Consider the following 72,089-nt stretch of genomic DNA (forward strand, 5'->3'; position numbering starts at 1 on the left):
AAACTCTACCTCATTAGTAATAATAGTAATGATATCTTTCATTTATTGAGCACTTACCATGTGCTAGTCAGTGTGTTCAAGGCTTTACAAAACTGTTTTAATCATCATAGTAACCCAACCTATCAGCTTGGTTTTATTCCCATGTTATAGGAGAGGAAAATAAAGCTCAGACTATCTTATCTGATAAAATGACAAGAGCGAATTCAAACACTGATCATTCTAAGTTCCCGATCCAAGAGATAGAAACATGGTATACAGAAAATGAAAAAAATGTATTTTTCATGTAATGATAGCCCTTGGAATTTATAAGGACAAAAATAAAGGTACTAGTCAACGACTTTCATGCTGACTGGATAGCATGTTTGGGGGCCTTCCTGCCTCAAGACTGACTCTCTTGTATTTGCAGCCAGCCTTTCTAATTCTGGTATTTTGAATGAAGAACAGTCGGTAAACAAAATTGGGTATAATTAGGCTAATCAAAATGTGAAAGAATATAATGTGACTTTTCTTTTAATCAGCCTCTTGTTTTAATCTTTGGCAAAATGAGCTGGTCTTTCCTCTGGCTGTGTTTTCAAAAAGTTCTGCTCCAAACCATTTGGGAAGCAGTGAGTTGGAGAAAGAACGAAGGGCAAGGATCTATACCCTATAATAATGCAGATTTCAAAACATAGCTTAGATTTTTGGAAAACCCCTTCATGAGCATGAAAAGTACAACAACTATGTTCAGATGCTTTTGCCAGCTGAAAACCACTATGACACTTGAGATCAGTTGCAAACGTTCTCTCTTTCCCCACCAGCACCCAGGGCTGTGGTCCAGGGGGTGAACACAGTGTTTGGCCTGTCCCAGGCCTAAGGGTGTATGAAGTGTGGGCATTGTTGGGTGAGCTTGGCTGGGAGAGCAGTGCTTCAATGCAAGGGAATCATGTGGAAAGATTCATGGAAACTTATATTAAAATATGATACCTCCAAAAATAATTTCTTGCAAGCAGCAAGAATTAATGCATTGTGAAACAAACAGAGCTTTCACTATTAACTTCAGGGAAGAAAAAAAAGGGAGGGTGGCTGGCTCAGTGGAAAATATCGGCTGTAAGCTGTGATTTTTTTCTTGCCTTTTCCATGCTAGATGGCACTAATTGAAGAGATCAGTTGTTTGGGAAGGGGGTTTTGGGGGAATATAGCATCTGATCATGTGATTTTGGGGCATCATGGGGTCCCTATTTTATTTTCACTGTTTACTCCACCATTGTTTTGGTCTTTGAGGTAATTTTTAATTTTAAGCTGATTGCATGATTTTTCTGGAAGTCAATACTCAGAGAAAAGGCTAATTTGGAGGGCCTGCAGAAGTGCTGGGGTGGGTGTTGACAGATCTGACTGACATTTGCATGGTATTTCCCTGTGTCTCTCCACCCCTGCCACCCTTAATCACCCTAGTGGCAGTGGTTTAATGATACAAAGATCCTGGAAAAGAGCGTTTCTCAACCAATTTCTTTCAAAGGGAAGCCATGGAAGAAGGAGCCATTTTATCTGAGCAAATAGCAAATTCTTACAGGAGTTTGTAATGGCTGTCCATTCTCCCACTCCATCCCCCAAAATAGAACTTGTGGTGTGAAACGAGGACAGCAAATGATTCATATGTAGATGGGTTTATAATTCATTTTAGAAATAAAGCTGAGCCTGTAAATGACATTCCAGGAAAAATAAGGAAGAATGAGTAGCTTTAAGGGCACACCAGACTACTTAGGCCAAAATTAAAATATTTGGTAGACTTAAAATAAGTATATTTATTTTTTTGAAAGGTAATATGCAATTAAAGTTTCCACTGGAATAGTCACTTAAAATAGGTTTGTAATATTCATATTGTGAATTTATGGAGGGATGGTATGCTTTGATCTCATCAATGGTTCTATAAAGAAGGCTTGACATCTAATGTTGACAGTGATAGAACAGAGGCTCAGATTCTGTCACTTTCCTAAGGTCATGCAGGTTGTAAGTGACTTGAACTTGGAAATTATGGCTCTAAAGCTCATTCTCTTTTCATTAAGTTGTACAGCATCTCACTCTATAAGGCTGTGTAATGATGGACCTGCTCACTCAAGATCTGGGTGGTGAAGAGTTTTGGATTTAGAATTAGAAGAAGTAATTGGATTAGATTAGAGTCTCACCTGATATTACTTAGCTGGGCGACTTGAAGCACATCACTAAAATTCTCTGAACCTCAACTTTATTATCTGTAAATTTGAAGGAGATATCGTTTATTTATAGAGTTAAGACCAAAAATCGTGAGCGTAGGAGTTCTCTGAAGATGGTACAGTGCTCTACCATGATATACGGTTTATTAGGAACAGGCTATTATTTATTAGGCACAACAATAGACTGGAGCTAGGAGAAATTCAGAAGTCTTTGTTATAGCCTGCCTGACAACCTCTTTAATTATTTTCCCTCTGCTCAAGAAGCTCCAAGCCCTAGTCACACTGAACTTTTTCATTTTTCCTTACATGATTTGCTCTCTCATATCTCTGTGCTTGTGCGTAATACCCCTCTCCTGTGATCTCTTATGCATCTTTCGGAGGCCCTTTTCAGCTTCACTGGGTAGTTTTTCCTCTTCTAGGTGCCTATGCATTTTGTTTACAACTCTATTATAGCATTTCCTACAGTGTGTTGTAATTCATCTGTGTATATATATGCTTCTGCTCCTTCCTAAGCTATGAGCTTCTCAAGGAGACATGCTGCCATCTGTATTAAGTGTGCCTGGTACATAGTAGACATCCAAAGGCTTGCTCAATGAATGCATGACTAGAGGTGTAAGAATTACTGTCCTGACTCTCATACACATTACAACCTAATTGAGGATCATGACAAATAGACACAAAACACGAGCAAAGTAAACAGGAAAAAGGATTCTGTGATGTGGGTGCAAAATTCAGTGCATAAATTCGGAGGAGTAGGAGACCTTTGAAAGCTAAAGGAATCAGGGAAAGTTTCCTGTGAGTATGTGGAATTACTTAATAAGTGATGAATGGGGAAATCATTAAACCCACCAGAATTCCTTCGGGGAGAAAATCCTGTTAATTTGGAAGGCACTCTGTGGTAGATGCTAAATACTCAAGGCATCTGCTTAGGGGCAAAACTGTACTATAAGAGGAAGAGCATTTAGCTATTGTTATAAGAGATAAGGATGAGGAAAGGGAGAATGGAGGTGGATTGAAGACGATGGCTGAAGACCACACACTCAGCAAATCTCGATGACATTGACTAAATCCTGAAGTGCTTGACCTGAATGGATTTTTTTTTTTAAAATGGAAACAATGAATGGACTCAAATTAGACATTCCATGTGAATATAGGAACCTGGAGACAGGGAACCAAGGCACAGCTATTCAGAGAACATGAGATGGCCTCCTTGGGGTTCAAAGACATAGATTTGGAGTTTGGGCCAGGTTTAACCAAATCTCTCAGGATTGGAGCTGAGCAGCAAAGAAAAGGGGAATGATATCTGGGTAATAATATCCAAATAAGTTGCATCTCCAAAGCAGAGAATTGGCCATGGGCCTTAAGGAATCATGCAAGTTAAAGCAAAATAATATTTCAATTCTCTATATAAACATTCCTGTAGCCACTGGCCCCTAGACCCATAGTTTATAAATGTCAGTCTACCCAGCATGCTGATGGAGGAAAAGCTTTCACCTAAACACTGTGACAATGTAAGTTGTTCATAATACTAAATTCATTTAACTGGCAGAACTATATTTCAAAATGTTATTTTTCTGACATAATTGTTCATTTTCAAATGAATTGATGGCTTTTGATGTCTTTACATGGCAAAATTAAAATGTGTCAACTTCATGTTCATTTTCTAAATTTCTTAGAGATTTTATTGGGCTATAAAATCCAAAATTTGAAGAACCACTTCTTTTAATATGACCTATAGTATAATTTCAGTTCCCTAGTTTGCCCTGAATTAAATGGAAGGTTTATTTTCAGTTCCTAAATTCATTACTGGTGGTCATGGTTGGTGTGGATTTTTAAGGCAATGCCTTTTTCGAGTCACATCATTCATAGCCTCTTCAAATGAAAATCTGTGAGTAGATGCACTGCCCCAGGTCCCCCGAAGGCTGTCTGCATATGAACAGGGTTTGGTTTTGTAGTCAATATGGCATTCAACAAAATGAACCCCATAGTTAGTAAAAACAATACCTTGCATTGTATTATTACAAAGCAGTGTTTATATAATGATTACATATTTTCACTTACATAATTATGAAATGCACAACTGTGACTGCTGCACAGTAATTAGTCACAAATGGCACACATTTCATGTAAGTGGCTGCAAGTCCTGTGACTTTTCCTATTACGGCTAGCTTCATGAGCATGTGACCTATCTAGTTCCACAGGGTCCCCTTGCTCAAGAGGGTCCCATGCTTGGCTTAATGTGCTGTGGTTGCTGTCTTGAAATTGTTCATAATTGTTGACAAGGGGACCCACCCCACATTTCCCCTTTACACTGAGTCCTACAAATTATATGGCCATATCTGACTGCTATTGCAAGGATTCAAGCTGTGCTGGGAGGTAGAAATAGAAGGACCAGGTAGAGAGGCAAGGGAGCAAGGCTGAATCCTTTTAGTCATCTCAGGAGCCCCTGCCTCCAATCCAACCAAAAGGGCTTCTACTCTTGCTTAGAAAGTCTTGGCTCTTTTTATTTCACTGGAACAAGGAAGAAGAATTCGCTTTTCAGAAAATAAAGTTTTAGTTAGGTCACAGTAAGGGGGAGCTGGGGAGATGCTATGGTTTTGATAATGTCCCCAGCTTTCATGTGTTGGAAACGTAATCTCCAAATTCATACGTTGATTGGAGGTGGGGCCTTTCAGAGGTAATTAGGATTAGATAAGGTCATCAGGGTGGGAGTCCCCATGATGGGACTGGTAGCTTAATTGGAAGAAGAAGAGAGACCTTAGCTGGCATGCTCTTGCCCTCTCACCATGTGATGGTGAGAAATGAATGTCTTGTCTTTATAAATTAGTCTGTGGTATTTTGTTAGAGCAACAGAACACGAACTAAGACAGAAAATTGATACTGAGGAGAGGGGCTATTGCTAGTAAGAAATACCTGAAAATGTGGAAGCAGCTTTGGAACTAGGTAATACAATAGAGGCTGGGCTCTGAGAATAACTCACAGTGGTCAAGTGGCCTAGGAGGTGTCTTCAGGGAGACCAGAAGCACTTGACGGGATAAATAGTGGTCATGAGACAGGCAGTGTAACCTACCTCACTCTTCCCCACTCTTCCATAGCATCTGCAGTGAAGATATTGTTTTTTATGGTTTTGTTAGTGGATTTCTTTGTGGAGCTCAAAGTTCTGAACCCAAGTTGATTCAACATGAAAATAAACACTGTTCATGCAGGCTCAAGGAGCCAGAAGACGGGTGGGGGATGGAAGGGGGGCCAGTGGGCAACTGGGCTCAGAGTGATGTGTCCTCAGTGAGAATTCCAGTTCTGCCATAATCTTCCCTGTGAAGTTCTGAGAATGAGTATACAATGCCATAATGTGGTCTGAGACTATGGTGGGGATGGTGGGTGTTCCCCACACTTTAGCAGAACGAAGCCTGTGTAAGCTGTGAAACTGTCAGCTTTGGAGATTAGTCATCCTTGCTCAGACTCCATAAAGCTTTTGCATTGGTTAGGCTGATGTTTCACTTTTAACTCATATAGTAGACTTCAGACACTATTGGAAGTAGTACTTTTATCATTAGCTATGTTGCCATTTTTATTTTTTTCAAGCTGCTTCTCTCTCTCTCCACATAAGTACACTTAAAGCTTTACCCTTGCTATGAGGTTAACTTAAGGCACAGGGTGTGTTGCCAGCTATAGGCCAAAACTCTGGGTAGGCATGTGAGAAAGAAATATTTTGGCAGCAATATAGCTTAGGAAGTCAATATTTTTTAACATAAGTGACAGTAAATATTTACAAATTCAGGCTCCTGTGCGTGTTCAGATTCTGAGTGAAAAGCAATTTACTTTGAATAGGTTCTCCTTTTTTTTTTTTACTTTGACTATGTTCTCATTTTTTTCAGTAACCATGACTAATTCCCCTTCTCACAGGGTGGAGAGCAAGTTGGCTCTCGATCTAGCCAGAGGCGAGGGGGAAAAAACAAGTTTTCTTATACTTCTGGTAGTAGGCATATGGTTAGAATACAGGAGTAAGAAAACAAACGCGACTCTTAAAATTATAGTACAGATTAATAAATGAAGTAAACATCTAAATGTTGCTAAAGTGGCTGAATCACAGATCCACTGTTTCTTACTCTGGTTTTTGCTACAGGGGCAAAAAACCTGTAAATTCGGGGTATAATGCAGCAAATGAACTAAATCAAACAGAGATGTTTGAGTATTGTCGATGCCGGGAGAGACAAGAAAAATAAGACAAAAACCTTGCCTTCAAGGAACTTATATTTGTGAAGAAAATATATCAACAATGCAAAGTCAAGTAATCATAAAAATATGAATGACACTTTAAATTAACAATAGAAGGGAGGGAGAAAGCTGAGCGTGGTTAATTTACACACAGAATATATGACGTTGTTTCAGAGAGGCAAGACATTATTTGCCTCTGAGTCTTCCTGGACACAGTCTCCCTGGAGGAGGTAGATTTGAGTATTGAAAGGGGCATTCTAGGCGGGCAGAAGGCATGAGTGGAATCACAGAGGTGGTGAAAGATCCATGAGAGTGAGATGAGTAAGCCAACCTGGCTGATATGAGGTTTTGGGATGGTGAATAATTGGAGACTGTGCTGGAAATAGCTAGTGCATTGGACTCCAGAGGGTCTTAATTGGTGGGATAAGTGCTTCTCCATGCACCATGAAAGACCTGCTCTGACACAGTAAAAATCTCTGCATCTCCCTTTCCTGCTGAGTCATCTTAGGCTTCCCTCTCTGCTTTTCCCTTGAAGCCAGGAGTTCATTCCCAATTGGCAGGCCCATGCTTCCTGAAATCCAGCGCAAGATGAGGCCTGGCAGGTGAGTGTGCAGGGCCGTGGTGCAGACTCCTCCAAGCTCATCATTACTCCAGCTTGGTCAGGGTCTGTTTGGAAAATGGAGTGGTGACATCCTCTTGCCTCAGGATGTGTGGAAGCTCCTCCTTCCATGTGTACAGTAGAAACAGGGCGTCTCTGATCCTTCACTACCCCCAGAACCCACTCCCCTGGCTCCTGGCCGAAGGGCCTGAGAAGTGGTTGTAAAATTGGGAATTTGCCCAAAGGACCAGTACTATATAAAGATTCATTTAAACCCCTGAGCAAGGCGTTATGGATGTAGACCTGATAATGAGCCATTATGAGAAAATGAAAAGCACAGACTTTGTGGTGCGGCCCTCAGAGCTAAGTAATTCTGGAGAGTAATTATGAAGCAGAAGAATGATTATACAAACTGCAGACTAAACATTTAGGCCCTGTGTGTGAGGCCAGCTGACAAAGCAGAGGTAATTAATAGGCAGTTACAATGTGGAAGATTCTGGAAAGTAGAGTTCTGTCGTCTGAAATTTAGTCTGACAGAGGAATATTAGCAAGATAAATGTATTTGGACCAAGCACTCGAGAGGAAGGGCATGCTCAAATCGTTTTTGTAAAAAGTCCCTGGTGGTGTTTGACTCCCTTCTGCGTCCTTCATGAAACAGTTCTTGAGTATTACGGTTGGCAAGCGTGTGGGTGGGGGAGATGTCACACGCACCCACTCCAGCTGTACAAGCAAGACACTGCAAGGATTAGACACTTGTTAGTTATGAACTTGGGTGTCTGGTCTGTTTCTTTGCCTTTCAAAGGCACTTCCTGGCAGAGAGGTACAATGGTGCTTTGCAGGAAACCCTGTGCCCACAGCATCTGTTCTGCAGCTCGGCAGACTGCAGCTGGCCCTGAGCATGGCCTGCTAATTTTCTGGGTCAGGTGTGGCTGTGGTGAGATGGGTCTCAGCCAGGTAAGACCCTCTAATCTTTACTCTTTCTCCTGCCATAGATGCACTGATTGGAGGGTATGACATGAATTCTTGCCTGCCTTTGGGTCATGAGGGAAACGTAGAGAGTGTAATGGGCTTTTTGGAGTGCCAGGAGCCGAGTCCCCAGTGTTCATTCTTAGAAAACCATGAAGCTGTTCTTTGAACTCCAACTTCTTTTTCTTCTATATTCGTTCGGGGCCATTTCCTCTACAATTCCCTCATTCTTGCTGTTGATAGATGCCTCCTTCCTGTTTTCTAAATGTCCAATTTTATCTTCCTTTGGAATGCCATCAAATTCTTCCTCCCTTTTTCTGTACTCCACCTCCAGAAATAATCCTAACTCCTACCTCTTCAGAGTGTCCATTTCCTCAGAGCTAATCCCAGAAGGAGCATATAAGTTGATGAACTCATATTAATGTCTGAATGACTGTGGCCCTTGGATGGTTAGAAAATCAAGGTAGTTGTTCACTGTAGAAGATTGTTTAAAGCCAAGTGGTTAAGAATATTCTATATCCTTCCTTTTGCATATATTATCTCGTTCATCCTTGTGAAGCAGATAATCTCACCATCTCAATGTACAGAAAAGGAAACAGGCTCAGAACATTTTGTGTAGCCTACTTAAATAGTCTAGGCAGAAATTGAACCCACATCTCTGGCCCCAAGAGATCTTGATAATTCCCTCACACCTGCTGCCTAACAGCAGATGGAAGTATATTTGGATTCTTCTCACCCTTAAGGAAACCTGCTAAGTTAAACTCTAAAAATCAGCAGTGTGCTCAGGGTATACAGGGAGAACTAGGACCATTGTCCCAAATGTGTAGTCATATTTATCTGCTTACCAACTGACCATGTGATGAATCCCTGAAAACCAAGGGAGAACCACAGAATTAAAAAAAAAAAAAAAAAATCAGAGTTCTGTGACTTCTTTTTTACTAGGTTTCCCTAAAATTGTTTTACTACAAAGCCCTGAGTATAGGCCACATGCTACTAGATGATCCATGATATCTCTTAGCCCAGTTATAACAATTTAGAGTTTTCCTTGTTTTTTTCTAATTGAATACAGTGTTCCCAGTTATACTAGTTATAAAAGATGATTGCAAAAACCATGCCTGGTCATTTAAAGTCATCCTCTTCTTGAACCAGTTGGTTCTATCTGGTCTTCTGGATGAAAGAAGTGTAAGACATTGAGCTGAGTTCTGCCCTCAAGTGAGCTTTGTTCTCCAGAAGTTACTTTCTATGATGCCAAGCCCACACATCTGGTGAGAAGCAGATGAGGAAGTTTCCCTTGGGATAAACTAAGTGGAGGTGTTCACATCACTCAAGGGCGATGCCATAGTCAGAAAAGGAAACTTGCTTAGGCAGAAAAGGAATCGTCTCTCATAACCAAACCATGGGAGCATAGGGTTGTGGCTGGACCTTAGGAATAATCTGGATGAGGAATCAATGATCCTAAGCCTTTGTCTCACCATCGCTGGCCTCTGCTTTTCTGTACTTGATTCCATTCTGTCTGACAGACATCCTCCTGACAGCTGAAAACAAGACCAGCAGAAGCAACCAACCCTCACTGCTCACAGCTTGGGCCCAGTGCTCACCCCCAGGACCAGCTGACACTGTTAGTAGCTGTTTTAAACCACAGGAATAAAATGGAGGAAAAATCATCTTCCAAAGACAACAAATGCTGCTCATGAAAGAAAGGTGCTGTGTAGATTCCCAATAAACAATATTATCTGTAAATGACTCTGGGAATCACTCATAAGTGATGATAAAGCTGATTATGCATTACCTAAATGTTATTTAGATTTGAAAATATTGATTTGTAGCATATAAAATTTCATTTTATATTACGGAAATAGAAATATGAAGGAATGGAAACATTTTTAAAACAAAGTTACACTAAGACATTAGCTCCTTTGACTCACATATTTCAAAAACAATGACAGTTTTCAGTGGAAAATAACGCTAAAAAGTTTTGAAAAATAACAGTAATAAGGAAGAATTTGAGTAATGAAACATTTATTCACTCATTTTCCTTCAAGTATGTACAATATAACTATAAAACAATTAGACTAAAAAGTGACAGGCACACCGGAACCTTAAACCAACAAATTTAATGTATAGACATTTTGTTGGTATAATAATAGCATTAATATGTATTGAATGTTTACCAAGTGCAGGTAACTATTATAAAACCTTTATTGGCATGATCTGAATTAGTTCTCAAAACAAATAGTTGGCAAACTAAGGCCTGTGGGTCAAATTCGGCCCACCTTCTATTTTTGTACAGAGTTTTACTGGCACACAGCAACACTCATTCAATTATGCATTGTCTATGGCTACTTTTATGCTACAGCTATAGTGGCAGAGACTCTGTGGACTACAGAGCCTGAAGAATTTGCCATCTGGCCCTTTACAGAAGAAGTTAGTTGATCCCTGCAAAACAATCCAATGGAGTAGGTACTGTTATTTCTGCTTTACCCCAAGGCCACAGAATGGTAATTGTTAGGATAGTGATTCAAATCCTGAACTGTCTGACTATAAAGTCATCTTTTTAGATAGATTTACAACACAGAGCACAGGCCCTAGAGTCAGACTGTTTGGGTTCAGATCAGATTCTACCATTTAGTAGCTGCATATTAGACAGTTTGCTTAACTGCCCTGTACCTCGGATTCCTTTATAACTCTTCCCATTGGTAACAGATGTGGCTGGTCATCCTTCATGTCAGTACGGGCCTTGGACCCTGGCTGTCCCAGGCCCTGCATCTCAGGGCCTCCCACGCTTTGGAGTACCTCCTTTAACATTCTCAAAATTCCTCTGGGAACAGCTGGAGTAGCAGTGCCATCTGGGCAGGGTGCCCTGAGCTGGGACCAGTAAGTATCTTGGTCCCCATTTCTGCCCTTTGGAGTACTCTTTGATCTCTACTTCCCAACCGTTTTGTGGGGCTGACCTGATGCCCCAAGGAGCTCCAGGACTCATATCTGCAGGTTTATTTTGGGGTCCTTGACCTGGCCCTGATTCTGGGTAGGTGACCTAATGAGCTACTACTCCTCAGAATAGCCCAGTTTTTCCTGTTGAGTCACCAGGCAAGTGCAGATATGTTGATTTTGATGACTCTCACTTACATAAAACCCATAAGTTGAGGGCTCTGAGGTTCTCATGGCCCACTGCCAACCCTTGACTAGAGCCATATGTGGGGTCCATGTGTCAGGTCTCACTGTTCCATGTCCAAATAAATAGCGGCTTCCAATCTATAGCACCCCAGGGCAGTGAAGGTGGCATCACTCACCCTCTCCCCTGTGCCCCTCCCATCACTAGCACCAGGAAAATCAGACCCCTTCCCTGAGCATTCTTCCAGAGCATTGTCTGTCCCCAAAGAACATTTGACACTTGCTCTGCAATGCTAGCAGACCCTTCTGCTTGATGCCCTCCAATCAATGTGTTGCCTGTATCAATGTGTTGACATGAACCCTCTGTGCTTAAGCCATGTTGGTGAGAGGTGGACATTTCTTGCACAAATAGGACCATTCTTTTTCTACCCATGGGTTCCCCCCACCCCATGGTGATAGTGTGTGGAAGGCAAAGGTGCTGTCAACATTAAAATAAATCACATTCTAGGAATGCAGGAATTACCCTAGGGAGTTCAAGAGAAGATATGGTCAGAAAATGTGCTCTTCTATATTTGTGCTATAAAATTTCAAACAGTGAATTTAACATTCTCAGAAAATGAATTAACATTCACATTTTCCTGCAAACTCTGGGCAATACTTGACTTTGTGGTCATCATCTCCAAAGCACAGTAACTGCCCTCCTTTGAGAGCATCATTGGAAGCCAGGATTCATGGGTGGCAGTGGGGATGACACAACATGATTGATGATATAACCAGCATTAAATAAATGAGATTAAGGAAATCCAGAGGCTAGAAAATCTGTTTCAGTACAAACAAATGCTGAAGAGCTGGTGTTGTAATAACAGCATTGCTACCCTTTTCTCCCAGCGAGAAATGTGGAATTAGCACATCCAACAATAAAAAACACAGAATTCTGGCATCTGCACAGAAAGTGATGGTGCCTAGACACTATGAAAAAAATCTGAGGAGTGGCGCCCAAGATGGCCGAATAGGAACAGCTCCAGCCTCCAGCTCCCAGCGTGAGCGACACAGAAGAAGGGTGATTTCTGCATTTTCAACTGAGGTACTGGGTTCATCTCACTGGGGCATGTTGGACAGTTGATGCTGGTCCATGGGTGCAACCCAACCAGCGAGAGCTGAAGCAGGGCGAGGCATCGCCTCACCTCGGAAGTGCAAGGGGGAAGGGAATTCCTTTTCCTAGCCAAGGGAAACTGAGACATACAACACCTGGAAAATCGGGTAACTCCCACCTTAATACTGTGCTTTACCAAGGGTCTTAGCAAATGGCACACCAGGAGATTATATCCCACACCTGGCCCAGAGGGTCCCACGCCCACGGAGCCTCCCTCATTGCTAGCACAGCAGTCTGAGATCTAACTGCAGTGAGGCTGGGGGAGGGGCATCTGCCATTGTTGAGGCTTAAGTAGGTAAACAAACCTGCCAGGAAGCTCGAACAGGGTGGAGCCCACTGCAGCTCAAGGAGGCCGGCCTGCCTCTGTAGACTCCTCCTCTGGGGACAGGGCATAGCTAAACAAAAAGCAGCAGAAACCTCTACAGAGGTAAAAGTCCCTGTCTGACAGCGTTGAACAGAGCAGTGGTTCCCCCAGCACAGAGGCTGAGATCTAAGAACGGACAGACTGCCTGCTCAAGTGGGTCCCTGACCCTGGAGTAGCCTAACTGGGAGACATCCCCAACTAGGTGCAGACCGACACATCACACCTCACACGGCAGGGTACACCCAGAGACGAAGCTTCAGAGCAAGAATCAGACAGCAACACTCGCTGTTCAGCAATATTCTATCTTCTGTAGCCTCCGCTGCTGATACCCAGGCAAACAGGGTCTGGAGTGGACCTCAAGCAAACTCCAACACACCTGCAGCTGAGGGTCCTGACTGTTGGAAGGAAAACTAACAAACAGAAAGGACACCCACACCAAAACCCCATCAGTACATCACCATCATCAAAGACAAAAGGCAGATAAAACCACAAAAGATGGGGAAAAAGCAGTGCAGAAAAGCTGGAAATTCAAAAATCAAAGCGTATCTCCCCCTCCAAAGGAACGCAGCTCATCGCCAGCAATGGAACAAAGCTGGACAGAGAATGACTTTGATGAGTTGAGAGAAGGCTTCAGTCAATCAAACTTCTCAGAGCTAAAGGAGGAACTATGTAACCAGTGCAAAGAAACTAAAAACCTTGAAAAAAGAATGGATGAATGGATAACTAGAATAATTAATGTAGAGAAGACCTTAAAAGAACTGATAGAGATGAAAACCATGACACAAGAACTATGTGACAAATGCACAAGCTTCAGTAACTGACTTGATCAACTGGAAGAAAGGGTATCAGTTATTGAAGATCAAATGAATGAAATGAAGCAAGAAGAGATATGTAGAGAAAAAAAGTAAAAAGAAATGATCAAAGCCTCCAAGAAATATGGGATTATGTGAAAAAACCAAATCTACATCTGATTGGTGTGCCTGAAAGTGACAGGGAAAATGGAACCAAGTTGGAAAACACTCTGCAGTTTTCCAGGAGAACTTCCCCAAACTAGAAAGGCAGGCCAACATTGAAATTCAGGAAATAGAGAGAACATCACAAATATACTCCTTGAGAAGAGCAACTCCAAGACACATAATTTTCAGATTCACCAAAGTTGAAATGAAGGAAAAAATCTTAAGGGCAGCCAGAGAGAAAGGTCGGGTTACCCACAAAGGGAAGCCCATCAGACTAACAGCAGATGTCTCAGCAGAAACTCTCCAAGCCAGAAGAGAGTGGGGGCCAATATTCAACATTCTTAAAAGAATTTTCAACCCAGAATTTCATATCCAGCCAAACTAAGTTTCATAAGTGAAGGAGAAATAAAATCCGTTACAGACAAACAAATGCTTAGAGATTTTGTCACCACCAGGCCTGCCCTACAAGAGATCCTGAAGGAAGCACTAAACATGGAAAGGAACAACAGGTACCAGCCATTGCAAAAACATACCAAAATGTAAAGTCCATCGATGCTAGGAAGAAACTGCATCAACTAACGAGCAAAATAACCAGCTAATATCATAATGACAGGATCAAGTTCACACATAACAATATTAACCTTAAATGTAAATGGACTAAATGGTCCAATTAAAAGATACAGACTGGCAAATGGGATAGAGTCAAGACCCATCAATTTGCTGTATTCAGGAGACCCATTTCACATGCAGAGACACACATAGGCTCAAAATAAAGGGATGGAGGAAGATCTACCAAGCAAATGGAAAACAAAAAGAAGCAGGGGTTGCAATCCTAGTCTCTGATAAAACAGACTTTAAACCATTGAAGATCAAAAGAGACAAAGAAGGCTATTACATAATGGAAAGGGATCAATTCATCAGGAAGAGCTAACTATCCTAAATATATGTGCACCCAATACAGGAGCACCCAGATTCATAAAGCAAGTCCTTAGAGACTTACAAAGAGACTTAGACTCCCATACAATAATAATGGGAGACTTTAACAACCCACTGTCAACATTAGACAGATCAATGAGAGAGAAAGTTAACAAGGATATCCGGGAATTGAACTCAACTCCACACCAAGCAGACCTAGTAGACATCTACAGAACTCTCCACCCCAAATCAACAGAATATACATTCTTCTCAGCACCACATCGCACTTATTCCAAAATTGACCACATAGTTGGAAGTAAAGCACTCCTCAGCAAATGTAAAAGAACAGAAATTATAACAAACTGTCTCTCAGATCACAGTGCAATCAAACTAGAACTCAGGACTAAGAAACTCAATCAAAACCGCTCAACTACATGGAAACTGAACAACCTGCTCCTGAATGACTACTGGGTACATAATGAAATGAAGGCAGAAATAAAGATGTTCTTTGAAACCAATGAGAACAAAGATACAACATACCAGAATCTCTGGGACACATTTAAAGCAGTGTGTAGAGGGAAGTGTATGGCGCTAAATGCCCACAAGAGAAAGCAGGAAAGATCTAAATTGACACCCTAACATCACAATTGAAAGAACTAGAGAAGCAAGAGCACAAACACATTCAAAAGCTAGCAGAAGGCAAGAAATAACTAAGATCAGAGCAGAACTGAAGGAGAGAGACACAAAAAACCCTCCAAAAAATCAATGAATCCAGGAGCTGGTTTTTTGAGAAGATCAACAAAATTGATAGACTGCTAGCAACACTAACAAAGAAGAAAAGACAGAAGAATCAAATAGATGCAATAAAAAGTGATAAAGGGGATATCACTACCGACCCCACAGAAATACAAACTACCATCAGAGAATACTATAAACAATTCTATGCAAATAAACTAGGAAACCTAGAATAAATGGATAATTTCCTGGACACTTACACTCTTCCAGGACTAAACCAGGAGGAAGTTGAATCCCTAAATAGACCAATAGCAGGCTCTGAAATTGAGGCAATAATTAATAGCCTACCAACCAAAAAAAGTCCAGGACCAGACAGATTCACAGCCGAATTCTACCAGAGGTACAAGGAGGAACTGGTACTGTTCCTTCTGAAACTATTCCAATCAATAGAAAAAGAGGGAATCCTCCCTAACTCATTTTATGAGGCCAACGTCATCCTGATACCAAAGCCTGGCAGGGACACAACAAAAAAAGAGAATTTTAGACTACTATCCCTGATGAACATCAGTGCAAAAATCCTCGATAAAATACTGGAAAACCAAATCCAGCAGCACATCAAAAGCTTATCCACCATGATCAAGTGGGCTTCATCCCTGGGATGCAAGGCTGATTCAACATATGCAAATCAACAAACGTAATCCAGCATATAAACAGAACCAAAGACGAAAACCACATGATTATCTCAATAGATGCAGGAAAGGCCTTTGACAAAATTCAACAGCCCTTCATGCTAAAAACTCTCAATAAATTTGGTATTGATGGAATGTATCTCAAAATAATAAGAGCTATTTCTGACAAACCCACAGCCAATATCATACTGAATGGGCAAAACCTGGAAACATTGCATTTGAAAACTGATACAAGACAGGGATGCCCTCTCTCCCCACTCCTATTCAACATAGTGTTGGAAGTTCTGGCCAGGGCAATCAGGCAAGAGAAAGAAATAAAGGGTATTCAATTAGGAAAAGAAGTTGACATGACTGTATATTTAAAAACCCCATTGTCTCAGCCCAAAATCTCCTTAAGCTGATAAGCAACTTCAGCAAAGTCTCAGGATACAAAATCAACGTGCAAAAATCACAAGCATTCTTATATACCAGTAACAGACAGAGAGCCAAATCATGAATGAACAATAGCTTCAAAGAGAATAAAATACCTAGGAATCCAACTTACAAGGGATGTAAAGGATCTCTTCAAGGAGATTTACAAACTGCTGCTCAATGAAATAAAAGAGGACACAAATGGAAGAACATACCATGCTCATGGATAGGAAGAATCAATATTGTGAAAATGGCCATACTGCCCAAGGTAATTTATAGATTCAATGCCATCCCCATTAAGCTACCAATGACTTTCTTCACAGAATTGGAAAAATCTGTTTTAAAATTCATATGGAACCAAAAAAGACCCTGCATTGCCAAGACAATCCTAAGCCAAAAGAACAAAGCTGGAGGCATCATGCTACCTGACTTCAAACTATACTACAAGGTTACAGTAACCAAAACACCATGGTACTGGTACCAAAACAGAGATACAGACCAATGGAACAGAACAGAGCCCTCAGAAATAATACCACACATCTACAACTATCTGATCTTTGACAAACCTGAGAAAAACAAGAAATGGGGAAAAGATTCCCTATTTAATAAATGGTGCTGGGAAAACTGGCTAGCCATAAGTAGAAAGCTGAAACTGGATCCTTTCCTTACTCCTTATAGGAGAATTAATTCAAGATGGATTAGAGACTTAAATGTTAGACCTAAAACCATAAAAACCCTAGAAGAAAACCTAGGTAATACCATTCAGGACATAGGCATGGGCAAGGACTTCATGTCTAAAACACCAAAAGCAGTGGCAACAAAAGCCAAAATTGACAAATGGGATCTAATTAAAACTAAAGAGCTTCTGCACAGCAAAAGAAACTACCATCAGAGTGAACAGGCAACCTACAGAATGGGAGAAAATTTTTACAATCTACTCATCTGACAAAGGGCTGATATCCAGAACCTACAAAGAACTCAAATTTACAAGAAAAAAAAAAACCATCAAAAAGTGGGCAAAGGATATGAACAGACACTTCTCAAAAGAAGACATTCATACAGCCAACAGACATATGAAAAAATGCTCATCATCACTCCCCATCAGAGAAATGCAAATCAAAACCACAATGAGATACCATCTCATACCAGTTAGAATGACAATCATTAAAAAATCAGGAAACAATAGGTGCTGGAGAGGATGTGGAGAAATAGGAACACTTTTACACTGTTGGTGGGACTGTAAACTAGTTCAACCATTGTGGAAAACAGTGTGGCAATTCCTCAAAGATCTAAAACTAGAAATACCATTTGATTCAGCCATCCCATTACTGGGTATATACCCAAAGGATTATAAATCATGCTGCTAAAAAACACATGCACATGTATGTTTATTGCAGTACTATTCACTATAGCAAAGACTTGGAGTCAACCCAAATGTCTATTAGTGACAGACTGGATTAAGAAAATGTGGCACATATACACCATGGAACACTATGCAGTCATAAAAAAGGATGAATTTGTGTCCTTTGTAGGGACATGGATGCAGCTGGAAACCATCATTCTCAGCAAACTATCGCAAGAACAGAAAACCAAACCACATGTTCTCACTCATAGGTGGGAACTGAACAATGAGATCACTTGGACACAGGAAGGGGAACATCACACACTGGGTCCTATTGTGGGGAGAGGATGGGGGGAGGGATAGCATTAGGAGATATACCTAATGTAAATGACATGTTAATGGGTACAGCACACCAACATGGCACATGTATACATATGTAACCTGCATGTTGTGCACATGTACCCTAGAACTTATAATAAAAGAAATTAAAAACAAAAAAATGCTGTCAAAAAAAAAATCTTCCCTTGTACTGAACAATAAGCAAATACAAAAATACCTATTCTTTACCCATTATTCTAAATCTTCATTGATAAGTCATGACTCAGGCCTATGAATTTTGTAAAACATTAAATCAAATTATTTATACAGACAGGGACTTGGCAGAAAATGTTTTCCAGGGACACATACCATAAAGATGCCCTGCTTGGTATCGCCTCATTTTCTTTTCTATGAAGTCACTCTTGCTTCCATTTGCAGTTCCTCTTGTCTTTTCCTCACATTGGTGCTTTCCCATGTTTTTTTTTTTTTTTTTTTTTTTTTTTTTTTTTTTTTTTTTTTTTTCTCATTTAGGGTGTTCTTTCCTCCTTTTCAAAAATCACCTTATGCTTTGTAATATTTGTAGCCCTCAGCTTCTTTCCAAGCAGGTAATTTTGCCTTTCTCTGTCTCTTTGGTCATCTGTCTGTCTTAGCCTGTCAGACATTCTCTCACACTCTACACATGCGCACACACACACACTCTATACATATACACTACACTACACACATATCACATATACACACAATTGATAAACATTTTGTTTTAATGTACAAGCAGCATGTTTACACAGAATTTGTCCTTGGCTTTAGGAACTATAGAACTCACCAAATAGAGGGCTACATATCTGATACAGGAGAGAGAGTCCAGGATTACTTGCTTTCATTCTCAATCTTGTCTGGATAATCAGGTTACAGTATGCTAAGGACACCGAGGTGCCCAGGATGGCACAAGTGGAAATTCTTCTAGATGCCTTGTGGTGCACTCTTGAGTGTCTGTGGTTAGAACTTGATTCTTTACTGGCCTATGGATCAAGTGTCCTGTGGTTTGTGACAGCTGCAGTGTTGGATGAGATAACTGGGGGTGCTAGGCATAATTCATTCCCGTGTGTCTACATTCTGACTATAGAAAGCTATTGACCTAAAATAACATGTCATTTAAAAATATTTTGATAGTGTAAGATCCATTTTTTGTTTTGGATCAGCAGGCACTACAGTCAATTTTTACATGTCATACTTCTTTGTTTTCGCAGATAATTTATATTTCTTTATCTCTGACACTCTTTGGCTGTCCTAGAAATAGCGGATGACACCAATTAGGATATACACTCAGTCGCTGATGACGTCCTATCCTATTATGTGTTCATGCACAGCAGGGCAGGGTATCTGAAATGCATTTGCTTTAGCACATTTAGATAATGTGTGGGAAAGGTGACAGGTTTTTATTTTCTTTTTTGCCAATTTGTACATTAGTGTCTCTTAAGTGGCAGATTAAAAATTTCTTAAAGCACTAACACTGATTAAAAATGTTTGTTTAGGCTTTTTCAGAACTCTAAGTGCTTGCAGGATCCAAATCACATTCTCGTCCTTTAAGCCAACATTTTAAAAGCCTGTAATGGCTGTATCTTATTGAAGCAAACGAAATAACTTTCTATAGGGCTATTTTCTTTTATAAGGTAAATAACTAAAACTTGTAAATATGGAAAAACAATCCAGATCCTTAGACATATTTGTAAGTATATATTTTTAATAACTGTTTCAGTCCTATTAGTCTCTATCATTTTAATACACTGGCAAAATGCATAGTACTTTGTTCTTTTCTCAAAACTCTTTTTCAGAATTTATGTCATTTCTTGTACCCGGTAAAGACTACTGATAAGCCATTTCTTGTGGACTAATAAAAAAGAATTCATGTTTGATAAGCATTAATTTTAGTCTCTGCTTTTTATCTATTGATTCATTCTTTCATTCTTCATTCAGCAGCAGCTTCTGTGCTGGGCTGGGAGTCAGGTTGGAGGAATATGCCCTCTCACCAGGAGGATAGACTTGATTGGATCACTTCGGGAGACCCACTGAATAGAGGGGACTCTGCAAATGCAGTGCAGCCCAAGAGGAGGGAATGACTGATTCTAACATAGGCTTCACAGAGAAGGTGACAGAGGTTTTAATGGGTTAGGAAAAGAGGAGTTCATGCAAAGACAGAGAGGCTGAAAAGACTGGTATTTGGGGAGTTCTGCAATGATAAATGAGGAAGAAGCTAAATGTGTGTGGCTGGTGGCATGAGTGAGGAGGGATGTGTAGATTGAGGCCAGAAGGCGAAGGGACTTGAGTGCCATTTTCAAGACTTTGTTTGGACTTTGTCTTCTGGCTATGGAGACCGCATAAGGACCTTTAGTCAGGGTGGTGACTTAGAGTGGGTACTATAGGAATCAGAGGCTCTTACAATAACTGTGAGAGGGAATAAGGACTTAAGGCAAAGACCTTCTGTGTGATTATAGACAAATTTATTATGCAATACAATAGATAAAAAATTAATGCATAAGTCTTCATAGCCCCCCTTCCTCTTCTCCCCTCCAGGAACATTCTAACAGAGCTATGGATTATGAGTTGGATTTCCTTGGGAGTTAAGAGAAGAATATAAATATTCTAAATGCTTTAATTCTTCTTTGTTGCTACATCTTGATTTGTTTTTTCACTGTAACTGCACTGAGATCAGTCCCCATGGAGCTCTAGGTTATTAGGGCTACATAACATGTTTTCTTTTAGGAGAGCCAGTATAATGTTGGGTGACCCAAAGGTTAATGCCTATTTGGGGGCAGTTTGAAGACCTACTGGTTAGTCACATCTACAAAGATACAAGATAAGATAGGCAAGATCTTAAAAACCCAAATCCTGTCTGGTTTCCTGCTACCACAGAAGGTTCCTGAGGAATACTCCAGAATAAGAACATGCTATTTATTACCAGCTAGGGCTTTGTCCCTGACACCTCACAAAAGTGCCTATTCCAGGTCATGGACCTGGGTCAATCTGTGGGCAAGATGTCAGAACCCTTTGCCTCCTCTGAACTCAGAAGCAATTAAGATGACATCTGTCTTTGGATGCTCTCTCCTGGACTCTACCTGGTTCCTGCTTGGTTTTCTAACAGAGGGAAAAAAAGAGGATGCTGCTTTCCAGCCATAAGGAGGCCTCCATTTAATCTTATCCTAGCAGTTGCTAGGAAGGGAAAAGAGAGAAGTGATCTCTGTTTTAAGAAAGTTGAACTTTAAGGAAGAAGTTCTGAATGAAGTACCCCAATCAGGAGCAAGGATGCTTATCTTCTTTCCTCCTCTGATATGGTTTGGCTGTGTCCCCACCCAAATCTCATCTTGAATTGTAGTTCCCATAGTCCCCATGTGTCATGGGAGGGACCCAGTGAAAAGTAATTGAATCATGGGTGTGGTTACCTGCATGCTGTTCTTGTGATAGTAAGTTCTCCTGAGATCTGATGGTTTTACAAGGGGCTTTTCCCCTCCTTCTCTCTGCACTTCTCCTTGCTGCCACCATGTGAAGAAGGATGTGTTTGCTTCCATTTCTGCCATGATTTTAAGTTTCCTGAGGCCTCCCCAGCCCTGCAGAACTGTGAGTCAATTAAACCTCTTTCTTGTATATTTAATAAACTAGTCAGTCTCTGTTATATCTTTATTAGCAGCGTGAGAACAGACTAATACAGCTAGCCCACTTTACCCTTAGCAGCATAGATTCAATTCCACCTTCTTTGTATGAATTAGGGTGTTGGGCAGAGTGAGTATTTGACTTTCATTTATTCATTGGATTTTACACCCAGGTTGTGCCACTAGCACAAAGAGTTCATGGAGGGCCTTGTTTACCTGTTTAGGAGTTTGGGCTTTATATGGTAAAGGAGAGTTTCTGAAGGTTGTTAATTTGGGACTTTATGGTTTTAGATGTTCAGTTAGAGAAGCTTAAAATATTTTTTAAAATAAAGTATCTAAAAAATATTTTTAGAGCCCATCACTCACAAAATTAAAAAAGAAAAACATTGGCAGGGGTCATACTAAAGACAGTGAAATAGTTAGGAAGCTGTTGCTATAATAGAAGCAAGGTATGATGAGGACCTGAATGAAGTCAGTGGCACTGGGACTGGAGAAAAGAGACTGGACGTGAGAAATATTTAGGAGGCAAAAGAAAGAGGGTTGTATGGAGAAAAGAATCACCTCCCGGGGTTTGTCCTGAGAAGCTGGTGGGATGGGATTACCACTCACAAGCACAGGAGAAGGAAGATGGAAGCATATTTTTGATGGTGGTGAACTTGATTTGAAATATGGTAAATTTGGGGTTCTGGCAGGCCAAACAAGCAGAGATGTCCAGGGCTCATCTGAATATTCAGGTCTGAAGCCCAGGAGTTATATCTGGGTAGGAGATAGAGATGTGGGAGTCATCAGAAAGTAGCTGGCAGTTGAAGCTCTGAAACAAGACATCACCAAGCAGAAGAATGAGAATGACCTTAGGGTGCACGGTAGCAATAGGGTCAGTAGCAGAAGAAGAACCGGGAAGAATTCACAGTGGTGTAGTTGGGGAGAGAGAAGGGAGTGAGAGGAGGAGCAGTGCCCTGGAGAGTCAAGTGCTGCAGAGAAGGAAGGGAGGTAGGATGGGGAACATCTGTGACCTTAGGAAAGTGGTTCATTGGTGACTGCCGAGCATAGCTTCAGTGCATGGTGGCAGTAGATCTGGAGGAAAGTGACTTCAGTGTATGTGAGGTGAGCAAATGGAGACATTGGTGTAAACGCCCCTCTCGAGGTTGTGGAAGCGGCTCACATTTTTGAGGCAGGACTGGGTATGGTTTTCAGAGGTAGGGGCTCAAGCATATTCTCTGCAGAAGCCCTGTCAGTCAGTGAGACTGGTAAAGACTATTGTCATGTAGTCAGAGGCAGAGTCTCAATTCTACTCCTTGTCTTATCTCTGTCACACTGAATACTTTTGTTCTTTCTTAAATCACCAGTTGGCTCCCGGGGCTCCCAGGCTTTTCTGGGTTTGCTCTGGGTTTGTTCACCTCTTGTGTTAGTCTGTTCTCATGCTGCTATGAAGAAATACCTGAGGTTGGGTAATTTACAAAGGAAAGAAGTTTAACTGACTCACAGTTCTGCAGGACTGGGGAGGCCTCAGGAAACTTCTGATCTTGGTAGAAGGGGAAGCAGACATGTCCTTCACATGGCAGCAGGAGAGAGAAATGCAAAGGGGAAATCCCTTATAAAACCATCAGATCTTGTGAGAACTCACTATTCATGAGAACAGCATGAGGGTAACTGCCCCCATGATTTAATTACCTCCTGCTTGTCCCTCCCATGACACGTGGGGATTATGGGAACTACAGTTCAAGATGAGATTTGGGTGGGGACGCAACCAAACCACATCACCCCCGTTAGAGGTGAAGGATTTGCTGTGCCCCTATCACTGCCACCCCCACTGCCACCAGGGCAGTCATGTCTCACCTGGTGTGACATTTGGTATCCCCATTCCTTCACCCACTTGTGCCTTCAGAGAGAACTCGGAGCCCTCAGGAGAGCTACAGGGTAGTCCCGTAAATAGCCAGGGGCCAGTGAGATGATGTCCTCTGAGGAGAGGCTTCCCAGAATACAAACATTAGGTGTCAAATGTGCTATGAGGACATTGAGGCATTGTACCCTCAGTACCTGTGGTACCTGGCCCGGGCCAGCCACAACAGCCCTTTCATTTCCCTGTGGTGCTGTCCCAATGTCATAATTCTTTGTCATGATGTGGGAAGCACTGCCTGATGGGGCTCCACCTCCACCACATTGGCTGACTTCTCTGTCACTTGGTTTCCTGAATGGTATTTAAATGCCCCCCTGCATCAGGGTCTCGGCAAACCCTCTGGCCTCTTCTTCAGTTTGCCCTCTGCATACTCGGAGGGCCTATTTAACTTTGCCTGGCATCTGTATGGAAGAAGTACTTCTTAGGCAAAGAGCTCCTGGAAGACAATCTCCCTAGCAACAACGAAGTATCTGCAGTGTTTTCTGCTTCTCTGTTGTTATCTGGATGACAGGGATTGAATCTGGCCTCTGCCAATATCAAATGCTGTCTGGGGCTGGAAACAAGCCTCAAAACATGTTTTAAATATTTTATTCCCCCCATCTCCCCTAAGTCTGCTCACCATGCATATGCTTAAGGTTATCCCCCAGCGATCAATTGTGAGTGACGGTGACTGTCCTAAAGGTAGTCAACTTAGCCTGTGGGCTCAGGCATCATACCTGTCTGACTAGACACTGTTACCCTGCTTGAACATGTGCCACATGAAAGCAGCTTTCTCTTGTGCTCTTAGTAGGAGGTGCTTTCTGGTAATGTTGGTGCAGGGCTAGACTTTTCTCCTGCTGAGCCTTTGCCTGGAATGTTCTCCTCTTCCTTGTCACCATCCAGAGCACCACTAAGTCAGTGTAAACTCCCCTTCTTAAGGGAAGACTAAGGACCTGGGAAGTGGGGTCATCCTGGCCTTATCTCCTTAAAAAACCTAACTCTTCAAGGGGGTCTTCCCTGTTAACCCTCTGTATTAGTTGGCTAGGGCTGCAATTGCCAATACGGGAACTGGAACTGGGTAACTTAACAGAAACTAATTTTCTCACAGTTTTGGAGATCAAGGTCAAGGTGCCAGCAGGTTTGGTTTCTCCTGAGACCTCTCTCTTTGGCTTGCAGATGGCCACCTTTTTGCTGTGTCCTCCCACGGCCTTTCCTCTGTGTGTGCGCACATCCCTAATGTCTCTTCCTCTTTTTATAAGCATATGAGTCCTATCCAATTAGGGTCCCACCCTTATGAGTTCATTCAGCCTTAATTACTTCTTCAAAGGCTTTAGCTCCAAACATAGTCACACTGAGGGTTAGGGTTTCAACATATGAATTTTAAGGGAACATCATTCAGTCCACCTCGTTATCCTTAACATTCTCCATTTTTCTGTATTCTCTCTAGTGCTTGGGTATTGCATCAGTTTCCTGTAATTGCTTCAGCAAATTACTAAAAACTTGGTGGCTAAAAACAGCAGAAATTTATTGTCTCACAATTCTAGAGGCCAGAAGTCTGAAATCAGTATCACTGGGCCGAAATCGAGCTGTCAGCAAGGCTGCACTCTCTCCAGAGGCTCTAGGGGGAAATCTGCCCCTTGCCTTTTTCACTTGTTGATGGCAGGCAGCATTCCTTGATTTCTGGATCCATCACTCCATCCTCTGTGGTCACATTGTCTACTCTTCTGATCAAATTTCCCTTTGCCTCTCTCTTTAAGGGACAATTGTGATTGCATTTAAGGTCCACCCAGATAATCCAGAATAATGCCCCATCTCAAGATCCTTAACTTAATCATATCGGTAAGGTCCCTTTTTACCAAATAAGGTGACTTTTATAGATTCCAGACATTAGAATCTCCTATCTTTGGGGCCATTATTCCACCAACCACAGGAGTATTGTTCATAATATATCATTTGATGTTTTAACAAGTGATAATATATCATTTGATGTTTTAACAAATGATAATATGTCATTTGATATTTAACAGTTGACCTACAAGAAGAGCCCTTGTTGCACAGGCAGGAGACACAAAGATGTTTTTGCTGGGTGTGTTCAGACAAGATCACACCCTTGATACCGTAATCTAGACCCATGGCTCTGTCCTCCCACATGACCTTCGCCTGAGGGGAGGGGCTGGGGACTACAGAACCAAGGAGTCTCCCTGGGGAGGTGAGGTTTCAGATGATCCAGGGGTTGGAAGAAGTTTCTCCCATGCATTTTATCTCATGGCTGGTTAGAGGGGTGGGCATCCCACTCCCAGAAGCCATTTCACTTTGAATACTTTGTTTACTTCTGGTTAGAAAAGTCTCCAGGAGTGTGGGCTCTGGTAAGAAGGTCCTGTTTTCCCTGGTCTTACACAATCAGGTCTACTGCTTGTCTATATTTTGCTATCATGACACTTTTACAATTTTTTCTCTCAATTACCTGAAGTACCTGATGAATATTCAACATGTTTATGAAGTCCAGAGTGCCAGATGTGTTGAAAATGAGCAATTTTAATCAACGGTGAACCTACCACTATTTTTTTTTTTTTTAAAGAGGGCGATTACTGAAGCTTCACAAACAGTGCTTTATTTAGTCATAGGAGCCATGGTCTGGTACTAGGATGGGAGGACTTTATTGGCTGCTAATCTAATATCTAAGATTGTGTTTGTCTGCTTTCCCTTCTTGCCATTTATGGTGAAAAATCTGCCAGAGCATCACAAGTGTTTTGTTTCTTGTTTCTAGTCCCATCCCAATTTTGTTTTCATGCAATGGGAGTCAGGTTTGGAAGATAATTGTGATTTCCTTCTCCTACTTTTAGCAATGCCCTGCTTACCGTACAAAGTTATGTCTGAACCTTACCGTTTATTCTGAAAAACTCAATATGTAATTTTTAATGTCGTTTCAAGCCTTCTGAAGTTTTATCTGTTTCTGGGGCATTGCTAATGGTTTACCTTAGAACGCAGAAAGAACTTATAAAGGAGATGTCAGGAGAAAATAATAATCTCCTCAATGCAATCATGTCATTAAGATGCTATTGTTAAGAGTGGGGGATGAGGCAGAGGAAAAGACCAGATAGTGACTTAGAAACATGAGCATTTGGCATTAAAGGCATTACTGTCTTGAAGCCTTCTAGCCTGTAGGGTGTATGGAAACTTGTCAGTTATGGAGAGTTTTATATTAATCTCCTGTACCATCTAATTTGGTTGATTCAAAATTAGGTGTAATTGCAAGTACTCTTCTGGCACTAGGGAGACCAGCCAACAATAACCTTCATTATCTCTTCTGGTGAAGGCCACATTTGCTCTCAGGTAAATCTCTTAGAAAAGCTCATCACTTCACTGCCTGTTTTTCTTTGGTCCCAGGCAAAATTATGCATTACATGAACTCACTCTTCATGCTTTTCCTGGTCTCTCTTGCTACCTTGTCCCAGGCCAGTTGCTAGAGACTTGTGCTCCCACAGTGGGCATCTGATAAGTGAGTTCACATTTCATTGTTGGTGGCTTGCAGATGTGTTAATCCTGGAATTATTCTAAGGGGACTCTATGCCTAATATAAAGCCTCACCCAAAAAGGAACCCATCTCCAAGGGTAGATTTTCTAGCCCTGGGGCAGCTGAGTGTAGAAGAAATTGTTTTGAGCAGTACTGTTTTTCTAGGGTCACACAAGTTCTGCCTATTTCACTTGTAGCAACGCTGGCCACGGGTATAAGGATGACATCCTTTGGAGTTTTAATGCACATTTCCTGGGACTTAAAGATGGGAATTTTCTATGGACACAGTACCTCAAAGGGATTCTTTGGGATTTTCAAGACCCAAAAGTAATGAAAGAATCTTTTCACTACAGATGATCCTTGACTTATGGTGGGGGCTACGTCCTGATAAGCCCATTGTAAGTTAAAAAAATATAAGTAGAAAATGTGTTTTCAATTAAAAACCATCCTAAGTTGGGAACCATCTGTATTTTTGTGGGTATTTGTGGTGTAAACGTTGGGGACCACGTGCTATGCTGATAATGACCATCTTGTTGAAGTGCCTTGTAGGGTAAGGACTCACCCTGGGAGTGAGTGTGAGTTTCCCTGAGGGGTGGACAGTCCAGACATCACCTCTGGGAATAGGCAGGTCCTGGGAAGTCTGGGCTGAGCCTCAGTTTCATGAATCTGGACTTCAAGGAGTTTGAGATAACCTCTGGGGCTATTTGTTTCTACTCAATTGAATTGTTTTTCTTTGTAAGCCAGAACTCCTGGCTCTCTTGGGTTCTAATGACCCAGGAGACTCTTCAATGACATTTGGATTCTCCTGTTTTCCTGGGGAGCTTTCTTCCTTAATCCTGGGGATACTCAAAGTGTAAGCCAGCCTGGGAAAAGATGGATTGAAAGAAGTTCCGAGGCTGGAGGATCATGAGGTCAGGAGATCGAGACCATCCTGGCTAACATCATGAAACCCCACCTCTACTAAAAATACAAAAATAAATAAAATAAATAAAGCCGGGCGTGGTGGCAGGTGCCTGTAGTCTCAGCTACTAGGGAGGCTGAGGCAGGAGAATGGCATGAACCCAGGAGGCGCAGGTTGCAGTGAATCGAGATGGCACCACTGCTCTCCAGCCTGGGTGACAAAGTGAGACTCCATCTCAAAAAAAAAAAAAAAAGGCCCTGGGGCTGGGCACAGTGGCTCATGCCTGTAATCCCAGCACTTTGGGAGGCTAAGGTGGGTGGGTCATTTGAGGTCAGGAGTTCGAGACCAGCCTGGCCAAGATGGTGAAACCCTGCCTCTACTAAATATAAAAATTAGCCAGGCATGGTGGTGGGCACCTGTAGTCCCAGTCACTCGGGAAGCTGAGGTAGGAGAATCAGTTGAAACCAGGAGGCGGAGGTTGCAGTAAGCTATCGCGCCACTGCACTCCAGCCTGGGTGACAGAGTGAGACTCTGTCTCAAAGAAAAAGTTCCTTGGGATACTGCTGGTGGAACAGCTGCCCAGTGTGTTCAGCCCAGGGACTGTAATACCAGCTTGCTTCATCTGGAGTTGTTCCAGGAGACACTTAGTCCCTCTTCCTTCATCTTCCTAAGTGACTTACCCTGAGCACCTCAACATCAGCCTCACTATTGAGGTGTCCCTACTCTGGCCTTCAGGTCTCTGGGCACTATAGACTGGGCATGAGCTTTCACAAAATGTTGGCTAATTTTATACAAATATCTATCCCGGGAACCACCTGTTCAGTAGTCTGATTCCAGAATCTTTTCTTCTTCCACTGGAGTCTTCTCAGGAGTGGGTCCCAATCTTGCAGACCTAGAAGTGGGCATTTTTTACGCCAACCCCTGTTCCTGGACTGTTTTGAATAGAAGCACTACTAGGATGTGAGTGTATCCTTTGGTTTGCTCATAATATTCTTTTCCTTCCAAGAATGCCCCTTCTCTCTAAAATGATCTCAGCAGACCCTGAAGGGACCTTTTGGGTCCTTCTCTTCCACAAAACTGCCCCAGGTCTCTCCCTCCCCAGAACTCAACTTCCTTTTTTCCCCCCAATGATCCTTTTGGCAATGAATCACATGCATACTTTGTGACATACTCCAATAATCACTTTATGGTGAGCATAATACCCACTTTACTTAGCTTTGCTCATTTTGATGTACAGCAGACATCTCTGAGTGATGAGTCTCTGGAATATTAACTCTATTCTGCACTTAGCTTTGCTCATTCTGATGTACGGCAGACATCTCTGTCTGATGAGTCTCTGGAATATTAACTCTATTCTGCATGATGGCTTTGATTTGGGCAGATGTTTTTATCTATCACCCGTGTCGATCTGCTTTCCATGAGGGAAATTGGGCTGACCTTCAGAGGATGGATTACTGACCTCCACTGGGAGCCAATGGAAGTGACATCATTAATGGATTTTTTTTTTTTTAACAGCAAAAATGGAAGATAATTAAATGCAGCACAGTAGTTGTAAAACAGATTTCATTGTGTTATACATCACTTCATAAAGTAAGCATAGTTCCCATTCTTCCACATGTTTTTTTGCAGCATTTTACCACAGAATAATGACTCCCTAACAACTCAGCTGAAAAATATTTAGATCTACTTGCTCTAAGAATAAGGTCAACATTAAACATTCTCAGATGAAAAGCTTGCTGGATGAAATAGTGCACCATCAGAATAAAGCATGCAATATATTTACAGTCAGATGAAACAAGTATGTCCATAAATCTACCAGAAAGACCATCTCCTTCTTTAGGAAATACATGTATTGCTTAGCCAGTACCAATGAGTTAATGTGGTGTGAGTAGTTTTGGGTATTCTGGCCTTCCTGAATCTCATACAGCCAAACCAACCAGAAGGTTTCCCCTCTGGGTTGATGGTGGCTTATCATTTGGCATCTGGAAACTTCTCTTATTTTGCTGGATATGGCTCTCTAGTGGGTGGGGACACAGGGCAGCACCCAATAACCCTGATTATATGGCTTGCTGACTTGCCTAAGAAAAATAAGTCAATCATTCAGATTAATCTGGGAGGCTAATTCTAAAATCAGATTTTATGAGAATTGCTACATTTGGGGCTATGTTAACCTCATTTCCAAAAGAAAAACTCTTACTGGAGAGAAACCATCATGTTGGCTCATTCTATTGTGTTTATATATTTCACAGTACAATGATTCAGTCTTGCCAGGTTCCATATTAGGAGGAGGATTAGAACTACATCACTCAGTATTTTCTTTTATCTGTTCTAAAATATTTATCAAGTTAATTTATAGACTGACAGATTTTTTCCATTCCAGGATGTCATTTGCAGGGAGCCTTCAGAAAAAACAGGTCACTTGCAGTAATAGAGGACTAAACTGATTCTGGAGACCCGGGTTTCTCTTTGCTGTTCAACCAGTATAGTCTTTTGTGTGTGCTGTTGATTTCTGGCTCACTGAAATGTGATAATGACTTCATATTTGTGAAGCGCTAAGTATCCTGATATTTTGCTCTTTTCAAGCAGATAATTTCAGGCAGAAATAATATAGCTTGTCTTTTGCTAGGTCTCACTAGGGGGAAAAAATCGCTCACAAGAGCCTTGCCTACCTCAACAAGAAGGGTCTCTACTTACACAAATGACTTGGTTTCTTCTCTGGTTATTGGGTCACAGGTGGCTCGCCATTTGCTTTGAGTTTGCAAATAAAAGTACATCTTGGGTTTCCTTATCTTTAAACAAGTAAAGATAAATTCGGTTAAAGTGGGAGAAGCTTCACAGGATGAGAACATCAATTCAGCTCATAGCAGGTGTAGGTCTAAAGTGCCTCTTTGCAGGAAAGCAAGCCACCACCAGCTGTCCACCTGCTCTCTGGGGAAGGGACCAGGCATTGGAAACGCTGCCTCGGGAGAAGTGACTCAACAAAATCATTTATAAGCCGGAGTAGCTTTGTTTCCTCTTTCTAATATGGGCATATTTATTGCCATTTCAATGACACCTAATTCAATTACTGGAAGAAAACGTGTATGAAAGGACTCCCAGAAACTAAAATGGCTAACTATAGGCAGGATGCGTGACTATTTAGACTCTATCAAACAAACCCAGCACTGGCAGGGCTGTTCTCTCCCCAGTACTTACCAGAGAGGGAGCAGAGAGAATGCGCAGCCACATTCCTCCCCATTTCATGAAATAGTTTCATCTTTATCTTGAGGTCACGCTACAGATGAAGAGTAAAATGAAAGACTGAACATGATCAGTACTAATTAAAATGGGGGGAGGTATTGAAAGAGTCAAAAATTGGCTACAAATAATGAGATACATTGGACTCTTCCTCATTAACAAGATTTAAAATAGGCTGGGAAATTTCTGCTTGGAACTGTGAACTGTGATGGGTGTGGTCCAACAGAAAAAGAACACTGGAGAATCATGGATAATAAAATACAACTGGGAAGTTAAGGAAAGCATGCAAATGCCCTAGGACAAGCTTGTCCAACCTGTGGCCTACATGAAGTCCAACACAAATTTTTAAACTTTCTTAAAGCAGTCTGAGGTTTTTTTTTGTTTTTTTGCAATTTTCTATTTTTATTTTTTTAAGCTCATCAACTATGGTTAGTGTTAGTGTATTTTACATGTAGCCCAAGAAAATTCTTCCAATGTGGTCCAAGGAAGCTAAAATATTGGACACCCCTGCCTATGGGAACTTGTTTCGTCTACTTGGTTAGTTGTCCTAATTGCATTTCACCTGCAGTCCAAAGGTTATTTTAGATGATAGAATTGCAAGAACCCCAAACCCAAAGAAAGAATCGTTGAAGTGGTTGGGAGAGGAGGTCATTTCTGAGATACATTTCAAGGAGAAATACCAGTTTGAGAGAAGGAGCTGGTAGTTATTGTGTGCAAGTGTTTTTCTTTGATGGGGAAGGAGTGGTTGGCAAAGAGACAGGAATCTGTGTATACATTTCCTGCTCCTGTTTCCTTAACCACCATCCTCAGGGCATCTCTGGCACCTTGGGATGGGGTAAGTGCTCTCTACTGACCTCGCTTTAGCTGCCTTAATCTTGTCTATATGGCACTTTCTGCATGAACAGACATTTGCCTTACAGGGATGAAACTGGACTTGCAAGAGTTTGCTGTAGAAGGGTTCAAGTCAGGAAGATGCTCAGAAATGAGCACTGAGAGGGTGGCATCAGTGTTGACTTAAAAAAAAAAAAAAAAATCTGACCTCACATGTTCATCTTTCCTAAAGTAGAGAGGCTCAGTTTCTACCCTCTCAAACCATAAGGAAGTAATCAAAATTAGAGCAGATGGAAAGCATCTCTTACCTTAAAGGCTCACGTACATTTCAGAGAAGCAACTTCTCTAGCTAGACTTATTCTTTTATGGTCTTGTTTATTACTATAAACAAGCAAGTTGACTTTATCATTTACTCTTTATTGTGTTGTTTGAAGTACCTATGTAATGCAAGTATGTACTGTACTAAAATACCTATATTTCCAAATAACATCATGTGGGGTAGCCCACAGTCTCTGCAGAAGCATCATGAGTAACCTGTGCCTTTATACTTTACAATTCGTTATTGGTTGCTGTTAAAAGTATGATAACAGATGAAGAAAAAAAACTAAGTATGAATATACTTTTCCAAACACACACATACACAGCTTACAGTGGAATCCCAATGGAAACAAGTCAAGTGACATCTGATGTAGGATCTATAAAATGTAGACTCTGCAATAAAAAGCCAAAGGCACGTAAAAATATATTTTAACTTTAAAAATAACTTAGTTACAGTAATACTTTGCCTGTGTCTTACCAACATGTAGCTGACAGTCAAAATTTTGCAATATAGATATAGAGGGATATATAAGAACTACAAGAAAATCCCCAAAACCCATAAGTTCAAATGTGAAACAGAAAAGTTTTAACACTGGAGAATTCGCTATGGTGAGCCCAAGCAGTATAGAAAAGAGTCTACAAAAAGGCTTAGGTGTTAAATAAATTTTGACTTCCTCTTGCTCAGAAAATGTCGGAGTGCTGTAAAGTTCCATAAAGTTCCTCAGTGTGACTCGCTCAGCCCTTCATAGCTAGTGCCAATCCTGGGCAAGCCAGATTTCTTGTGTGTCTGCAAACAATGTGTGAGCCGAACATCACCAATGCCTGCTGAAAATGGGCTCTGACTCACTTCCTCTTTTTGCCAAGATAGGTTTTGCTTTGTTGTTTTTTTCTAAATTGTTTTTGCAAGGAGGGCATACCAGGTAAAAAAATACTTTGTAAGAATATTATTTTAGAAAACCCATCACAAAACTGCAAATACAGCTCCGGAAGCCCTTCTCTTCAACTGTGGTTAGTTTAGTTTAGTTTTTGTACCTTTTACCCCAAAGGAAAAAAAGTTGGCATCCTGTTACTTATTTTTATCCATGACATTCAGCACCTCATCCAAAAGTGAGGGCCCAAGATCAAGCTGCAGGGAGAGGAGGGAACCTGTAAGGTCAGAGAGGGACTCCTCTGACTTAGTCTTTCCCTTGATGAGCTCGCATGGGGTGGGATGGTCAAACATGTCCTCAGCTGGCCAGTCGGGGTACTGTTCGGACAGGCTGGAGGAGTGGCTGTCCCTGCCCTGGCTGGACTGAGATGCAGAACCGCTGGAGCCCCACGAGGTGTCTCCCTGGTGGACTGTCCCATTTTCCAACAGACTGCTTTTCTCCTGAGCTTTTTCCTCCATGACAGGCTCGCAGCTAAGCCTGGGCAGCTTTGCTGGCCCAAAGGACTCCTGTTTGGAATTAAATGTTACCGGTGACAATAAGGGCAGCATGAGAGCTTGGGACCCTCCAATGGTTGGGAGGGAGATGGCATTTTTGAGCACCGGGGAGGGTGTTTCTGTGAACACAGAGTCCGAGGTGCTGTTGGCCCGGAAGAACTCGTTATGCCCAGGGAACTGGCCCAGGTATGCTTTCTCCTGGTTTCCAGGTAAAAGCTCGTAGTTCCCTTGAAGAAAGGAAATATCTCCAAAGACATCGTGCTGGCCCTCTTTGCCGATGTGGATGGTGTGGCGAAAGTCTCCAAGCGGGGGACTGATCATGTCGGGAGACAGAATGTCCCTCAGTTTAAATTTCTTTCCTTTCTTGTTATTGGCTGCTTTCAGGTAAATTGGGGTCTTGGCTGGCATTTTGGAATTTGAGAATGTCTATTTTGCAAGTGGAAAAAAGGGCCACTTTCTTCACAGATGGTATATGTTTCTGAATAATCCTTTTTGATAGGAACTGTCACATCATTTTTTCAAGTGGCTTCAGAAGTGGCTTTGAAATGAGATGGGGTCAGAGAACGTTCCTGAGGTTACGGCCAAGTGAGGCTTGCTAGAGAGCCAGTTACATCATCCAGTCTTGACCACAACCAGGAGAAACCTGGAGAAGAAACCAAAGCAGGTTATAATCTAAAGACCCATTTGGGTGCCCTAGGGCCTCCCTTTTCACAAGAGCCTGTAAATAACGGCAGGGCCAGTTCCAACTAATGCGAACTTATTGTTTCCCTCCAGTAAGTGGATAAAAATTTTCATCTTAATCTTAAAGAGAAAACAAAACAGGAAAGAGAAAGACCTAAAAACCCCAAATCTATGACACCAGTACTTTTTAGACATAGCCATGAACACATCTTCTGGACATGTCTACAGTTGTAGTCATTTTCCTCTAAGAATTGCTGTAAGCATAGGATCAGTGATTTCAGCTCCTTAAATACAACTGGATTTGTTTTAAAATACATTTTCCTTTTGCTTTGATGTGCATACTAGCAAGACTAATGATATTTCATTGAGTTCCACACGTACATAAGTTAATGCAATAAAATGAACAGTCCTACAAGGAAAGGTGCTGGAATTATTTAATAAGTGACAATAACTTATATGCTACTGTCCTATAAAATATTAGCGGAATACATTCTTACAGATAAGAAAATGGAGATTCAGGATAAGCCCTTCCCCCAGAAAGTTACCTTTTCTCAATAACATATAGCCAATAAACAAGAGAGCTAGAGTTGGAATTGGGTTGTGGCAAAGTATTGGGCTGTTGAGGATGTCAGGATTTGAAGGCATTCTGAGGTGGGAGGAGATGAACAAAACCACTTCACCTCAGAGAGACAACATTGTGATTTTCTGTTACAGGCTGGGCCTTCACTTGGGAACACCTCTGAAACATTACTGATAAGGCTATATCCTCCCTGCAGTAGGCAGAATTCGAGGGGAGCCCCCATGATCTGCCTCCTGGTGTTAATGACTTTGTAAGTAGAACCTATGACTGGCTTCTAACCAAGGGAATATGGCAAAGGTGATAGGTCACTCCCTCATTAGGTTACATTATAGGAGATTCCATCTGAGCTGACAATGGAGAAGACTTGCTGGCTGTGGGGAGGTGAGCAGTTACACTGTGTGAGGGCCTATGGAAATGAAATCTGCCAACAAGGTTAGGGAGCTTGGAAGTGGATCTTTCCCCCAGTTGAGCCTCTGATGAGACCATCACCCTGGCTCACACTGAATCACAACTCAGTGAGATGCTGGAACTCAGCCCTGCCCAGACTCCTGACCCACAGAACCTGTGAGATGGTAAATGTTGTAAGCCCTCAAGTTTGTGGTCATTTGTTACCAGTGTAGAAAGCTAACACATCCTCCCTGCACATACTATATGGTAAGATTAGAAGGGCATGAGCTATGTAAGAAGGCATTGGGGATGTAATGTCCTCTTTTGCTGATGAGATGCTCTTATCTTTTGGAAATAATCCTCCACCTCTGATGCTGACATAGAGAAGCTAAACCCTTCCCCACTGCAGGAACTCCCCAAATGGCTCTACCATGACCTCTTCCCTCAGGAGCTCCTCCCTCTGGCTGCAGAGCCTGCAAATAAATACTCCAAGGGCTGGGTGGGTTAGCTGGTGTTTTGAAGGGAGCCACATTTGCTCTGTAGCAGCTGGAGGCTGTCTGCATTTGCCCCATATTTCTTTCCTTTCAGCAAGAGTTTTAAATTCATTTACCAGTGGCAGGTGACAAGAACTGTGCTCCACCACCCACTGGCTCAGTAACAGCTAACTCAGTTTGGGAAGCAGCTAGCTCAGCGTGTCAGCATGCTGGTCAGCAACCCAGGCCTGAGAAGCCTGAGAACAATGCACGGGAGACAGCCAGCCCCACTCTGGCTTTGGGTGTGGGGAGGAGGCAGAGGAAGTACCAGGAGGTTTGCACTCATGCAGAGTGGGCTGACCATGGAGCTGCCAACAATGATATGATCGTGGGTCCTGACACTCGCTCTCATAGTTTTAGCTCTAATTTGGGTCTTGTTGTGGTAACAAAAGTTAAAGCTCACGTTCTTCCTGTTAAAATATCAGAACTTCCTTCCTGTATGAGTATACAATGCCTAGTCCTGGCCTAGGACCCCTGCTGTTCAGAGGTAGCCTTCCTGCCCTCTGGGCACAGTGTGGCTGACTGCCTGCAGGAGCAGCTGGGTGGCCTGAGGAACAGCTGCCCACAGGAGTGGTGTTCTCAGCACACATGACCAGGAAGGCAGCTGCCATGGAAAGATACAGTTTGTCCACCACAACTCAAGGGCATGCCAGGACTGCCTGGGGTCAGCTGATGGAGGCAGGGTTATGCAAGGCCAGGTCCCAGGGTAGGGTGTTCCAATTATTTAAAAAAAAAAAAAAATCGATCACTTTAAGGCCTGGAGTTTGAGGTCAGCCTGGGCAATGTAGCAAGAGCCTATGTCTATGAAAAAAGTAGCTGGGCATGGGGGCACCCGCCAGTAGTCCCAGCTACTCAGGAGGCTGAAGCAGGAGGATTGCCTGAGCCCAGGAGGTTGAAACCAGCCTGGGAAACATAATGAGACCTTATCTCAACAAAAACTTTCTTAAAAAATTAGCTGAGCATGGTAACACACACCTGTAGTGTTAGCTACTTGGGAGGCTGAGGTGGGAGGGCTAGGTGAGCCCAGGAATTCAAGGCTGTGGAGAGCTATGATTGTACCACTGCACTACAGCCTAGCAAGGCCCTGTCTCAAAAAAAAAAATCCCATGAAAATGTAGCCGGAGTCCCTGCCACTCTGACTGGATCATTCACATCCACCCTTTAAGGATTTGGGACAGTGAGGAGGAAGAGCAACGGGGGAGGAAATGCATGCTGTTCTCTGAGGGTGCAGGGGAGGAGGGCCCAGTCTTCAGGATTCCTGGCTGGGCACCTACCAGGGAGCAAGATGCTGGTCAAGTCCCAGCCTTTGGTCAGTCCTTGCCCAGCCACAGGCACTAGCACCAAGGGCCTCAACCAGAGGCTCGCGCGTCTTGAAGTTGTGCTTCATGTCAGTGGCATGGAGGCAAAGGTTGGAGGGAAGCAGCAAAAAATAAAAAGGTAAGAAAAGGGTTGGTGGGGAGGCTACCTAAGCTGTAGTGGGATTCTGGTGAGTGGGAGATACTAGAGAAGATACCTTCAGAGGCATTTTGCTTTCTTTCTACAAATATTTACATCATATTTAACGCATGATGGGGCACAGGCTTCTAAGACTGTAGAAAAAAATAATTTGAACTGAATTTCTACTATGTGCCAATCCTAAGAGCTCCCAAATATTTTGAAAGTTAAAGTTTTGGGCAAAATGTCAGTTTTACAACTGTAGGTATGTTGACGTTTGTGCTGCTGAGAAAGTATCTGGTGGCTCTGATCTAGTCCCTCTATCACATCTGTTCTCGTTCCTCCCCAGCTCAGGGGCAAGCATGCTTGATCCCAGCAGAGGCAATCCAATGCTGATAATCCAATGCCCATAATTTCTTGAACTGACCACTTCCTCCTCTCCTTTCTGAACATTCTGGGCTAAGTCCATGCAACTTGATCAGTTTTCCCTTCTGCTTCCTGGGTTCACCGCTCTTTCAGAATCTGCCAATTACTTACACAGAAACCTAATGGAATAGTTTCTTCCCTGGCAAAAAGTGGCTGCTCCTGGAGAGGGTATGAGCATCTCCTGGGTACCAGCAGCACTTAATACAAGTCAGTATTTGTTGAGGGCTTCTCTATGTACCGAGCATTGTTCCAACCCCTGACATGGACTAGCTGAGGAAACCATGAAGCCGTTACTGTTACTATCCCCATTTTACAAATGGATCACTAGGGAAGAACTGATGTCTGGCCACTGCCAAGGCTGCACGGCTACCAAGCACGAAGCCACATGGCTGGGCTCTGAGCTTTGAGGTCTTGACGTGACATTTAATGAGTACCCTCCTGGGAATTCTGTCTGCTTCCAAATTATGAAAGGGGTGCATTCCAAAGCCTGTTTAAAACACAAATGTGTGGCAATGTGCTGGGCTGATGAGGATGGGAAACAGGCCCTGCATATACTGACAGTTGAAGTACGAACAGGTTCAAACTCAGTAGAGGCAGTGGGGCAATATCTATCAAAACTGCAAATCATATGCCCTCTGACCTCAGACGGCACACCCAGGGATTTACCCAACTCAACTTGTTACTTCATATGTAAGAAATAACAAGGCTGTTCAAACCAGCACAGTTTATAACAGTCAAGAGTTGGAAACAACCTAATTGTCCACCTATAGAGGACTGGTTCAATTAAGTGCATCCATACAAATGAATACTATTCAGATCTAACAAAGAATGAAGAAGCGCTTAACGTGCTCATCCGAGAAGAGCTCAAAGATATACATCATCAAAGGGAAAAAAAAGAGGGGCAGATGCGTGTATTTATATTTGTACTGGCTTATCTATAAAGTATTTCTGGAAACACACAATAATAGTGACTGCCCATAGAGAGGGGAAGTAGATGGAGGGGGAACAGGGTGGCAAAGAAATTTTTCACTATCCTTTTATGATTTTGGATTTTCAAATCATGTGAATGAATTGGCTATTTTTTTAAAAAAAACACAAATGTGTATGCAGGGCTCAGATTAGGCTTTCTTGGAGAGCCAATTTTATACATGGCTGTTAGGTCCTGAAAAGCCTACTATGAGTTACTGATCATAACACAAATGTCAGGGAAATGTGTCCAAAAGCAGCGTCTGCAATGGCAGTGTGTGGGTATATGAAGACTTCAGAGAAGGCCTGAGCCATGTCTCCCCTGAGCTTGGCTATGGGACAGATCACTTTTTCCTTCTGTGATCAGGCTTTCACCAAAGAGGCAGCACGGATCTGTACTTTGTAAAAGGGAAGAGATCTCAGAAGAGCAACATTTGTAGTCAGAAGGGAAAGTGAGAAAATCCAACAGGTGGGAGAGGATGCAGGAGAAGCTGCAGGCCAGGGCATGAGCGAGGAGGGAAGTACAGGCAGGTGGAATCGCCTGCGCCCATGAGGACAGCTTCTTGTGCAAGGGTGACTAGTGACACACAGATAACCTTTGATGATGGAATGGGCCTAAATGCCATGACATGAAATCCTATCCCTCCTTTTTTTTTTTTTTTTTGAGACGGAGTCTCGCTCTATCGCCTAGGCTGGAGTGCAGTGGCGCAATCTTGGCTCGCTGCAAGCTCTGCGTCCCAGGTTCATGCCATTCTCCCGCCTCAGCCTCCCGAGTAGCTGGGACTACAGGTGCACGCCACCACGCCCAACTAATTTTTTGTATCTTTTAGTAGAGACGGGGTTTCACTGTGTTGGCCAGGATGGTCTGGATCTCCTGACCTCGTGATCCACCCACTTCAGCCTCCCAAAGTGCTGGGATTACAGGTGTGAGCCACCATGACAGGCCTCCCTCCTCATCATTTTAAGAAGACACCTGGGTGCCAGGAGACAGCTGGTGGATGACCAACACATCAGAACAGTCAGCATGACTCAGGGGAACCCCAGGGCTTTGCCTTCTGCCCAGAAGGAAGGACCTGCTTGGAGAAAGGGATGTTGGGAAAACAGAAAAGGAAGAGCTAAGCAGGAAGGGCTTACAGGCCGGAAGAGAATTACCAGACTACAACTAGGGAGCGGGTCCTCCTGGGTGTTCCACAACCCAGATGAGAGAATTTTAGCTTTCTGTCTCAGTTAAAACTCTAACACCAGCATTAACCTGTGGGTACTGAGCCATCCAAGGGTGCTGGGCGCACTCACTTGTGTCTGTCTGTCCTCGTCCTGAACCCCTTTCCTGCAACCAAGGGTCAAGTCACTTGGTCATCCAGGCTGGAGTGCAGTGGCACGATCACAGCTCACTGCAGTGCCAAACCCTTGGGCTCAATCCATCCTCCTTCCCCAGCATCCTAAGTAGCTGAGACTACAGGTGCACAACACCATTCCCAGCTAATTTAAAAAAATTCTTTTTTAGAACAGGGTCTTGCCATGTTGCCCAGGCTGGTCTTGAACTCCTGGCCTCAAGTGATCCTCCTGCCTCAGCCTTCCGAGTAGCTAGGATTACAGATGAGCCTCACCATGCCTGACTCTCTAGTTTTCTTGCATTTCTCTACACCCACTCTCTTACCTAAATCTTAAAAGACAGACAGAAAGGTTCTTATAGGTAGCCCTTCCTCAAAAACCTTGACCCTGAAATTTGAACTTTCCACAATTATTCCTGGTTTCTTTCTAGTTCCACAAACGTTCTCCTAGTTCTTGGATCATGGTTTGCTCCTCTTTCCCTTCGTAGATGATGTTGGATATAATATTCATCTCAGAAATTAGATTCCTTTAAAAAATGCTCTAGTTCCTGGGGCATTAGAAAGAAAAGATTTACCAACAAAAGTGTTCGGCTTGCCAGTCAGTCGTGGCAGGTCAGACAGAACATGTGACAAGCAGACAGGTGGGCACAATGCTGCTGAGAACGGACATGCTCCCTTACAGGTTTTCTGAGAAATCCGAGGGTTTCAATATACAAAAGGACCTGAGAGGAAGCTTTGGCCATGGTTTTGATAAGGAAGAGAGCAGGGTTGCACTAGGCTAGACAATTCTAGTTTCTTGTGACTGACTGAAGTGTAAATGACAGTGATAATAATAGAAATAATCACAGCAGTAATAAATAATTCAGTTAAGAAAAAAACTGAAGCGGTGCTTTGCTTCATTTCTTACCATCCTTTTGGCAAAGAGAATGATGCTGAAAATACCAAAACAGGGCAGCAGTCAAGAGGAGGAGAAAATCAAGGGATTATAAAAAATGACAGAAAAATCAGTTCCTAAGTTACTTAGAGTTGACGCACTGGCAACTTACAGGACTGTGAAAAGAACAAAGGGGTTGGGATATTTTAAAAATTCCATTTTTTTTAAAGGAATGTTTGGTTTGCCTACTAATTGTTTTTAGATTCTTAGTGGAGAGAAAGAATAAAAAAAAAATTTGCATCCTGCAAAACAGGTTGCAGTGTTAATTTAAAACACATGTGTATAAAAACACGGGCAGGTGGGGTGAGGGGTGCTACTGTCCCCAGGGACCTGAGGCTCTGTTCTTTTCTCCTCCTTGCAGGAAGTGAGCCTGCATCCGACTTCCCCTTTCTGGCTTGGTTGTCACATCCTTCAAGGACATTCCAGCTTCTGATCACTTTTCGCTTTGCCTCAGCACAGTTGCATCGATGCAGCCAGCCACGGCACCACTGCACCATCTGAGCCCCATGCCAGAGTATCCAGTGACTCCCCCTGCATGTTAGAACCAACAGTCCTAGGGGAGGATGACGACTTGGCCAAGTACCCTCCGCCACTTCCCTACCCCCAACCATCTGTGGGCTATGTCTCTCTGCTACCAATCAGAAGATAATTCCACTGTGCCAGGCGCCCAGAACATGATCCTGGACTCCACATTTAGAAGGGATAAAAAGGCTACCTGGAACATGTCCCCGCATGTTCAGAGCAGGGCAAATGGGAGGAGGTGAAGGAGCTCGGTCAGGACATGTGAGAAGAGGCTGAAGGAACAGAGCAGCTTAAAGAAAACTCATAGAAAGAAAACTAATCTTAAAGGATCTGAAGAATTCATTTAATTGTAATGAAAAAGGAATTAACTTGTTCTGCGAGGCCCTAGAGCTAAGCAGAAACTACAAGGAAACAGATTTTGGCTCCTCTGATTAACAACTCAGGTTTCTCAAAAGATGGAATGGGCTGTGGTAGGGAGGGGACAGCAAGTATGGCCATGGGATGAGGCTCTCACAGAGGCGAGGGCAGATACCCTGCACCTCCCCGACAGTACGTGAAGGGAGGTGTTCACGTTCCCATTTACTCTGAGTTTCCTATATGGGAACATGATCACTGCCAATTTCCTTATGGTCCCAAGTCACTTTCCCATAGGAAAATGCACACAGACTTTCCCTTGAAAAGGCTTTCTGTTTGAATGTGGCAGTCTTCTTACTAATTTAGAAATGACCGGCCAATCTTTGGGATCAGAAACACTAAAATATTTCTACAACATGGGCGCTCACATCAATCCTTTCAGAAACCTCTGTAGGAGTACTTCTCCGAATAATTTTAAAATCAAAGGGGAAAAAAACCCCATGGTGTTAGATTTTCATTTAAGTTCAATGTTTAATATCTAAGGTGAAAATCAGTGTAACCAGAAGCACCCAGTAACCAGCATCCCGAAGGGGATGTTTTTCATATTTTCAGTCCGTTTAACTCCACCCATTTGAGAAGATAAGATGCCTTTTCTATTTTTAGATTCTTACCCTCTCCCCATATCATCTAAACTGAGGACATAGCTCTAAGCTTCAGACTATGAAACTCTATTAGCTGGCTCCCCAGCTGCTGAGCTCTGTTATGCAAATGAACTTAGCCAGAATGAGCAGGCGGTATTTTACAGACCCATTTAAAGTCTGATACATCTCACCTTCCATGATTTTAAAGGGACTTTTTGTTTGTGATTCAGCTACAGCTTGAATTCATTGTTCTTTTACCACCCTGATTATATACAGACCCACAAATACCATATGTGAGACTCAGTGCTAATTTGTGTACACGTCTCACTTTTATGGGATCTAATTTGAAAGATCTTTTAGAAGCAAAATTGGAAGACAGAAGGTCCACCTCACATAGTACCAAGTCTGTACTTTTGAACAGAGGCCATTAGGGCCTTTTTTCCTATAAAAATGAGTTACTGGGGAAGACTCAACGTGGACATCGACCTCCGTCAGTTACAACAAGGCAGGAGGAGGGCAAGTCCTCTCATGCCTGCTTCATTTATCAGGATGCGTTTTGCATGGCACCAGGGCTGGTCAGAAGCACCCAGGCAGGCACTCTAGTTTCACGCATGTGAATCTCTGATAAGGCCATTGCTGCAAACTGCTCACGTGCTTCCATAACTAATGGATCTGACTTGGTCTGTGATGCTGCAAGGACAATATCAATACAGGAAAAGAACTTGACTCTGAAGTTTTCAGCAATATTCTGCCAGGATATTCATTCTAATCTCTGCTCAAAAGCAAGGAACATGCTTAAGTTGCTCACAAAATAACTATTAAGTCAGCAATTATTCCATGCAGTACTCCAGTTCTAGTAATGGTAATTTCAAATGATCCCAAATAATAAGCTGACAATGTCCAGAAATTCAGATTATGGTCATTTGACCCATACTACCTCGGAGAGCAAAGTTCCTAACCATTTGCCTTTATGCCACATTCTCAAGTTTAGGCCCCTTGAATATTCTAGTTCTCTGATGGGGTAAAGGGACAAATACAGGACTTCCACGCTATTCTGTCACCCTGCTAGGGCTGTCTACAATAATCCATGTTCCTTGGATGGGCTGAAACATGGCTTTTCTGTATGATACCAGCACTGACTATATGTGGAATCTGGTGGTCGTCATTCTACTCTCAACCTACTTCCACTGCCAATATCCTTATGTTATTTGTATACGTGTTAGTACACATATATTTGCTGAATGATCTCCCTCTAACTAGGCTGAAAGCTCTTCTGTGAGCATGAGCTTATTCATCTTTTTGCCTGCCACAACACATGGCCCACAGGAAACTTTAAATTCCCAAGTGTTAAATCCATAACCCCTGCTAGACTTCCCATCATGAGAGCCAGGTTGACTTGCTCCCGGGGGCCAAACCCTAGAGCAAGTCTACAGAGGCTCTCTGGAAACTGACAAATCTGAAAGGCTTTGTTCTCTAAAGAATTTACACCTGTTAAGAGTAATAGCTAGCATGAGTGCTTTCTGTGGGTCAGGCAGACATGTAATGCTCAGAGCATACCTCTTAGGAAGCAGTCTTAGATGAAGCCTGTGTCTCTGGTCAATCACCCAAAATGTAGAGGAGCTAGGATTCCAGCCATAGCTGCATTCTGTAGCCACTGCCGATTTGATAACTCGAGGACTGCCAACCTGAAGACTATGTATCTTGAAGTCTGACAGCACCGAGAGGAAATGACACACCAAGAGCTCAACACTGAAGAGAGGTAGAGATGCTAACCTGACCACGTCAGAAGCCAAGAATGAGTAGAAAGGGTCCTAGACAACGGTCCCTCCATCTCTAACTCACTAGGACTTTTCAGTATTTTTGCTATTGTCAAAAAGAATCTCAAAAGGGATTTGACTTTGTGGTAAACGTCAAAGGATTAAAATTCTTTGGGTATATACTGAGTTAATGGGTGCAGCACACCAACATGGCACATGTAACAAACCTATACATTGTGCACATGTACCCTAGAACTTAAAGTATAATAAATAAATAAAGGTTAGAATTGTAAAGTAACAAAGGCCCCCTGATCCTCGAGGAGAAAAACAAACATCCTGTTCTTAGAAAATCGTGTTAAGTGCGGTTCATTCTTTTCCCAGAGGAAGCCCATTGCATGCAACAGTGAACAATCACAGCTTTCACTGGGACAATAGCTCCTGAGCTTCCTAACTGACACTGCATTTCCCTCCTAACCTGAAACTAAGAACCTTGTGTTCCCTACATGGAAAGCTCTCCCACCTTCTTACCATCAGCCTCTATTCACAACATCCTCTGAGACCTGCTCCAGACTCATTTCCTTCCTGGAGGAAGTCTACTCCAATGTACCTCACGTAATCCAGCCTTGCTACTGCTTTGCTTGGGGGGTTTCTTAGGGGTTGTGGAGGGCTTGTATTACGTGATTTGTTGTTTTCCTGTTTTGTGGTTTTCATGCCTGCTATTTCCAGGTGGGTGGTGAGCTCAAGAATAATAAGGTAAGCAAAAGGGCTATAAATGAGTGCTACTGTTGAGAAAACTTCCCTCCTCTTTATGCTGAGCCACTTACAGAGCCGCCTCTTGAGCTGGGGACACAGAAGACCCTCAAATTTTACTGAATAAGCTCTTCTAGTTTTCTTTCTGACCATCCCTTAAGTCAAGGGTCTACAAGCTACAGGTAGGCCAAATCTGGCCCTCTGCCTGTTTTTATAGATAAAGTTTTATTAGAACACACCTATGCCTATTCATTTATGTACTGTCTACAGCTCAGTGGGGTTCTTAACTGAGGGTGATTTTTGTTCCCTATGCAATATTTGGCAACGTCTGGGAATATTGTTGATTTTCATGACTGGGGGTGGTGTGCTCCTGGCATCTGGTGGGTAGAAGCCAGGAATGCTGCTCAACATCCTCCAGTGCACAGGACAACTCCCCAAAGCAAAGAATTATCTGGCCTCAAATCTCAGTAGTGCTGAAGTTGGGAAATCCCAGTAAAGGTGTTTTTTTGCTCTATCAGGTCAGAGTTGAGTAATCTGTGACAGAGACTGTATGTGGCTCTCAAAGCCCAAAATACTAACTGAGCCCTTACAGAAGAAGTTTGAACCCGTCTTAAATGTTGGCATTTTCATAGGGTTGGATGGCTGCTGCCCATCCCCCGCTCCTCAACAATTTCCCCGGCAATCACATACCACCTCTACAGATAACTTCCAAATCAGTACCTTCAACCCACATGCATCTACTTAAGTCCAGACCAGTGCTACTCAAAGTGGGTTCATGCAGTCCATGATGAGATAAGTACAGAAGCTGAAAGCAAGATCTTTTTGACATTGCCATAACATCAAACATGTGACCAATGGATTTTTTCTTACTGAACAGGCTATTGACAAGTTTGGGAGCTGTATGCTGTTGACCTTGCATGGGGGTTGTGTGTGGCCCAAGCTCCATATTCCTTGTGCTGTACAATGGTACAGTACTGTACAATGGATTGGAAATGGAAACAAAAAGACAGTGGCCCTTCCCAGAGAGTTTGAGAAGCAGTGGCCTTTTCCTTCCTTTATATTCCAGATCTCTCTACTTTGCTTCCCTCAGATACTCATAAACCTTGTCCCAGACGGGATTTGCCATCTTTCTTCCCCCTGCCTGCCCCAGGCATCTGCCTCCCACACTATGCTTTCTTGGTAAATGGCAGAAGTCACTCAATTCCAAAACTCAGCTATCATCCCTTCTCCCCGCCTCCCTCTCTACATCAAGTCCTATAGTCTTATCAGTCTGTCCGGACTGTCTCTCCTCATTCATCATCCCTGCTCCATCAGCCTTACTCCTGGCCCCCATGATCTTTCTCCTGCACAAGGACATTTGCCCTTTACCTACCTCCCTGGTCCCTCCACCTTATCTTCCAATCTACACCAGAGTGAGGAACCTAGAATCCTCATGTAACCTTATCACCCTCTGCTTTAAAACCCTTTCAAGGGTTTTAAGGGCAGGCCTGCCCCTACAGCCTGGAGATAAGATAAAATAACTTGTGAAGCCCACCTCAGCAATCTGGGGGGCCTGCCACACTTGCAGCTGAATCTCCTGCCAGTTCCCCATGGCATCCTATGTACACCTCAAACCTAGCAACTATCACACTGGATTGTTATCACTACTTATTTAACTCTTCCCCCACCAGGCTATAACCTGGGAGACAGAATGGAGATCTCGTTCATAGCAGGTACTAAAAAGTTGAATGGATAAACACGTGAGAAAGCTTGAAAGACACTGCTCTGACTCTTCCTCTTCAACCCTGCCTGCTCTGCTGAAAATGCAAGATGGAATCCATGATTCTTATAGAAGAAAACAAACATGTAACAAGAAGCTGTCTCCTCTTTTCCTGTGGCAAAGGCTATCTTCCATTTTTCCATCTGTAAGCCATTTTAACCTTCCTCTATCCATGCAGGGTAATAGTTTAACAGTGTATCAGTGTAAGCCAGAGTAATTCTACAGGACCATACAGATCTTTGGCAAATATACAGATAAAAAATATACATCTTAAGGCAAATATTTGTGGACATGCTGTTTGAAAGAGATACGACTCCTATCCCTGACTGCAATGTGCAAATAGTGTCTTAGGTAAGACTCAAGGAAAATTTGACAATACAGTCCCCTGAATTCAAACTCACTGATTCTACTTAAATCAAACTTAAAGAGGCCCTGGAGCAACAATGAACTTGCTCTTTTTTCGTTTCAAAATGAGATGTGTTAAGGGAGAACTTGGCTCATTTGGCCTAAAATGTACAAGGGAGCCTCAAGAAACTATAATGGACAGTCTACAGGAAAGGGTTGTTTGGAAGATCAATACGTAACTGGCACAGATCAGATACGTGGGGAAAAATAAACCTATCAAAACATTTGCCAAACCAAACCAAACCAAATGAAACACTGATTGTATGGGCCAAGCAAACAGCTAACTCACTGCTGTTCCTGGCCTTAGAGGGGAAAGAGCTGGGCCAAAACTATGAGCCAGTCCTGTAAGACGCAGAAGCCCTGATACACTGGGTACCAGTTACCTTCATGTAAAATGGAGATAATCATCCCAAACTTTATAATAACCACAGGTTGTCAGAGCTGAGTGTGAAAATCTACAGTGCTATGTAAACACAAGGCAGTATCTTTTCCCCAAATGAGAAACCAGACTGTCTACTGAAATACAGGGTGGAGGGGGAACTATTCTAATTGCCAAAATAAACACTTCTATTTTCTCCTTAAATTTCGCCTGTATCACTCATTCATAAAATGGTTCCTATTGATCCTGTGGACAGTCTCCACAATTGGAAGGGATTCCTACCACCAGCTTGATGAGAGGTTAATTCCCCTGTCCGTGGGACATAGGGCTGGGGCTATCTTCTCATGCATCGGTTATCTCCAGTTGGGGCTATTCTAGCCTTGGGAACACATGAGACGTCCCTGAGTTGGGAAAATTACAACAACTGCTATATAGGTCAGATAAAAGCGGTGTTTTAATACCAACTTGGGATCTCTTATAGTAGCCTCTGACCTTAAGACATAAATAAATACAAACAATCTAACATTTTTTTCTCCTAAATTCTCTGGTGACACCTACTTACTTTACCTTATGGATGATTTTAAAGGGAAAATCCTTTTACTTCCATTTAAAGTTCACTTTAAGTTCATTTGGTTTTACTTTTTAAAGGAAGCTGAGACCAAAGGGGGGAATATTACCTTCTCTGATTTATTCAACTTCTATTTTGCCTCTACCTTAAGGTTAAAAAAAAAAAAAACAGAAAAGTAAATGGAATGAACCTCAAAGTGGCAAGACCTGGAAGTGATGGGATCTGGAGGGTGTAGGGTTAGGGAGTGGGCACAACTAACACTGTTAAAGGGAAATGGAAGGCCAGAGTGGAGCAGTAATCATTGGAAGGGACTTCATACCATATGGGAGTCCAGATTGCCAGGCCTGATGAATAAGGAAGAGCCTAAGGTCCTGAAATCACTTGTCTCCTTTTGATCATGAAACCATTTACGAAAACCTTTTGAAAAACTATAGGGAGTAGTATGCATTTATGTATATGTATGCATGTATATTATATATAGTGTGTGTATACAGTGTGCGTGTGTGTATACATATAGTGTGAGTGTGTATATATATATACACACACAGGCAAATGATTTGATTTTCCAAAAGGAAGAGACAATTACTTGGTGACTACTATCACATCTATCTTCAGTAAAGGTCTGGGTTTTGAACACTTAAGAGATATATGCTCAGTCGGCACTGATAAAAAGTTCACTGGCACCTCGCTTGCTTACGCACATGACACAGTTGCTAGAAGGGTCGATTACTTGTAATCTGCCAATTTTAGCCAAGTCTTAAAGGGATCTTACTGATAGGGCAAGTGACATGGAAGACACAGAAGATGCACTTAACAATCTAAACTGGAGACCCAGAGGGAGCCTCAATGTGCAGATGGCTAACTGGGGTCCAGAATTACCTGGACCGAGAGCTGGGGCTGGATGAAGTCCACAGGAATGAACTGAATGATGATAAATAGAAAGTCCTGCTTTGGGGTTAAAATTAATTCTATAATCTCATTTGCACAGAATGGGGCAGGCTCTGTCTGCTGATGCTTATAAAATGGATGGCAAGGCTACTGGGAGCTGACAGCACGAGGAGGTGGCTGAAAAACTCATAGCCATCTGAAGGTCTCTGGATAGACCCCACCGGAATTGGTGATGTGTGAGAGAAGAGAAAAAACAAAAGGGCATATTATTATTTTCCTAAATAGTTGATAAGTAGGGCCAATCTCTCTCCTTTCTAACCAAAGAAATTATGTTATTATCTGCTTACATATCAGGCTTAAGATTTTCTTTTCCTTGGCCTAAAAAAAAGTTTGACAGAGAGCTGGGCCTAGGAGGAAGATTCATACTCTGTGTCACTTAAACAATTAAGGCCTTGGTTTTATGATGTCAGAATGAGACTGGGGCTGAGATAAGGTCCCTTCCATCTGTCAAATGGTAGGGCTCTGTCATTCTATTTGCAGAAACATCTAGCTTCTAGGAAGTTTCCAAAAAAGAAAAAAAAAAAGCATTATTTTAAATGAAAGTAAGACTACCCTTAAAATCAAAATACTTTTTACCAGCGAATACAATTTTCATCATCCTTTCCCATCCTTCCTGGTATTCAATTAAGGGTCCTGAGCCATGCTAGTGACTCCCTTTGGGAGCTTCAGTTTCCCCATCTATGAAGTGCAAACAGCAATGGTGGGAGTCTTCTTGGGTGACAATGAGCATAAAGTGCTTGGCAAAGCACCTGGCAGGCAATGAGCCCAAATCAATGGAAGGGGTAATGTTTATTATTAATTACTCCAAAAAGCTACAGCTGCATAAGGAAGAAGATGAGCTGGAAGCTCATGGTGGGGATTCCTTCTAACCTTACTCCTTTTAGACCTTGGGATCTGGCTGCCTCAACTGATTGTTTTAAATATAGTGTGAAAAACTCCCAAATGTTCTGGGTCCAACAGTTTAATTCCCCATTCTGAGAAAGGAACGGAATTTGAAAGAAGTCCCTGCTTTACTCCCTGCACCTCCCTGAGAGACATCTCTCTGAAGCTCGCTCTCCCGGGCCGGCAAGTAAAGCACCACCATTCCCGGGTGAGCCCACAGGGAATACAAAACAAAGCCCCAACCAGCATAAGCTTTCGCTAAACTTAATAGAAGGCCAAAAATCAACACTCTTTTGGAAGACATTTCATTCTGAAGCCATCTGAGAGCAAGAAAACAGGCTCCAGTTGGTGCTGTGACATGCACAGAGTGAGCCACATGCCTGTCGCTGGTTCAGCCCGAGAAGCCGGCTTTAGAGTCTTTCAGTTAGGCGCGGTGGCTCACACCTGCAATCTCAGCACTTGGGGAGGCCGAGGCGGGCGGATCACGAGGTCATGAGATCGAGACCATCCTGGCTAACATGGTGAAATCCCGTCTCTACTAAAAAAAATACAAAAAATTAGCCGGGTGTGGTGGCGGGCGCCTGTAGTCCCAGCTACTCAGGAGACTGAGGCAGGAGAATGGCGTGAACCCGGGAGGCAGAGTTTGAAGTGAGCCGAGATCGTGCCACTGCACTCCAGCCTGGGCGACAGAGCGAGACTCCGTCTCAAAAAAAAAAAAAAAAAAAAAAAAAAGCCTTCTATGTGCCTCCCCAGCCCCTGGCTGGTCCCTCATGTATTCAACAACAAACATCCATGGAGGGCCTACTACGTGCCAGGCACTATTCTAGATGTTAAGGCTGCAGCAATGATGCACTCCACTGTGGAGAGACTGACGCTAATATAACAAATAAATAAATGGCTCACGTTTATTCATTCGTTAATGGCTGGCAAGAGGTCTAGGCAGCACTGGGAAACACAAGGACCCTTACTCTGTGCTCTAAGTGGACACATGGGTGCCAAGTTGCCTCAGTCACTCCCAGGGCATAAGAAAGCATTGGTGGGGGTTGCCAATGTCTCCGATGAGATCTTGAGAAGGTTCCAGCAGGGACCTGACCTATTTCCACAGGGCCCTCAGATGACCTCTATCACCACAACCAAATGACTGGGGGTGATTCCCCTTGCATTTGAATGTTCTGTAGCCTGGGAAGGAGTAACTTCACTACAGCAGGACTTAAAAATAAACTAGTGTGATGGTTAATACTGAGCGTCAACTTGATTGAAAGATGCAAAGTATTGATCCTGGGTGTGTCTGTGAGGGTGTTGCCAAAGGAGATTAACATTTGAGTCTGAACTGGGAGACACCGACCCATCCTCAACCTGGCTGGGCACCATCTAATCAGCGGCCAGTGTGGCTAGGATAAAAGCAGGCAGAGGAACGTGGAAGGACTAGACTTGCTGAGACTTCTGGCCTTCATCTTTCTCCCGTGCTGGATGCTTCCTGCCCTCACACATCAGACTCCAAGTTCTTCAGTTTTTGGCTCTTGGACTTACACCAGTGGTTGCCAGGAGGCTCTCAGGCCTTTGGTCACACACTGAAGGCTGTACTGTTGGCTTCCCTACTTTTGAGGTTTTGGGACTCGGACTAACTTCCTTGTTCCTCAGCTTAAAGACGGCCTGTTATGGGATTTCACCTTATGATCACGTGAGTCAACATTCCTTAATAAACTCCCCTTGATATATACATCTACCCTGTGAGTCCTGTCCCTCTAGAGAACCCTGACTAACACAGCAAGGTAAGTGACAAAGATTTCTGACCTGCCAACAACTTAAAGAGATACGCTGCAGAAAGAATCAGGTAGTATAGCAAGGGCTATACTGCCCACTTTGTCATTAAGTCCTATTGCAGAAAAGATGAATGACAAGATAAATGAGATTCAGTCCCTACCCTGGAGGAGCCAGTAGTCCAATTAGGCAGCCACTTGTGTCAGTCAGGAACATGGATGGAGTTGGAGGCCATTATCCTTAGCAAACTGACACAGGAGCAGAAAACCGAATACCGCACATGCTCACGTGTAAGTGGGAGCTAAATGAGAACAAATGGACACAAAGAGGGGAACGACAGACACTGGGGCCTACTTGCGGGGGAAGAGCGGGAGGAGGGAGAGGATCGGAAAGAATAATGATCAGGTACTATGCTTAGTACCTGGGTGATGAAATAATCTGTACATCAAAACCCTGTGACATGAGTTTAGCTATATAACAAACCTGCACATGTAGCCCCGTACCTAAAAGTTAGACCTATTATGGGATTTCACCTTATGATCATGTGAGTCAATACTCCTTAATAAACTCCCCTTTATATATATATACACACATACACAATATATATTATTTTTATATATATAAATATATATATTTATATATATATATGATAATCTAAATGTAATAAGTGTTACAATAGGATAAGGTACAAGACACTATGGAAATGCCTGTGATAGAAGAAAAAAGAGGAACAGAATCACAGTTGAGGGCCAGGAGAGGGCCTAGAGAACATCTACACACTTCTCTGGCCTCCCTTCCCATCCCCATCCTTCCCACTCTGCCATTTTTTTTCACAGGTGATGGGATGGAGCCTGCCCAAAGAAGGCGAAGGATTTGTTTTGTGACTAACCAGCCGGTCAGCCAAAGGCTTAGAGCCGCATCTCCCACTGTGTTAAAATCAATGTTTTAAGTCTGAACTGACCCTTGGCAAAACAAAAGTTTAAAAAAATAAATACAAAGGTTGAGAAATCAAACACATTCTGAATGGCAAAGCCACATTTCACCAAAAATGCCTCTGCTTGTTTAAAAAAATATATGTAGCCTAAATGACTATGATGTATTTGGACAGAAAAGTTTTTTTTCAACTAAACTCATGACAATGATCTATCATTGGCATGATGTGTCTACAAATAGGACCTTCAGGTTGTCACCAGAACGTGACGGATTCCCAAATGTGGAAGCTGTCTAAATAGAGGCCTGACTTTGAAGTTCCCTGCCTTCCACACTTGCTCAGGCTGCTCTCCCAGAGACCTGTACAGGTCTGTTTTTCAACCCAGAGTCTTACATTAGTAGTAGTAAGATAGCTATGCTAATAGGTGCCACTGATCCTGGCTCACTGATTCTAGAGTCAGAGATTATCTGAGATCATCTCCCACCAAATGCCATGTTTTAGGGATGAGAAGAAGAAAACCCCAAGAGGTCAAGGTTACACAATTTGGGTCAGAGCTAAGACCAGAATCTGTATTTTTTTAAATCTCTATTCCTACACACACACACACACACACACACACACACACACACACACACAGACACCCCTTTTGATTGCCCTCGCTTAATTCTCCATTAGTTTTATCAGTGTTCACCAGGATCTCCCGGTACATCCTCACGGCTCTCTTTCTGTAACGCCTGTGGTTCTCTAACTACGATGTCCCTGGGCACACTGTGGTTACGTAGCTTCTGTCCTGCGTTTGCCAGGCTAGTCCTGCAGCTGCTCAGTGGGCAAAACGATTTGAAAGACTCTGGACACTACCTCCCTGTGGAGATCCACTGTATACACTGGCTTTTTAAATGTTCTGAAAAGTCCTGCAGAAAGGGACCTTCATCAAACTGGGGTCCCACAGAATACTTTTATGCCATTCATGGCTTGAGGTACACTTTAGGCGGTACCCTGTTATCTAATTGCAGGTGTGTGATCTCTGCAACATGGCTTAACAAAGGGCCGAAGGCTAATAATTTTATCCAATATGGAAATAAAACCCAATCCACTGAAAATCCTTTTTAAAAAGTTTTAAATTTGGGATTCTAGAATTCTTTTAATTCATGACTTAGGCAAGTAGTAAGGACTAATCAAATACTAGTTTGGAACTCATCAGCTTTCACACAGTTTACTTGGCTATTTAGAAATAGTAATATTTTAAATATCAATATCTTGCTTTGTATTATAAAACTGTATGGTTAAAATTTGAAAACTGCTTTTCTACCAGAGGTATTGTCAAATTCAGTCCATCAACATGTGACTCTGATGAAACTTGGCACTGAAGTATATCGAGGCCAATGAAAGCTTTTTTTTTTTTTTTTTTTTAAAGGAAAGAAATGTACCTGACTATTGCTTTAGAACTACATGGCTACTTATTCTGGTTTGTGGGGTATTGTTTTGTTTTGTAGCCTTTAAGGGGTGGGGACAGGAGAAGATTTCAAATGGAATTGGACAGCTCCAAGGCTGTAACCCTTGGCTTTGAGGCTACCTGAGTTACTTCGGGCTGTCCTTTCCAGAACCCTGTTGCAGTCTGAGAAGTCTCTGGAGCTGATCCCCACAGCTAATCACAAACCCAGAGCATCAAAGCAGTGGAGGCCAAGGCAGGCCCTCTGGGTTTTCCGGGGCACCACTCTAGGTTTCAAAGGTTTCCTTGTTCTGTGTTTCTTATCTAGCAGGGCCCACAGCATACGCCGAACTGTAACAGGGCTTGACTTCTGCCATGGACAGAGCCCAGTGCCTTTCTGTTCACCTTACCTGTAGCTCCTCTTCTGCTGAGTTCTTGCAGCAACATCAACAAACATGGACTAAAACGCCCACTGAGTGCCGGGACTGAAGGCCCAGGTAGTGTGGTTCCTGCCTTCAAGGAAGGGATTGTCCAGAGTTGGTTACTGGACTCTGCAATCCCTGGCTCCCCAGAATTTTGAAGCAAGCACATGGTCTATACTAGAGCTTCACTTCATCCCCAGCCCCCAGAAGTCCTTGTCCCTGGCTGTGTCTTGGCTTGCTTTCTCACCATAGAGTCCCACATTTTCACCTAGTAAATCTCTTCGTTTATGGCATAAACTGCTTATGTTAACCCTAGCAGTGTTCATGCTAGATCCACTTTCATGCCATATATGTGGGACTGAATCATCTTTAATAATAAAATAATTTACACATTGTTCCTCAAGGCTGGCAATTGCTGTCATCTTCAACTGTGAGATACAGGGTGATACGAAATTATTTCCTTGCCAGAGGTCGAAAGTCATAACAAAAATCAGATTTAACAACTTCTCTACCCCTCCTCCCTGTTGGTGGGGGTGTGGTATTTAGCATAAGGTCAAGAAGACCTGAGTTCAAACCCTACTTCTGCTATTTAGCTGTGTGACCTTGGCCACATTACTAAACCTTTCTGAGCCTGTGTTCTCATCCGGAAAAGAAGAGCAATATAATATCTGCCTTATCCTCAAAGGATATGTTCTAACACCCCCAGTGGGGGTCTGAACCTTGGACAGTACTGAACCCCATATATACTATGTTTTTTTTTCATACATACATACCTGTGATAACATATAATTTGTAAAGCAGGCACAGTAAGAGATTAACAATAGTTAATCTATTATTAATAGATTATAACAATGTAATAAAAATTATATGGATATGGTCTCTTTCTCTCTCTTAAAATGTCCCGTATTCACCTAGTTTCAGACCACAGTTGACTATGGGTAACTGAAACCCTGGAAAGAAAAACCACGGATAAGAGGGGACCACTGTACTGTCTCTCTCAAAGAATAGTTACGAATATTACATGACAGACCCAGTATTAAGTACCTAGGAAAAAAACAAAAGCAACATTGAAACCTCAACCTTTTATTGTGGCTACTCTGGGCCAGGCACTGTTCTGAGTACATAATCTTTTTTGACTCCTTTAATCCTCAGGGAAATAATATCATCCCCATTTTACAAAGGATAAACTGAGGTAAAGGCGAGGTAACTTGCCCAAAGTCACAAGGTGTTAAGCGCCAGAACTAGGACATGTGCCCAGGCAGCCTGACTCAGAGGCTTCAGAAGTTCAAAGTTGGTTTTTTTGTTTTTTTTTTTTCCCATCCCCTTAACCCAAAGACCTGCTGACTTTCATCTAGGATTAGCCACTCATGCCTGCACATATTGTGCTGTTAAACTGCACATGAATGTTTAGGTTTATCTTATTGTACAGCTTTGGGTAAGTTATATAACTGGTCTGTCCTCAGTCTCTCCACCAGCAAAATGGGGATACGAACGGTTCTTTCATAAGATGATTGCTAGAGACAAATAAGATAATCAAAAGGCTGAGAAGAGTGCTTGACACATAGGACAGGCTCCACTTAGGAAGTGCTTTTAACATCCAAAGTAATGAACAATGCAATATATTAGGAAAATTCTTGGTCTTCTGTGGCTTGGTGAGGCACACAAGATTTTGTGGCTGGCTGAATCCAGTACTTTCAAATGGCTATCCTTGTTCTCTAGCCAACATACTGCATTTAAAAAAAGATTGCTCATTCAATCAATAAAAACAGGTTCACAGGATTCTGGTTAGTAAGAAATGAGACTGGATATGGATATACTGAAATGAGGCCTAGATAAAATCAGACTGAAAGCAAGAATCTTAATCATAATAATAATACAATGAGAGAGCAGTCTTCTTGGAGGTTTTTAGGTTATAAATTATATTCCACCCATTGGATAAATGTTACAGTTAATGGGCAACGAATTTGTGAAAAATCTATGGCCTGGTTAAAAAAAAGAAAAAATTCTTCGGGTGATACAGGTTAAAGCAATTTTATCCCCAACACTGTTGAATACCAGGAAGTTTATATATAAAAAAGCACAGCTTTTGTGAGCATGTTGGACATAAAACAAAACAGCACATTAAAGGAAAGGCTGGAGCGCAGACAGGGCAAATGAACTCACGTGAGTCCCTCTGCAATCATTGTTACGGCTTTGTATTACTCATCTTGCACCACACTTAAATGTACAATAAAAAGCAAAAAGTGTGCAACACGCATTACTCTAGCTGCTTTTACTTGTTCCATAGAGATATGCGAAACAATTTCACTGCTCAGATTGAGGGAAAGAGGAGCTCATCTTATTTCAAGCCCGTAGCTGCTGCCACAGCCTCAGCACCACGTTCTAATCATAGACTTCATCATGTAAATCTCTAGCAGATGATACCACTGGAAAACAGAAACTGCCATGGATCCAGAAATGCTTCCAAATTTCTCCTCTGAAGTTCTTATCTGTGAACCCAGAGGCTGGTGCTGTCTTATTCAATGGGTGAGGCCCACTGGGAAACCCACATTATTTGGGAGACTTTATGAAGAACTTTCCACCATTCCTTGACTATATAAACGGCCTTTATCATGTATTTCATGATACATGAAAATGCTAAATATTTCACCACTACTCCCACTTATTTCTGAGGGTCTAAATCTATTCTGAAAAGGGTATGCATCACACACCAACTGTGTAGCTTATTAACTACCAATAAGAACTCACGCAAATTGCAGGGGGTATGAAAGAACAGACTTCTGGAATTGTCCAGAAAAGAAGAGAAGGTACATTTTTCCTGGTTTTAAGATGAAAGCTCTTGTGTAAGTTAGAACATTACAGGAGTCATTTAAATTCTCTTAGGGATACCTTTGGGGCATCATCCCTGGTTCCTGGCGAGTCTTTTTTCTCCCTGTGATGTTAAGAGGAAGTCCCTAAGACTGGCTTTGCTATTAAAATACAGACATCTGCTGCTCTCCTAATTTTTGTTCTTTTTAAACGGGAGTACTCCCCACAAACTCTTGGATATTGTGAGAACTAAGATCTGGGAGATGGGGACGGAATCTTTGTCTCCCTAACGCATTCATCAGTTCCCTCCCTAGAGCCCCCCCTATACCCTCAGCACACACAAGCAGCCCACTCCTCCAAAGACGCCAGGGCTGGAAGATTCATGTTGCAATACCCTCCTGACATTCCTCATTTTAATTCGCTCACTTTTTTTTTTTCTTTTTTTAAACAAAATGTAATTACTTGACTGTCAGCCTGGGCTGCACTCTGGGGCTTTTACTCCTTTCAACACAGCTGCGCTCCCGGCTTTGATGCTGCTGTCCACGCAGCTTGTCCCAGCCACAGCCTGGCTCTCGGTAATGTAACATTCAAGTGCATATTTATTTTTAAACTGACCTCTCCTAGACTCCACAGTATAAAGGAGATCCTGCCAAAAAATATGCTACTTTCTATTTATAAGATGAAACACATGCCTCCCAAAGTCGGAGGGGGATAGAGTATAATAATTCATAACGAAAAAACGATTGGCCAGATCCACTCGTCCTCACATGTCTGATACTTGTCTGTGTCAAGCCACTTAGTTTCAAGGAGAAAGGGAGGAAAACTAAAAACAAAAAACCTTGTTTCAGCTGTTCACCGTCAAAAAACAAAAAAGTCAATATCCAGGTTTCCAGGTTGGCGCCCCACTAACAATGTCCTCTATTAATAAAGAGGAGGGCACTGGGCAGGCGATGCCACCGCAGAGCTGTGCGATGCACCCATGTGCGGCCCTGGTACCAATCCACGACGCGAGGGGCGCGGTAGCCAAGTGCGGCTTGTTCTCAGATGGAAAAATGCTATACGCGCCCAGAATGTCTCTGTCAATAGCTCGGAGGGTGCAATGTGGCCGCGCAGCCCCACCCTGAAAAGTGGTGGGCACAAATGGTGGAGCTCTGAGTCCCGGTCATGCCGCCCGCCCCACTCCTGGCTTGTTTTATGTCCTCTTCGGCGTTGGACACTAGATGTGAAAGCGATGCCCTCGGTATCCCGGCTCCCTACTGGTTTCCCAGCCTAACACCAGCGCACGCCGGAAGCGGCCACGGCGCGGGCGGGACAGACTCACAGACAGGTAGAGAGGAAGGAACCCTAGATTGCCCCGACTCACCGGCCGCCGCTGAGAATCCCAGCCGCTGCCCCGGGCCTCCCGCGGACGCACGCAGCCCCGGCCGGTGTGCGCAGATCCAGCCGAGTCTGCCGGCGCAGTGCCTGCTCACCGCATTATCCGCTCCGAGACAGCGTGAAGGCGCCCCAGGCCGGTGGCCGGGTCTCCGTGATAACCCCGCGCTGCGGCCCCTCGGCCGCGAGAGAAGGTGCGCGCAACTGAGAGCTGGGCGGCCGGACGCGAGGACTGAACCTGCGGAGGGCGGGGCGGCGCGGGGAGGGGCCGGCTGCGCGGGGACGAACTGGGGCGGGGCAGAGGGCGCGGGCCCCAGGGCCGACTCTCCCGGCCGCTGTACCTGTGCCCTGGCCCGGGGCCAACCGGCAGCCGGGCGCGCGCGCAGGGGGGGTCACCGTTGGACCCTCGGAGGACAACGGGCGCCCATTGTTACCTCTCCAGCGCTACCCCCCAGTAGGCGACTTCTCTCGGAGAAGATGCCGCTTTCGACTCCCTAAGCACAAAGAAAGGTCGCCGCGGACGCTCGTTTTAAAGAGGGACCCGGAGGTGCTGCCGCCCGGGTGCACGGGGACAATAGGACTCCGCCCGCACCCCGGACTCCCGCACTAAACCTCGTGCGCCCACCTCTCCCGATCCCAACAGGCCGACCTAGCTGTGCGAAGTTCCGGCGTGGCGGGCGGTGACCGATAGGGAAGCGAGGCCACCTGAGCGCGCCTCCCCGGTCAGGCCGCAGCTCCCCAGGTCCCTCGCAGCCAGTGCTCTGGTGGGCGCGGAGGGGGAGGGTCGCGTTCTGTCAGTTTCCAGCTCGCTCCCCTTGGAGCTGCAGCCAAAACCCGGAGAGTGGACTTCGCGCCCTGGAGATGCGGGAGCTCTGGGCTGAGCAACTGGACAAGCGACGAACAGCAGACGCTACAGGTTCTCCTGTCCAGAGGGAGGCGTTTCCTCTCCCTCAGGGTCTTTCAAAAGGATTTGCCTAAAGCTGAAGCAAGCTGGTGGCGGCTGCCCCAGACGCGCGACGAGGCGCAAGTGGCGCAGCTGCCGGCCCGGGAGCGTAAAATTCCGCCCGTGGTGGCACCTGCGCCCGCCGGTCAGCCGGCCACAGCCAGCGCCGCCGCCTGGCGCACCCCTCCCCTCCGCCGGGGCACGAGCGTGAACCGGGTTAATGAACGCTAATTTTCTTAATCGGCCTCCGTCTATTCCTCCTCCGCGAGTCATCGGCCTGGGGAAGGAGTAGGCGACAGGAAAGGGCGGTTTTTTCCGGCTGGGAGGTCCCAGCCCGCACGATTAGCCTGGGGAGGGGGCTGGGACCCCGGGGAGTCGGATGCTCGGGGCCTGGTCTCTGCCCTGAGACTCTCAGGTTGGATGGAAATCCTGGCACAACGCGGAGAACCTTCCGGGCACCTTGGCTTTGCCGAGAGGTATCTAGCTTCAGTCATCACCGCGGTCCTCTAGGGCTGTCTGAAACCCTAGAGGGTGCACCTTAAGCCGATGTTGTAAACCCAGGCTGACTTTAAGGTGAAGTGAAAAGGAAACGGACACAATCTGGAAAGCAAAATACTTGGGTGGGGTGTTAAAAGCCTCAAAGAAAAATAATAGTTGGCAGGTCAAATGGCCATGAGGTTGGAAGTCAAATACGAAACTCGGCTGAAGTGATGTTAGAAGTTTGACAAGCAAAACACTCCATGAAGATAAGAGACCCAGCATTGTTTCCCTTCTTCAAAAGACAACTCGTCCAAAGTTTCCTTTGGCAGATACCTGGATTCTACTCCAGATTCCTGAGCATTTTACTTGGGTTTCATATTTCAAAATATATGTTCCATTTGGCACTAATGTATATATTTTATATATTAATTTACTGAAAAATATTAAATGTTCCTGGCCTACTTAGAAAAAGGTATTTTATAAATATTTATGCATAGTTTTCATTACATATGGTATTTTATAAGTCCAAATAATGTGTGTATATATATGTATAAAATACCACATGAAAAATTCCATTTGAACACATAAAGACATTCCTGACACACATGTCTTGTATGTAATTTTTTAATGTGATCTATTGTTAGCTGCTTTTAAAAGTACTTTATTTCTACATGGCCAAATAAGTTCTTTACAGTTTGTGCAAATATAGAGTGGCAGGTTGTCTGAAGTGGCAGTTTTATTCTAAAACCTATTTTTACTTTTCTGCATTATCCCTTGCCTTTTAGAGGCTTTCTCTCCCTCTGCCGTTTTTAAATGAGACTTCACTGCTGGACTCTGAACAGTTATCCAGGACCTGCTCATTCAAGGGCCTGGTGGTTTGATTTATCTTGGTTCCGTTGATGCCTCCCCTCCCCACCCTTCCCCTCCCCTCCTTACCCTTCCCCTCCCCTCCCCTCCCCTTCCACCCCTGCCTCCCCTCTGTTCCCGCCCCTCCCCTTCCTTTCCTTTCCTTTCCTTTTTTTTTTCCCCAGGGTCTTAAACTCCTGGCCTTAAGTGATCCTTCTGCCTCAGCCTCCGCAAGTGCTGGGATTACAGGCATGAGCCACCACACCCTGCGCCTTATGTTATTTCTTTGTATTGAACATTTTTAGTGAGTAAATGATGCCCTCATAGAGTGAATTTTTTTTTTTTTTTTTTTTTTTTTTTTTTTTTTTTTTTTTGAGACGGAGCCTTGCTCTGTCGCCCAGGCTGGAGTGCAGTGGCCAGATCTCAGCTCACTGCAAGCTCCGCCTCCCAGGTTTACGCCATTCTCCTGCCTCAGCCTCCTGAGTAGCTGGGACTACAGGCACCCGCCACTATGCCCGGCTAGTTTTTTGTATTTTTAGTAGAGACGGGGTTTCACCGTGTTAGCCAGGATGGTCTGGATCTCCTGACCTCGTGATCCGCCCGTCTCGGCCTCCCAAAGTGCTGGGATTACAGGCTTGAGCCACCGCGCCCGGCCGAGTGAATTATTATTCTAAATGAGTGCATTTCCCGTGCTAACTATAATAGCTTGTAGAGTTGATGGATTTAAGTTTCAATATGTTATGGAACTCTACTACTGGAAGAGGAAAAACTTCGCTTCAGAAAGATTTTAGGCGTTTTGAGATTCTGCTGTGAATTTTGGAAAGGTTTAGCCTTAAGCATTTGGTGGTAACCTTAGAAACCTAGTTGAGACTGTTATCTGTAGAACACCTGTGAGGCCCAACAGTGGACTGTTTTTCTATTAGTCCCTACTTGGGAGAAAAGCCAAGTAGTATTGGCGGTGCCCTTGCTGTCCAGAAACCTGTGATCTACCTAACTGCAGAGAGCACCTTGCCCGTGTACACAAGCAAATGCTGACCACATTCTAGTCTCTTGCTACCACGTACCGTCCCAGGACCAGCAGCACCAAGCCGCACTCCAGGGCTACCGAATTGGAATCTTCAGTCTAATGAAATGTGGATAGTTTGCATGCAGATTTAATGTTTGAGAAGCACCTTCCATGAATGCTTGGTGGTTCTCCACCTTTTAAAGCTACAAACGCATTTGAAAATCTCATGGGATTTATGAACACCCTTGGAAAAACATATTGAATGATACACTAAATTTTTCATATGCAGTTTCAGCGTTCCTGTAAATAATCTATCGATGCCGGGGAAGTCCTAGGTTAAGACCCCCTAGTCACAAAGAAGTCACAAAGAAGATTGACTCAGCGTCAGCTGGAGGAGTTAAGAGAAGATTCTCACAGGGGGCAGAGCTTAAATTAAACTTGGGGGAATTTGATAGGAAGAGGAGTAAAGAAGAGTATTTCAAGCTGTTGAAATGCAAGGGTAAATGGTCCTGAGAGGGAAAACAGAGAATGTCCATTTTTGTATGTGTTCATGTGAAACCTAATGAGGAGATTGTTGTTTGATAGCAGGCTTTCCTTGCAATTCCTTATCATCACTTGAACATCCAGAAAATGAAGCCAGACTGTGGACTCAGTAGTCATTCCACTTTGGGTGTGCAAGAACCCTATGACGTGGGGGTTTCACATAAGATCTCATTTCCTACTATTTTGCTCGCCTCTCACTCTGCTCCCGCCACACTGGCCTTCAGGCTATTCCAGGCACTCCTGACAACAGAGCCTGGCCCACTCTGTCTGTGTAGGGCAGTTCTTCCCCAAATCAGCAGAAGGCTCAGTAAGATCTTTATTCAAATAAGACTTCAAGGGAGAGGCTTTCTTTCTAAAATAGCGGTCCCTCCCACATTCCCTTTCCCTAAATACAACAGGAAGAACAATTGCTTCACTACTTGCCATTATATTTATTTATAAATTCTTTTATGGTCTGCTTCCTTAAATATATGAACTTTATTTGCTGCGGTATCTCCTATGCCTAGAATAGGGCCTGGCATACAGTAGGTACTCAATAAGTGTTTATTGAATAAATGATCTTTTAACTACCACCAGTAATGAGTGTAAAAGCCATGTTTACAAACTCCATAGCTACAGAAATCATAATATATGAAACATTCTTGGAATATACCGCATGTTTGCTGAGACTGAATTTTCAACCACTTCTCTTTAGTCTAATGAAACAAGAAATACTAAACACATGGAACATTTTAAGTTTGAAAATTCAAACATTTTAAAGTAAGGCTTACAAAAAATGTCTGTAGAGTCCATGTATAATGCATAACTATTTTTCTTCTGGCAAAGCTGAAACACACTCGTGTGTACTCAGCTGGAGTTTTCCTCCAGAATGCCACATCCAGACTGAATTCGTGTGTATATGGTCTCGATTATCGCCCTAAGTTAGATTGAAGGAAAATGTAGGAGAAGCTGGAAGGTTAGAACATTTTGAATGAGAATTTCCTTAAAACTTGAGTATTCCCCTCCTTGCTACCCAATTAAAATTTCACCAGTCCCGAAAATATGTCAACCTGTGCTAATGAACTTGATTGACTAATTGCCAAGGCTAAGGAATTTTCTAACCAGTGATTTCCTTGTAAAGAAAGAAATTTAGGTCACATCTTGGTTGGGAGATTTCAGCTTTGCCTAATCAAATGCAGCAGGAAATGGTATACTATGAGATATACTACGAGAGGCTATGTCTGCGTGGGGACTACGGGCCTAGGATACAGTTCTAAGCAGGTTACACAGTCACTCACCATAACCACCAAATACGTTTTTGGCATTTGTATTAGCTCTTGAACTTGGGCCAGCACCAATTTAATTTGTGCATAAGACCTTCAAATATAGATGCATACTTGATCCTGTTAGTGCAAACCAGTGACTCATAAAGAGCATTACTGTATATTTATATAGCCTTCTATACTTCCAAAAACACTTTTTCATTTCATCTTCATTTTAGGTCGTTTTGTTCTTGCTGGGTAGGTAAGGCATTTATGGCTGATTTACACATTTCTTCTTTCCGGAAGGGATTTGAGGCAACGTAGAAGGCTTTTGTATAGAATGAGTCATTCCTTTTTTTCCCAGCTTTACTGAAGTATAATTGATTGAGTCATGCCTATTGTACTCTTTGTTATGTGCTCTTTCCCCATATACCTGTATGTCTCCCTCCTTAGCTTTCTTCCCGTGTCTACTTAAATCTGAGCTCCCAGAGGACTGTCTTCCAAGACATCCTAGATAAAGTATCACCCATGGCCTTCTTTATCCCAGTACCCCCTTTATTCTTCTTCATAGTGCTTAACACCTGACATGTTGATTGGCTATTTATTTGTTTATTGCCTCCCCGCTCCCCATACCACTAGAATATAAACTCCATGAGGGGTAGAAATATTGCCTATTTTATTCATGGCTGTATCCCAACCCCCTGATCAGTGCTTGGCACATAGTAGGGATTTAATAAATATTTGTCAAATGAATAAATGAATGAAGCCCCAGTGCTTAGGGCAGGTGCCTGGCATGTGATAAATATTTGTTGAATTAAACAAAGCTTTAATGAATGAGCTTGCGAAAGGCCTGTGATTCATTCAAGGTTATGCAGATAGTGATAACTTACTTTATCTGGATGCGAATCCCCACTAATTCTTTCTCCAAGCCTTCTTCATTTGTATACCTGGTAGTAAATCCAGTCTGTTGTAATGTCAAAATTTCTTTGTTCATCCTTTCTGGCACCTGACAAAAATTAAACATTATACAGCTTTGATAGTGATTACAGGATGAGCAAGAAAAAAATGATTATTTCCATTAATGCTCTGGGTTAGTGAGAAACAATAAAAAAGAGAGAGGTTGGCCGGGCGCGGTGGCTCATGCCTATAATCCCAGCACTTTTGGAGGCGGAGGCAGGTAGATCATAAGGTCAAGAGTTCAAGACCAGGCTGGCCAAGATGGTGCAACCCTGTCTCTACTAAAAATACAAAAGAGTTAGCCAGGTGCAGTGGCAGGCGCCTATAATCCCAGCTACTCGGGAGGCTGAGGCAGAGAATTACTTGAACCCAGAAGGCAGAGGTTGCAGTGAGCCAAGATCATGCCGCTGCACTCCACCCTGGGTGACAGAGGGAGCCTTCATCTCAAAAAAAAAAAAAAAAAAAAGAGGTCTGCAATGATATGCCCCCCCTCACTTCTGCTTCCCTGCATGCATTCACGCACATGGATAGAAGAATACATACTCACATACCACTCCCAACACACACACAAAACACACACCTACACCTACCAGTGTGCACCAAGGACAGATCATCTTTTGAGGGTTAATTACAGATCACTTCATTTGGACTCCCATAAAGAGAACCAGGAAATGTGCAGTAGAGGACACCCAGGATTGTTCTTTCATTTACTTCCCAAACAATAACCCGTAGGGATATTTGCAAATTGCATCAGACAATTGTTTCCTCCTCCTTTTAGGGCCCCAGGGTGGCTTACACTTAGGGCCAGCATCCTTCCCTGTGGCTCATGTTTCTGATGTGCTGGACTCTTGAGCATGCGTCTTCAGCCTGGTACTGTGGATGCTCTGAAGGCCCCTTGTTGGCCATGCCTGATTTTCAGAAATGTTCACCTGGTTGTCAACTCTGTAGAAACAATGGTTGTGATGCCTTCCTCAACAAAGATAACAGATAGATAGATGTGGGGCCTTGACAGTACTTGGAGCTCCCTGGCTGCTGACTGAACAGGTTGGAACCAGAGAGGAGGGAAACCATTTCGCACATTTAACACGTATTTATTGGGTGTCTACTTCGTGCCAAGGAATTGGGCCAACAGTGCTGGCACTCTCCTTGGACTGACCTATATTCCTCTTATTTTTCAACCCTGTGGACTAGATGTGGAAACTATGTTGTCAAAAGCCTCCATCTGAACACTCCAGAAACATCTAGATGCCCCTGACTATAATTAGGTCACCTGTCTGAACACCAGGACGTGCACCCATACAAGAGTCAATACTTGGTCATCCTGTGCTTTGCACCTTAGTCTGGAAATGCTGTTAGACTGACACAAGTGAGCACTGAATGCTGAGCTGCTTCTTCCAAGGTAGTCATCTCCTTTGTGTCACTATATTAAAATCTTTGTGCCTAAGAGTGGTCTAGGACCTCCTTTTTGGTTTGTGAAGTCTTATCTTTATATTGTTGCTAATTATGGGTTTGCCTAGAAAACAAAGGTAGAATTTTGCAAGTTCATTCTATTATACTGTAGCCCTTAGAATCTGCTGCATGGATCTGTTTGCTAGTGAATATGACCTAACACTTGTTGTCATTCAACTTATATTTATTGAACACCAGAGTGTAAGGCATTGTGACAGGTACTCTAAAAGGCACAAAGATGAATATGCTTCCTACCCCTAAGCAGGTTAAACTTGTACAGATGATAAAACAAGCACCCAAGTCACTATAAGACCAGATAATATATAATAAAGGTTATCAATTCCCTGTTTTCCAAGTGCCTAATAGGGACGCATATTCTGATATGTTATCTGACAGTGGGACAATATGTATTGCAATTGGGATTATCTGGGATGTGTGGCCCACTAATGCTGATATTTCACTATACACTGGTGGTTTTGAAGTTTTCTCCCTTTTGAATGGAATTGTAAGCAAGACCTCAATGCTTATTACAGGTGAATGTGCAGCTGCTCTGGTTGAGCTATAGTGAGTGAGGAGTCCTTCGCTCTTAGTCCCCCTACTCCCATTCTCTCGCCAAGAGGTTCTTGACACTCCTTCTTGATTCTCATTGGCTCGCTTATGGGCTGAATATTTGTATCTCCCTAAAGTTCATATGTTGAAATTCTAACCCCCGAGGTGATGGTATTAGGAGGAGAGGCCTTCAGTAGGTGATTAGATTGGAGCTCTTATGAACAGGATTGGTGCCCTTATAAAAGAGACCCTAGAAAATTCCCTTGCTGTTTCTGCCAGGTGAGGACATAGCAACAAGGATTACCTATGAACCAGGAAGCAGACCCTCATCTGACACCAATCTTGGCCTTGATCTTGGACTTCTCAGCCTCCAGAACTGTGAGAGATAAATATTTGTTTTTTAAGCCACCCAGTTTATGGTGTTTTTGTTGAACTAGCTTAAACAAATAAGACTCCAAGAAACAGCTGAAACCACAGAGAGATGATCAGTAAATAGAATACTTCTGGTAAGAGTAACCAGGATGGCCTGATTAACATGGGGTGATTATTGGGCTTTCCATTGTATAGGGCTGTGGCATGTGGTCTGAGTGCACCTGTTTGTGGTACAGATCTTTATGACTCAGGTAATGGCTTCCATAGAGGGTGTCAGTGAGGATCCAGGACTTGACTGGTGAGTTTCACAGCCTATATGGGTTTCAGGCAAAGTGGTGAAGGATCTGAGGCTCATTTCCAGCCTCCTGTGGCCTCCTCTTCCTCAATCCTCCTCTTTCTTCTCTCTGTCCACTATAGGTGGCTTCCTGCCATCTGTTTCTCAGCCTAAAGCCCTGGCTCCTCTGAATATTTGTCTTTTGTCAGCAGCAGTACTCATAGTGGAGCCTAACATTTCTTCTTTAGCAATGGATCCCAGAAGCACACACCCTGGGCACTGCAATGTCGGATGAATAGTGCAATCCCCAAGGATGGAATGCTGGGTTTGCTTCCAAAGAGGGTTGGCTTGGGAGGCATGAACTCCAGAGCCATAGACCAATAAACTAGAACCCTAGTCCTTTAGTGTTGCATTCGGGCTAATCAAAGTTTTATACCATCTTGGAATAGAGTTAACAAGCTTCACACATTGCTTAGGAGGGAGGCTGCATACTTTGAGGTTCATGCTGTCCTGAAATCTCCAAATGTTAGGATTATGATGGAGGAATGATGAAGTCTTAGATACCATTCTCTTTTTTAATTGATTTATTATTCCTTGTCAATGACCTAGCTCGCTATAAAGGAAAGCAGGGCTTATAGAAAACCCAAAGATGGAAGCCATATTCATATTTTCAAAAATATGAGGGCTGTGCAGGAAATTCAATTCAATTAAAAACTGTATTTTTGAGGGGTTTCTTTTTAAGTAAACTTTATTTTTTTAGAGCAGTTTTAGAGTCACAGCAAAATTAAGCAGAAAGAACAGAGGTTCCATAATCTTCCCACTACCCCCACATATGCACACCTTCCCCGCTATAAAATCCCACAACAGGGTGGTACTTTTGTTACAACTGATGAATCTACATTAACACATCATTATCCCCCAAAGTCCATCATTTCCATTAGGTTTCATTTGTTATATTGTGCTTTCTATGAATTGTCAAATGTAAAATGATATGTATCTACCATTTAGTATCAGAACAGTTCTATTGCCCCGAAAATCCTCTGTGCTCCACTTATTCATTCCTCCCTTCCTTCCCCAATTCCACCCCAGTGGTCCTGGCAGTCACTCCTTTTTTAACTGTCTCCATAGTTTTGACTTTTCCAGTATGTCATATAGTTGGAATCATACAGTATGTAGCCTTTTCAAATTGGTTTGTTTTACTTAACAATATGCACTTAAGATTCCTCCATATCTTTTCATGGTTTGATAACTCATTTCTTTTTAGCACTGAATAATATTTCATTGTATGGAGGTACCACAGTGTTTTATTTGTTCACTTATTGCATATTCGTGAAGTTCTTACTCTGAATGAGGTATTCAACTATATGCCATTGGGAGACATCATAATATAAGACACTATTTATAAAACAAGGCATTGTTCTGTCATTCAAGGAACTTACACTCCTTTGGGCCTTTGTTAAGTGGTGGAGTGGAGAAATGGGGTCTCAAGGAAGGAGAGATTCCAGCTGGCTGAGTTTCATGCTTCCTGAAGGGAAATGCATCTGAGGAGGATTAGGAGGGGTAGAATTCCAACACTGCATGGACTGAATGTGTCTCCCCCAGCAAATTCATACGTTGACGTCCTAACCACCAGTACCTTAAAAGGACTGTATTTGGAGATACAGCATTTAAAGGGGCTTAAGGTTAAATGGGGTCATATAGGTGGACCCTGATCCAATGTGACTAGTGTCCTTACAAGAAGAGGAGATTTGGACACACACACACTGTCTCCAGCGGTATGTGTGAGGGGCACAGCGAGAAGATGGTTGTCCACAAGCCAAGGAGAAAAGACCCAGGAGAAGCCAGTGCTGCTGGCATTTTGATCTTGGACTTCCAGCCTCCAGAACTATGAGGAAAGAAATTGCTGCTGTTCAAGCAACCTAGCGAAATACCTAGTGATTATTTCAGTTTGTCTTTCTTTTTCCTAATTGCAGACTCATAGCAAATAGTGATATTGTGTTAGGGCAGCCCTAGGAAATGAATAAAATTGTGAAGACAAGAAGGATAGTGATGCAGCAGTGAGAAGGGCATGAAGAATGTTCAGAGGCTGGAACACATGCCTGTGTTCAAGATGGAGCCCGGGTTGACTGGTAGTTCAGGGCTATTTCACCAGGCTGTTGTTGGCCTTGGGGAGGCCGGCAGAGGGGAGTCCATGAGGGTGCTGGGATGGAATGACCCCTAGGATCGCCCTTGTGAGTTCGGTCAGCCTTGGAGGTGGTGGCTTGGTAATAGGAGATGTTTGTATTTTGCATGTTTTCAAGTCAATGAATGCCAGTCTTTAAAATGTCTTGGCTCACTTCTGTTTTATTCCTGGTGTCAGTATACAATGGTTTTAGTACAGTAAGTTTGCAACACTAAAGGACATATTTTGTCAGAGAAACCAGCTAAAAATATTTCAAGATATTTCTCTTCACCAAGTGAGCTCCTTGCCATCCTTGGCTTTCCTTCTCCTGTGTTCCTGAACCTCAAAGCAAAATGGTTATTTAAAATAGAGGCGCAGATGTATCTGATCAATTAAAAGAATATCAGTGCTTAATGAGATCTTAGAGGTCAACTACTCCTGCCTTCTCATTTTACAGCAGAGGAAACAGAGACTAAAGGAAATGAGTGATTTTCTCAAGATTGTCCAGTTAGTTAGTAGCAGAGGCTCCTACTGTAGACAGGTTGTTTTGCTAAATAATTTTGTTTCTATATTAAAAAAGAGGTTCATCCTTGCAAGGGTTAGGATGGGAAAGTGCTCTGAGTTACGTCTGCGGGAGGCTCATGGAATCCAGATGAAAAGCAAGTGCTCTGGTGTCAGGCACCTGGGTTCAGACCCCTGCTCTCCATCAGCTAGCCCTGTGACCTTGGGTCATTACTTAAGCTCACTAAGCCTGAGTTCTTATTTGTAAGAATGGTGGTGGTACGGGGAGGTTATTACAGAACCCACCTTGAGTGTGATGTGAAGATTAAGTGAAACTGAAACAATTATTACCAATGTGACTGACACATTATCAGGCCTCAAAACATATGCTCTCGTCTGTTCTTCCCACCACACAAGGATACCATATTTGTCTCTGTCCCTGGGCCCTGGCACAATTCCTGTTCCAGTCTGTGTGTGACAAAATGTGTTGGATGAATGAAGCATCAGGAGTGGCCTAGAGGGAAGGATAGCACACGACACTGGGAACAAAAAAAGGAAGCAGAATACAAGATTATATACAGATAAGGGAGATCTGTAAACATTTAGATTCTTAGGCAAGGGGAAAGATGTGAGAAGTGTTAAAGAGCAGTGAAAGTAAAAAATGAATTCTCTACCCCCAGGGGGTGGTCACAGGGGGTCAGACAACAGGTGTACTTGACATGCATTGCAAAGCATGAAGTGCAAAACAGGTGTATAGGAGCCATCAATACCAGAAGCAAACACACCTTACTAAAATTTCAAGAAGACACTGTTGCCTCAAGCATCTGGAGAAGCTTACACTGCTCAGATCTCAGGAACCAGTGAGGTCAAGGGGGAAGAGACTGAGGACAGTCGCAGGCAGCTTCAGCAAAAATAGACCCAACAATAAAAATTATGTAAGAAGTGTGTTAAGTATGTCTTTTTAGTCTGATTCTTCAACATCTTTGAGTCTAGCTGACATTGAAAGGAACTGCCCCTCCCAGGGTTATGAAATTCCTAGAGATAGCAATTTGCCAGGGAGCCTATCTTTCATATGCAAACCAGCCAATCGAAAGTCCACACCTCTACCACCTCCTTTATCTGGCTCTTATATGCAGACCCACTATCCCGCTGTCCTAATCACCCTAGGCCAGCACAGGATACCAGATGACCAGAGACAGCCCCTATGCCCCAGATCCTGCTGAAATTATTCAAACGACCCAATCCAAAACCTGCTTACTCTGCCTTTCCCTTCTCAATAAAGGCTCTTGTCCATGATCCCCCCTCACTCCTTCTTTCTCTTGACTCACCCTTCTCCATGTGGCCCTACCTAGGGTGCTGTGCCTCCTGTTATTAGGTATCTCTAAGTACAAAAACTTATTCCTTCATGACTGTCTTTTCTGCATGTCTTACCATACCTGATTAAAACAAATCCCAGGTACTCTTATATTAATAAAAAGGAGCCATCAGGGTTTCTAGGATCATCTCCTCTATCTAGATGACAGCCCTCTCTTCTCTTTTTGGGCATGTTTTTCGTTTTAGTTTGGAAAGGATAATCTCTTCTGTGTTCTGAGAAGTTATTTTTTGCATTTCTCTCCTCTCTTTCTCATTTATTTTCTGTAAAGCATTTTTAGCTCCCACAACTTTGTTTGCTCTCTTATTTGATAATGAAGAACATAAGAGCCAAAGTCAAGTGGAGGAAACAAGTGGTGGTTTCTACATTTCGCTTCTTATAGGACCTGGAAGAGGAGTACCTCTTCCATAGCCTGAGCTGTCTCAACACTGTTCTCCATGGCTCATGCTGGTGACTCAGATTTCTTGTTTAGTTTTTAAGTTTTACTCCCCACTCTTGACAAACTTTTAATATTTTTAAAAGCAGTCAAACAACAATGAAGTACTATTATACACCTATAAGAATGGCTAAAATCCAAAAATAACTGACAATACCATTTACTGGCAAGGATCAACAGAACTTTGTGGAACAACAGGAGTCTCGTTCATTGCTGGTGTGAATTTAAAATGGTAACAGCCACTTTGGAAGATAGTTTGGCAGTTTCTTAGAGTTAAACATAGCCTCATGA

At 43.0% G+C, this 72,089-nt stretch overlaps 1 protein-coding gene across 2 annotated transcripts; it reads right to left on the bottom strand.

Moving 5' to 3' along the window:
* Window positions 1-29,442: 29,442 nt before the first annotated feature.
* CDC42EP3 (CDC42 effector protein 3) lies at window positions 29,443-59,809 on the bottom strand. 2 transcript variants are annotated; one of them, XM_007970930.3, is made up of 2 exons: window positions 59,318-59,809; window positions 29,443-34,349 (listed from the first exon to the last, which is right to left on the bottom strand). In XM_007970930.3, exon 2 carries the CDS (start codon window positions 34,112-34,114, stop codon window positions 33,350-33,352), a length of 765 nt encoding a protein of 254 aa, XP_007969121.1. In that variant the 5' UTR covers window positions 34,115-34,349; window positions 59,318-59,809; the 3' UTR covers window positions 29,443-33,349. The 2 variants fall into 2 exon arrangements, with proteins under 2 accessions (XP_007969121.1, XP_007969120.1); XM_007970929.3 differs by lacking the exon at window positions 59,318-59,809 and adding an exon at window positions 58,658-58,917.
* Between the last annotated feature and the right edge of the window lie 12,280 nt (window positions 59,810-72,089).

The sequence above is a fragment of the Chlorocebus sabaeus genome, chromosome 14, assembly GCF_047675955.1.
Source record: "Chlorocebus sabaeus isolate Y175 chromosome 14, mChlSab1.0.hap1, whole genome shotgun sequence".
Lineage (NCBI taxonomy): Eukaryota > Metazoa > Chordata > Mammalia > Primates > Cercopithecidae > Chlorocebus > Chlorocebus sabaeus.

What these genes read in the sequence shown, in the direction of transcription:
- CDC42EP3 (XM_007970930.3), bottom strand. Translation starts at nt 34,114, where the DNA reads ATGCCAGCCAAGACCCCAATTTACCTGAAAGCAGCCAATAACAAGAAA.